The 72089-nt window shown below is 46.5% G+C and overlaps 1 protein-coding gene across 1 annotated transcript; it reads right to left on the bottom strand.

Annotated features, from left to right (window-relative positions):
* Window positions 1–8861: 8861 nt before the first annotated feature.
* LOC103555274 (skin secretory protein xP2-like) lies at window positions 8862–54525 on the bottom strand. Its single transcript, XM_070626650.1, has 5 exons — window positions 54513–54525; window positions 54127–54190; window positions 47736–47935; window positions 12267–12929; window positions 8862–11495 (listed from the first exon to the last, which is right to left on the bottom strand). The coding sequence occupies exons 1-5, from the start codon at window positions 54523–54525 to the stop codon at window positions 11458–11460; spliced, it is 978 nt and encodes a 325-aa protein (XP_070482751.1). The 3' UTR covers window positions 8862–11457.
* Window positions 54526–72089: the final 17564 nt, after the last annotated feature.

Genomic DNA, 72089 nt, shown 5'->3' on the forward strand with positions numbered 1-72089 from the left:
AGGTTACCAAGTCCTGCATCCTGGAAAGCGTGCCTCATGCTCGAGGTTTAAGAAAGGAACAGGCACCACACGGTAACCAAGACCAGAAAGTAGGGAAATTCTTCTCGGAGGCACCAGACCACGTACTCCAAGGAGAAGAGAGTGTCAGGGTGGGATCAAAACAACATCAGTTCAGAGGTGAGATTCTGAAGCTGTAAGTCAAAGAGTGGGAAACAGGCCATTTATTCCAGAAAGCGACGTCGTCGAGATTTCTCAATAGGTTCAGCCCATCCAGTTATAAAGAAACTGACAGACTGAATAAGAAATGGACAGAGGCTAAAACACAAAATCAAGGAAGATGGACAGTCTTTGGCAAGAGGAGAATGGCCCTCTAACATGAATTTGGGGCACAGGGTGGACTTTAGGTCTTTGGGCTTGGATAAAAACGACAGCCGTGCTCACTTGGATCTTGAGAATCAATGCCAATTCCTTATTAAACTGTCAGTCTTTCTTAGTGTCAGCCTTAAAGATCTTGACTCGGTGAAGGTGCCAATGAACCTGAAAGCTCTGCATTTCAGCAACCCCCTTGGATAGCCCAGCCCAGGCTCCCCTCTACAGGTTCTGGAGTCATTCAGTGCCATCTTCATTCTGATTTTCCAAAGAAGCTACACTGAATTGTTTACCTCATGAATAATTTGCAGAAACGTCTACTCTTGACACTACTTTTAAAATAAATAGCTGGCACTGATTTCTCTAGGGCCTCAAACAACTGAAACCCGTCACCCTCCAGCCCTGCACTGTGGGAACGACCATGCTGCCAATCTGAAAATGTATAAGACCTTGATAAAAGCCAACAGCTTTGTCCAAATAATTTCTCCCTAAAAGATCACTCCTGTGTCATCAGTCCACTTGAGCTCCTTTGGGGCTGCGGAGGAGCCAGAACAAGGATGAAACTCTGTTCCCTGTTCTGCGAGTAGGATACTGGGATTCCTTGGCTCCGCAGCTCCAGGATCAGCAGTGCCTGGGCACTCACTTGTCTACACCAAGCTTTAAAAAGCAGGCGGATGTAGACAACCCAGAGAGCAAAGCACCTGCTTGAGCTCAGCTGCCATCCCTGCCTCAGCCGGCGGTGGTCTGCACCGAGCCGAGGAATCCCAGACCCCGCCCTCGCCTCCTCATCTCAGGTCTGCGCAAGAGACTGTGCGTACACGCAGGGTCTCCTTACTTCTACCCCAGTGAGGCAGGAAGGCTGCATTTGTCCAACGAGGACATGGAGGACAATATGGTCATCAATGCACACGTGCATCTGCAGATGTACATACAGTGAACATACGCATCTGCTCTGTGCCAGACGTGCTGAGCACTTTACAACACTCTTCCATCCCAGTGCCCAGCACTGTCCATATAGGTCTGTCCATATAAGCCCATGACCTTAACCATCCGCTTGCTTTTTTTAAACAAATATAACTTGAATGCCTGCTAAGTGTCTGACATTGCGCCAGGGCCAGGAGGACGATGATGAACCATGCCCTGAGGAGCACATGGTCTGGTAGAGGAGACAGGGTCATTAACAAACACACCAGAGTACAACAAACGCAGTAGCCCAAGGGGACTGGGCATGGAAGACATCCTTCTGCCCAGCGGGAGGGGTCAGGGAACACCTGCAAGTGGCGCCTGGCTTAGGCAAGTCCTAGAGGCCATTCAGCAAAGCACTCTGAGCAAGTCCAAGCTGGAGGATGCTTTTCCTCACCATCAGGTCACTTTCTGGTTTCACAGTGTGGGCAGTCCTGCCAGACCTACCTCAGACGTGTTGCTGCAAAGACAAGTCCCATGAGCAGCAGCCCTGACCTTCTGAGCCGTCCATGGAGCAAGCATCTCCACACACAGAGGGGTAGGGTCTAGGCTTCTCCTTCTTCTGGGGACACCTCACTGAGCTCTGCTGCTATGACCACCATGGTCAACCCAGCCCCGATCAGCACATCCCTCTCCACAGAGGCTGGACAGCAACACGGGAGCAGGCTTTGCTCCAGGACGTTAACACAGTGACAGACACCCAGATGATCCCGGTCACGAAGTTGAGCTCTCTCATCGCCCACTGGTGCCCTAGGACCCCTGCCCACCTGCTCCCAGCCTGCCTGTGTGGCAGAAGCCACATTCCCTTTTCCCACTCCAAAAGCATCCTCAGGCATATCTAGAAGTTTCTTTGTCTTGATCCAAAGAGGCGAGGTCCAGGGACGGACAAGACTCCCTTCTCCAGCCTCCAAGGCCCCTTTCCTGGCTGAGGCCCCCCTCCTGCCTGGACTTTCACCCTAGGATGGTCACCTTCCCCAGGGAAGTCTTGCCTTCTACTTTCAGGGATGTGGCCTTACCCAGGACCTCACCACGTGAGGACACAACTTTGACAGAGAGGCGACTGACACATGCAGACACAGGTGGCGGGTGTGTGCTGACGGCTACTCTCAACAGCAGGTTTTGGTTGTGATTGTTTCCTGAAGAGCCACGTGGAGAACTCTCTGTGCCAGACACCGGCATCCAGGGCTAATGAAATGTCGTCTCTGGCCTCAGGAGGGGCAACGTCCAGTAGAAATGTGACATGAGCTAGACAGGTGGGGTCAAGTTTTCCACACTGTTAAAAGTCAAGAGAAACAGCAGAAATTAATGTAATAGTATATTTCATTAACCCAATATATTGAAATATTATAGTCTCAACATGTAATTAATACCAATGATTACGAGTGAGAGACTTCATCTTTTTTTTGTACCGTGTCTTCAAAATCTGTGTATATTCATATTTACAGCACATTTCAGTTCAGACTGGCCACATCCCTCAATGGCCACTGTACGGACCGTGCAGACCCAGAGGCTGGCAGTCTAGCAGTGCTGGAGGACATTCCTGCTACTTCTAACAGCCTGTAAAGTGATGTCCACACTCAGAATTTGTCCCCTGCCCTACCCCAGGGACGGTGGCCCAGGACTTTTCAGGGCGAGTTTCTTTAGGCCACCCTGTAACACACACAGACTAACTACTCTTTTTAGGCAATGGATCAGACCCCAAAGAGTGGAACGTGGCCTGTGCCAGGCACGGTCAGCACCCTAGCTGCCCGACCCCGGCAGCATCACCTTCCTGGGATTCCTGCTGCAGCTGCGCTTTATAAGGAGTGAAAAGGGCTTGTGGATGCTTCCACATCTAAGCTGACCTGCCCAAGACTCTCACAGTTGCCACCTTTGGCTAAGTTCCATTCTGTTATTGATCCCTGACTAACTGATTCGAAGTGTAGGACACTTGGGATATTGGTAAAGTTATCAGTTAGGAACTCTTCAGTCACGAGTGACAGAAAAACCCACTCAAGTTCACTCAAGCAAACAGCAGGCAAAGGGCATGCTTGCCTCATCAGTCTACCTAACCAGAGGCAAAGAGATAGGCTTCAGGAAAGGCTACATCAGTTTCACCAAGGACCTGATTTCACACTCTCTCCCCTCTGCACTCCTCCACGTCGCCTTTAACTCCAGTGTCTCTGTGGTCTCCGGCAGCTCCAAGAAGTCACCCTGAGGTCTCAGAGTGGCTCCAACAGTAGACGACCTCACATCCAGCAGAAGAAAAAGATCCTCTTCGGTAGCTCCCCACAAATCCGAGGGCTCACCCTCCGCCATTGGCCAGAACTAGGTCACATGTCCATTTCTGAAGCAACCACTGCAAGTGACTGCTGGCTTCCCTGACCAGTTTAGGCCAATCAGGGCCCATCCCAGGAGCTGGAGGAGGGTCCATCCCACCCAAACTGGGTGGCTGAGAATGGAGAGGGACAAGCCCCAGAGGAAAGTCAGTCCCTCAGCGTGAGAAGCTGGGGTGGATCCTGGAGAGGCCCCAACAAACAACCACCACACTCAACAAGATGTGTCTGAGGCTGTCACTGTATCCTGCCTGACGTGGGGACTCAACTGGGGAATTGCTGGATTCTCTGGTAGCTTCAACTACATCCACAAAATTAATTTCAATCCCTCCAGAGACGTGTCATAACCACTGGACTCCTGTGGCTGGAGAAACGTCTCCCCAGCACAAAGCTTTCACACAAACAAGCCCCCCATCCCAGGTGGGATGTCCCCAGCCTGCTGTACTGAAGTCCCGAATATAACCCCTGGATATAAGACGCAGATGCCTCATGAACTAAAAATTACAGAAAGATTTTATGAACAAAGCTCAAGTGTTATCATCTTGCACCCCAAGATTACACAGGAAAGCCTGGCCAAGCGTGAAGTTGGCACATATCTCAAAATCTAGTAAAAAGATGGAAGAAAACTTGTGATATCAACTTTCTGTGAAGCATTCTTCAAATAATCTTTTCATAACCCCATAGCTGGCTGAGCCAATTCCTTCTGGTGACAAGAGGGCACCAGGCAGTGAGTGGGGGGACTCCAGGGGTAAGGAAGAAGGGACGCACTTTGAAAAGGCGCAGTTCTTGGCGCTGGTGTCCCTTAGCACATTTCTGCTCTGAGGGCTTTAAAGCACCACGTGCGTTCGAAAGCTGCAAGGCTCCTCCTAAGCTTACAGGCTACAGCAATTACTGTGATTAATAATCATGACACCCACACGGGCGGGACCTGTGTCTGTTCTGCTCACCACCGAGCACCTGAGTCCTGGACTCAGTAGGTGCTTAATAAATATTTGATGCAATGAAAGTAGAGTGAATTTATTTTGGAGAAGCCAATGATTTAACATACTGGCTCAGCCTGAAGACTCTTGCTCACGTTCTAATGGAATTCCACCAGGTGGCTGGGTTGAAGGGGGGGACAGTGGGGTTGCGGTTGAGAACAGAATACTTAAACGTGATCTAAAAGCAATTATTCCAACAATTCAACCCAGGGTTGCCCAGTGCTGGGGATGCAGAGATTGAGAAAACACAAGTTCATAGATGCTCAGGCCAAGAGGTGCCACCTAAGTAGCACGATGTGATAATATGTAACAGAAAGAAGTGTGGAGCGTTATGGGCACAGAGACGAAGAGACAACTAATTCTCCCTAGAGGATCAGGGAGGATTACAGGAAAGAATTTTGGATCGCAACTGGTCCTACCAGAAGCCTCCACAAAGACAATAATTAAGGTCTCCAGAGACCCAGCGGACTGGGGAGCAGGAGTGGGAAGATCAAGGTGCCCCATAATCCCAGTGCCTTTAAGAGCTGCCAGTTTGTCTTCACAGATGGGTGAGTCCTCCCTCTGCTGCCCTAGAACCTCTGGGTATGTCCCCATCACAGGCCCACGGGTTCCCATTCTGCTAGAACAAAGCCTGCACCAGGAGACAGCACAGTGTCCGGAAACTGAGGACTTCAGCAAGGAGGGACACGAAGTCCTGCTCTGAAGGAGGCAGTGGGCTGTTTCTGCCCTGCTGTTGTGTCTCTGGTGAAATTTAGTAAACAGTGGTTCGAAGGAGGACCACATCCTCTCCGTAGAGAGATCTGTTCCTGCCACATGGTTTTCAGTGTTCCTAATGAACTGTTAACAAGCTGTCAATTAAGTGCACAAATTAGGAGAGATGACCTGGAGAGGTTTCTGCAACACAGCATGTTCCGGGTTACAAACCGCAGAGAGTGCAGACAGCCCAAGGGCCTGCCTCGGGACCTTCCTGTGAGCACCTCCGACCGCATGGGGAGAAGCTTGCAATTAGCTCCCGGTCTGGGGGTTAAGACACAAAGTCACACTGAAATAATTTTCTTCTCACTCTAAGTGCTGAAAATCCTCTTGGCTTATACAAATCAAACAGTTAGTTCTCTGCTGCTACTCCTAGGCCTGTTTTACTCAAATGAGGGCTGACAGAGGCTTTACTCTGCGCGACTTTTATTGTCATTTCTTTTCCAGCCAATTGGTTCCTGAGGCTTCTGCTGTTTATCAGGCTCCTCTTTGGGGAAAGAACTCCTCACAGAGGAGGAAAAGTGCACGGGAGCATCACACTCAGACTGATGATCCTGCTCTCCTAGCCTAAATGCAGCCTTCTGGAGGAGGCCTCAGTCTCAGGCGGCATTGTTCCCAGGGGCAGGATGTGGGTGTGGCTGGGGTAGCTGCAGGCAGCCTGGCACCTGGGGGGACAGCGTGAAGTCCTCCCCACAAAGGGACATGAAAGCTTTGCTGCAGACCCAAGAGAGAAAGGAAACAAAAACCCCAAGTTAGAAGGGCTCCCCACACAGAGTGGGATGACAAAAAGACCAGTTACTGGTTAACTTTAAGAAAGAGCTGGACATGCAGGGGGGAAGGGCGCAGTCCCAAAGCAGGGAGTGAAATGGCCCCTTGGGTGGACAGCTTCGTCAAAGGGTCAGTGGGAGCAATTCTGGAGAGGAGGCTCCCGGGAGGGGCTGTCCCTAAACACACGGGCTGATAGGAAGCAACGGCTCCCATTTCACTCCTCCAGAGCCGGTGGTTTCCCTGGAGAGACACGCAAGCCTCTCTTGTCCGGGCCCTACAACTCACAGAGCAGGTTCCCTACCAGCACAGAGCCTCTGGGACTTGGTTTCCCCACCTGCTGAAGGACTGGAAGGATGACGACAACTCGACAGGAAAGGAGAGGCCCAAGGGCAGGGCTCTCCTCCCTCCAGCACAGAGGCAGGCGAGGCTGGGAGGAGCTCGGCCCAGGAGGCGCAAGGAACGGCTTCCTTCCTGGAGCTCTGCTGCCTCCCACTGCCCCACCTTTTAAATGTCAGGTTCCTCCTCCGTCTGGTTCATCACCACCACCCTCCCCGTAAAGACTCCTCTTTGTGTCGCCCAGTTGCTGGCAAAAGCCACAACCCTCTTCAAGTCTGGTTTAGGCCCTTATCCCACCCTGCCGCAGGACAGGAGTCCTGAATCTGAAGACCCAGGCTCATGTCCTAGATCCACCACTGACTGTGTGATGATGAATATATTTCCTAACCTCTCTGAACATCGCTTCTTTTTCTGAAAATACAGAGAAAACGTGTTATGAAGGTCAAATAGGATAATGGATAACTTTGTATACCAGAAGGCAATAACTCAGAAGTTTTAAAATGTAAACTACCCTCCAGGTTCTGCTCCCTACCTCATGGCTTAAAAACCACTGTCCTCCAGGAAGTCACCATTAATAATTACTAATCAAAAGAATTTTGAAAATAAACTCACATGCTATTCACATAGCCTGAATAGAAGGTGGCCAACTATGCCCTTCAAACGCTTATTCCCACTGACGGACTGCAGTCCAGGGCAGGCCCATGCCCATCTCTTTAGGTATAAGCTTCTTACAACAACCCTGTGACCCTGAAGCTTCCTCATGATGACGCCCATTTCCTTCACCGGTCCGCCTGCTTCCTCCTTATACTCTATGCATATTCCTTTGTCTCATCCTCATACTCCTTCTTCCTTATACTCATACTCCTTCTTCCTTATACTCATACTCCTTTGTCTTATACTCATACTCATACTCCGTCTTATACTCTTTCATCTCATACTCATATTCGTACTCCATCTCATACTTCATCTCATACTCACACTCCTTCATCTTATACTCATGCTCATACTCCTTCGTCTCATACCCGTGGCTACTTATCCTTTAAAGGAGGTATCTTCTGTCCATCTTGTGACTTACCCCTAAACACACACACACACATTTATAACTAAATAAAAGTATACGTTTCTTAAAACCAGTCTAAGAAAGTGAGCTATAGATTCATCAGTAAGAACCCTTTGGAATCCCCAACAATCCCTACCACCAGCCACGTTTCCAAAAGTGACCACAAGCAGCTGTCCATGACTGACGAACGCCCCCATAGTCAAGCTGGGTTTGCTAGACAGAGGAGAGGCGGGCAGGCCTGGGCCAACACCTGTGAGCAGAGCTCCCTGAATTGCTTCACCCAGGCCCCGTCTTAATGCAGAGTCAGTGCTCCTGCGGGACCCACCATTTCCTCCCCACTGCACTCTGCAGCCTTCAGCAAGCAGTCCTTCCCCCAGATCCAGGCCTAAGTGTCGTGCAGGCTGCAAAACCCCCATCCCCACCCTCCCGGAGGGAGGCAGCACGCACAACGGCAGCCTTCACGTCTTTCTGGGGAAAAGACTCAGGCGTTCTTTTGTGTATTTTCTCTGCCCCATGTCAGTGACTTTCTCGGGGAGCACAAGCCTCAGGCTCTTTCCCCCACATGAAAATTTCATGGAAAAGTGATCCAGACTACGGACAGCAATGGCTCTTTTTTTCTGAGAGCCATGTGGGCTGCTTTCTGCCACACGCTTCTGTTACAAGCACAGAGGCACAAATAAACCCAGGAAGACAGGAGAGGGGTGTACAGGAAGGAAAGAACAAGTGGAAGACTGGGGAAATCAAGGGACAGCTCCCATTTATAGGAAAAAAGAGGAATGGCTCGCTTTCTTCACAAATGAGAGAAACAGGCCTGTGGCCGGGACGCGGCGTGTGGCTCTCCTGTGCCCCCTGGTGGGCACGGCGGTCAGTGCAGTCCCTCAAGTGGCGCGGAGTCTGTGCTGGTCGGCCTTCGTGTTACATCATGAATTTTGATAAGCCCATTAGCCAGCCAGGCGGCCCGGAGGAGGATGTCGTTCTCAGTTGATGACTGCACAATGAGGAGTCATATATTTTAATTTAAACACCATAAACCTATTGAGTGCTTAATTAACTTTAACCGTCTTTAGGGGAATGAAGCCAATTTGAGGGGGTCAAAAGGAGTTGTTTCAATATCAAACAGTTTTACATAGTCAATCCATTCATTCGGCCTACAGCTACTGATTAACACACAAAATTAACATGTTAGTAAAAATTCATATTCAGTCCTCGAGGGAAATTAAGATGCACATGCACAGGGCATGATTAGCACAGCCATTGTTTTCTCCCAACAATATAATTTAACGGGTTTTTAGAATTACAGAAAGAGAGACTCAATGCTGGTTTGAATTGATTATTTACCACAAAGCTTTGAAATATAGAAAAGATGGAAAACATCTCAAGCCAAAAGGGCCAGCGAGCAGAGGCGGACGGGCTCGGAGCGAGTGCGTCTTACTAAGGAGCTTGGCCAGGATGAGCTGACAGAGAGGCAGGCCCGGTGCCACAGCCAGCGTGAGTGGCCGGCAGGAGGAGGGGGAGGCCTTTGGGCTGCTTGGAAAAGCAGGCATGAGCTGACTTCCAGGGACAGGAAAGTATTCACTTAAGATTTAATCATATTACACACCCAGCCTATTTCCCAGAAGTATCTGAGGCATCTACATTATTCAAACACATTTAAAAAGAACAAGTAAAAGAGAATGTAATTATTTTAAAAAATAAGGACCCAATGAGAAAGAACAGAGCAAGAGAACAAGGGAGTTCCCACATTTCCAAAGCCGACTTAGTTCTGATTTGCCTGCCAGCCATGCAAAAAGTGCCGAATGCACTGGAATATATTATCTCATTATCTGTCCTGAAGGTAACACAGAAGTTTGTCTGAACAGACGTGTTTCCTTCTTCATGCTGCACTTGAGAGAAACTGATGGTGTGGTTACTTGCAGAAAGGTCGTTGCGAGAGAAGTCTGCCAATGTACTTAATGATGAAAGACATGAAAATGTTCTTCAGCAAGGGCTTCCATGTTAGCACTCTGTAAAAGGCAAGTGCAGGGCCCACCGGTGACACAGTGGTTAAGTTCACGTGCTCTGCTTCAGCAGCCTGGGATTCGTCAGTTCAGATCCTGGCCGTGGATCTAGCACCACTTGTCAAGCCACGCTGTGGTGGTGACCCATATAAAATAGAGTAAGATGGGCACAGATGTTAGCTCAGCAACAATCTTCCTTAAGCAAAAGGAGGCAGATTGGCAATGGATGTTAGCTCAGGGCCAATCTTCCTCACCAAAAAAAAAAAAAAGGCAAGTGCAAAGCTTCCAGTTGAAATTGGCAGAGCCATCCCTGTAGGGAACTGAGATCATCCAGGCTGAGTATATGCTTTCTGGTGATCATCCTGAGCCCTGGTAGTAACAGTAGCCTTAGGACTCAGACAAGCAGGAAGCAAAAAGGACTTCTCCTCCTGGAATTCACAGGATTCTGTAAGAACTTCACATGGCTGAGTGCTCCCATCTCTCCCCACTGCCAAATCATCCTGACACCTTGACTTCAACAGGCCCTCCTGCTCCCCACATGGATCCACTTCCAGCCTCACCTCTCAACACCACCGCACAGATCCAGGATGATCTTTCATGCCCCAACCCTGCCTCCAAGTTCCCGCTCAGGCTGTTCCCTCATCCCACCTGGCGGCCTTTCCACTTCTTCAAATCCTTCTTCCTTGGACAAACCTTTTCCCGCTCTCCTCAGACTAAATTCCGCAGGATAAATGATCAAGGCCGACCCTCACTCTCTGGCCCAGCCCTGCTCCTTCCATTGCCTCCGTGTTTCCCTAGCTTCAGGCTGTGAGACCCCACTTCACCCCAAGTCACCACCAGCATCGACTCCGCACATCTTTGCCCACACCATCCTCTGCTTCCAACCCGCAGACCCTCCTTCTTCAAGACCCAGGTCGTCTGAAACTGCTCCTCTGAAGCCACGGCCACCCTCCTCCTGCGCTCTGCTCCCGAAGCAGCGCCCCGCCTCCGCTGTGCCCGGCGCAGTTCACTGTGAAGACCCAGGTCGGCTTCCATCTCTCCTGCACACCAGCAGCTCCCCCGCCACAGGCTGCCTGTTTTAATGGCTCCTTGTTTAAAAACCTCTTGTGGCACACGGCGCCTGGCACTTCACAGGGCCCAGAGTGTGCCTCCTGAACTAACTCTCAGCTCCTCCACCATGGGCACGACCAGACTCAGCCCCGGGGACAGGTCTCAGGGCTCGGCTTCTCCGTGTCCTCCGTGCTGTTCCTCATGTGGGGAAGGCGGGCAGCTCCCCACTCGCTGCTGTGGGGAGACCCTCACTATCTGTCTGTCTGCCTTCCTCTCTCCCCTCTCTCTTCTCTCAGTGGTTTCTATTCGCCAAAGAAGCCTGGTGACAAGGACAGACAGAGGAAACAGCAACAGCCAAGGACCCGAAGAGCAGGCTCTTTCCTGAGAGAGACCCTGACCAGACGCCTTGTCTCCTGGAGCGAGAACCCAGGTCAGGCGCCACCGCCCCCGGGCCCTCAGCAGAGGGAGCAAACCAGCAGCCAAGTCACTCAACAGGCCAGGTCGGAGGGATGGAGAGGAGACAGGACCGGGACTCCTGAGCAGGAGCACGGCGGCGCCCACACGTGTCAGGATCGCTGCAGGCCCTCAGGGGAGAAACCTCCCCAGGCTGGATGAGGGTGGCAGCTGTGCCGGGTCAAAGAGGACATGGCGTCTTCCTGTCGTGATGCCCCTGGGCTGCCTCACTCCTCCCAACTCTTGCTCTCCATCAACCGCTTGGTATCCAGTTTCTTTTCCACAGGTTTCAGAAGATGCAAACGTTTTAAGCAAAACATGTTCCTAGGAAGGTTCTTCCACCGCTGGCTGAGGGCCTCCTTGGCTTTGGCTCTCGCGGGGCTCACCGTGCTGGCACGTAGCCGGTCCTCCCGTCATGGGCTGCAGGGGTTCACACTCCAGCCGTCGCTCACTATTTACACAGAATAAACACATGCGGGGTCCTTGTAGCAAAGCACAGCAGGCATCTCAGGCTGCACAGTCACAAGGCTACCAGAGGGTCAGCTCTGGTCTGAGACGCAGGCTGAGCAGGCACCCACATCTGACACCCAGGCGCCTGCACCGCCGGGGAGGAGCCTTCTGGGGGCAAGCCGGCACGCTCATCCAAGTCCAAGATGTGTGCTTTCTAGCACCCCGATTTATTCAGGAATTCATGTCAAACAACCAGTCACGGACGTGCTCAGAGGCTTAGCACGTAGACATTCACTACATGTTATTGAGTGAAAGCTGGAAACACCCTCAGCGATAGACTGACCAGGCAATGAGGCCTTGGTGTCCACTGGTAGAGGACCAGCAGCCTAAAGTAGGGCAACACTTATGACAGAGGAAAAAACGTTCACCCTATCTAAATCAAAAGCATAGAATAAAATAACTTCCACAGTACAATCTCCTTCTACTTAAAAAGACATGTATGTGTGTGAATGTACAGAGAAAGTTCTGGAAGGCTGGTTACTGAGCCGTTCACAGCGGTTACCACTGTAGGGTGGAGTCATGGTGCTCTCTCACTGTAATCTTTCTGCTCATCCGCAATTTAAACGTTTCTAACCATGAACTTGTGTTGCTTTGGTAAAAGGAAAAAGACGGCAGGAGTTATTTTCAGTTATTTTTTAAAAACCTGCCGAGGCAGCCTGACAGCTCTTCCCACCCTTCACCGCAAACACCATCCTCGTTTCAGGGTGCTCACCTCGCTGGCTGAGCCCAAGGCCGCGAGGCTGCGCTCCTCCTTCGCTGGGAGCAGGGCCGGCGGCACGAGCGCCGCGCTCACACGGACCACGAGGCCTCCCAGCCGCCCATTCGGGGCCACTGCCGCCCGACGGGCCGCGCACGCGGGGCGCCCAGGACCCTCTCCAAGGCCGCTCTTCCGCGGGCGTTCGCGCCTCTGCCGCCGCCTCCTCGTCGCTGGCAGGCTCTCCCAGCGTGGGCGGGGGCCATGGACTGGGTAGGCGGGGATGGAGGCGCCGGGCCGTCCCCTGCACGGCTGCCCGTCCCTGGGCCGCTTGCACAGGATAGACACGACGTTCCTGTTGAAGCCCCGCGATGCTGGACTCGGCGCTCCCGGTGCTCGCTGCCCAGGGGCCCCAGTTGCAGAGGGGCGCGCAAGGGAGGGAAGGACGTCGAACGCTCAGCTGGGCGGCCAGAGCGCCGGCCGGTCCTCGGTCCTCGGCGCTGTCATTCGCCGACCTGGATGCGGCGGAGGGAGGAAGGCCCGGCTTCACTGACAGCGCCGGGCGGCGACTCCGCTCGGAGGCCCTGTAGCAGGGTCCCCACTGCCGCCGACGCGGGCTGAAAACCACCAGACGACAGCGAGAATTGGCCTCCGTGCCTGGACGCAGCCCAGGGAGACGGGCTCAAACGGGGTCCGTCCCCCGGGGAGTGAAGCTGCACGCTCCTTGCGGGACGCGCCCCTGAGCGGACAGGAGGGAGAGGCAGTTTCTCCCTCACGACCCTCCCCAGAAACAAGGCAGAACCCACAGCGGCTCAAAGAGGCGCAAGGCACAGTGGCTCCCACATCAAGACAGGGCTCGGGGTGACCGCCAAGAGCCTCCAGCGAGGGAGTGGAGGTTCCACCACAAGGGCCCCAGGGCAGCTCTTCCTCAGCCTCACAGTGACGCTTGTCCTGGCCGCCTGCAGAACCGGGCCGCACTCTCCTGCAGAGCAGACGCTGCCCCGGTTGAGTCCTTCCAACCACCAGGCAGGCGTCCTCGCCCAGGGAGGGCCCACGGCATCCAGCAGAGGCCTCGATTTCCCCTCAGGACCCTCTCAGGAGCCAGAGGGAAGTACCAGGAACATCAGAGAAGTCAGGCTGCTGCCTCCCGCTCCTGACCTCAGAGAGGGCTCCTCCTGCCCCATGCCCCTCCCTCTGCCGGTCTGGTCTCCCTCCGTCTGGCTGTCTCCCTGTCTCTCTCTCTGTTTCTCCCTCCCTCTCTGTCTCTCTCTCTGTCTCTCTCTCTCTCTCTCTCGCTTTGCTCTCCCTTTCTGTCCCTGTGTCTCTCTATTTCTCTGTCCTCTCCCTCTCTGTCTCTCTGTGTCTCTCTGTTTCTGTCTCTCCCTCTCTGTGTCTCTCTGTCTCTCGCCTCTCTCCCTCTCTGTCTTTCTGTTTCTCTCTGTCTCTGTGTCTGTGTGTGTGTGTGTCTCTCTCTCTTGTTTCTCCCTCTCTGTCTCCCTGTCTCTCTCTCGTCTCTCCCTCCCTCTCTCTGTCTCTCTTCTCTTTCTCTGTCTCCCTCTCTCTGTCTCTTCCTGTCTCTCTGTCCTTGTCTCTCCCCCCCCTCTCTGTCTCTCTCTCATCTCTCCCTCTCTGCCTCTCTGTGTCTCTTTCCCTCTCCCCTCTCTGCGAGACCACCTAGCCCCCTCAGGAGCCGGCCCTGTGGTGCAGGCACGGGAAGCATTGCCATGATGCAGCCGTGCCAGGTGGAAAGCGCAGCTTCCCGCGGCAGCACCTGGCCTCCTGGCAGCTCCCAGCCAGGCTTGGAGTTGTGCCTGAGCTTTTTGTTCCTGATTTTTTACTTCCCCCCGACTCCATTTCTTTCCCAACAGCATCCTCCTGAAAGCCATGTGGGCTGGTGGGGACCAGATCCGGCCAGTCCTGACGGCTGCCCTCACTCCACCATGGAGCCACCTCCACCTCCCAGTAGAGCACAGACCAAAGTCTAGCCTTCTTGAAATTTCAATTTGACCCATGAAACAGAAATGAAACCCTTTCCTCTGGCAGTTAGCAAGGCCACTGTCGTGCGTTGGGGGTGGCATCGGCTCTGCAGTGGACACAGGGCAGGACGGCCACCGGTCTTATCAGTGACACTGACTGCAGCGTCCTGAGGAGGAGCGAGGCCAGCTGGGGACACAGAGACGGTCCTGCAGCCAGGGGAGGGTGGGCCAGAGACCCGCCATCGCCCCAGTTCTCCTTCCTTCTGGGCATCCAGGCACCAAGCTCTGTAAACTCCACGCCCTGAAAAGCTGTTTTATAGCCTCTTCTCTCTGCCCGGCCCCAGAAGGCCAGCCCTCAACAGCTTCTTATAACGGCTCCTGTCCCTGCCCCACCACAGCCCCAGCACAGTCACCCATCCGCCCCACGGCCCACCTCCTCCACACCACAGCCTGGCCAGACGCACTCTCCACCTCCTCCTCCTCTGCACTCCTCCCCAATGCTGGCTTGGCTGCTCCCAGTTCCTCAGAATCCAGGTCAACGTCACCTGCTCTGTGGTCGGAGACTGCCGACTGCGCGCCACCCACTCCAGGCTGAAGGGTCACTATGTCCTGAGTTCTGTGACCCCTCGTCCCTTTCCTGCCTCTTCTGCAAGACCACGGGCGCCTCGAGTCCAGAGCCCATGTGAATTCACCTTCGTCTCCAGCACCGACGTGGCACCCGTCCTGTGCAGGGGCCAACAGTCTTGAGGAACAAATGGCAGTGAGCGGGAAGAGCAAGCTGTGCACAGATACCCACCAGGAGGTGGGCTCAGAAGGAGGAAAACATGCCCGAGATGCCGGAAAGACTCTCGTCTCCCCAGTGTGTGTCCCCTGCTAGAGATAGGTCTTGGGGGATCAACAGCCTCACCTGTGAGCTCGCCCTTCAGAGCCTTCCCATGTCCCCTCCCCCTTCTGAACTGGCTTCTTCAAACGTCCTCCTCACCCTGACCTGCTTAATTGACCTGCGTCCCCAGTTGCTTCCTGGCTTGTGGGTTTCGTGCTGGTAGCATTGACCTTGGTCTACACCCTGCCTCTGACGAACACAGCTCCCAGGAGAAAAGCCCTAGCTCCCTCCTCCATCAGGTGTCCCTCAAGCACAGGACGAAGGCCTCGTCCGTGCCTCGTCCGTAGGTGGCATATGGTGCTCCTGGTGAGGGGAGGGGAGGAGAGTCAGGCCCTCCCCACTGCTGCTCTGTCACAACAGACGCACCTGGATGGTGCCTCGTTCTCTCAGCGCCTCCATTGTCATCACCTCTGACAGCTGACCAGTGACCCAGTCTTGTCCCTCTCACTTCCAGTCACACATGTCTGTCCCTGCTTCCCCCTTCCACCTCCACTGCCCTCCGTAGGACCTGGGCCTCCTTCCCCTGACTGCTGAAATGATCTCCTATGAGCTGACCTTCATCCAGTGCCTTCCTCCTCAGTCCAGCCTTCACATCGGAACCGGTTATCTTCCTCAAATACGAGTTGACTCTGCCACTCTCCTGCTCAGCATCCTTCCGTGGCTCCCACTGCCCACAGAACAAAGTTCAAACTCCTTCATTGGCCGTTTAAGATCCTCTAATGGTTTAGTCCCAACTTAGTCTGTCACCTCATCTTGGAGCACCTGCCTACAAGGACCTTGTCCTCCTTCCCAACAGAATTATCACTGTTCCTTTCAGTCCAAATAAAATTGCCCCTTCTTCTGGGCAAAATCCATCCCTCCACTTGGAGCACTTCCGTACACAGAGTCTGCACATCCCCTAGGCCTCCTCGTTTTGCCTGTTACCCCTGTGGCTGCTTTCATCGCAGATGGGCCCTGCGGGATGGCAGGCTCTCGGGGGCTGGAATCCAGCTGCATCCTTGCCTGCAGTCCTTCAGGCTGCCTTGAGCACAACAGACGCTCCATGTATTTCTGTTAACTGCAAATGAAACAAGTGAAATCAAAGTGATAAGTTGTGCTGAACAAGGTTCACGTGGGTTTGAAAGGGTCACATCACGAAGCAGCTCTGGGTAAGAAATGGCTCTTAGGAGCTCACGTACACTTGAGATAATACAGGTGAACATCCAGACTCTAAGACCACAGGGTAATGCAGGAAAGCGCTGTTCAACATGCATGCAGAACAAGCAGAGCCTGCATGCAGCTGTGAGGCCCACGGGGCGCTGCTGAGCCATGACTCTAAACAACACATCCAGGACTTAAGACACTGTTGGCTTTGTCTGGGGAAACAAGATTCTCTGGCAAGTCCTGACACTGTAGCACATGACTGTTGGACTGTGTCGTCGTGGCCGTCCATACAGCGAACTCCTCCGGGGCCGTGCAGCCTAGTGGTTAAGAGCCAGACCACTGAGTTCAAACCCCAGCTCCACACTCACTAGTCGTGTGCCATGGGCAATGACCGAAACTCTCTGTTCCCTGTTGTTTTCCTCTGGTGAGCGGAGAGCATAGTAAATACCCACCTCACTGGCTCTTTGGGAGAACTCATTGAGTCAGTATATATGAAGTGCTTAGAACACAGTAAACTATGTCAACACTGTTACTTTTAAATATACCAACTTTGCAGAGAGGGACAGAGAGACGGTCCAGCTAACAAGGGCTCATGTGATGCCTGGAACTGAGGCACTGCTCTTCCCTCCTCACTGTCTTTAGGAACTCTCCCTCAAAGGGAAGTCAGTCTTGTGTTTTTAAAGTGGGTGCCACCCCCTGCAGGTTTACTCTTTCACAGAGGGTGTCGTGGCAAGACAAAGTTGCCACTCTCTGGAGACAGGTACTACTACCAGCAACAGTGGCCTCGAAACTGAGACAAAGGGGTGAGGAGGCTGTGGCTGGATTCCAGCCTGGGCCTAACCAGAATGTCAGCCGCCCCGATGTGGAGCCCACAGGGCCAGCCTGTGCTCCTTCCTAACCCACAACCCTCACTGTCCGCAGAGTCAGAATCAGGACTCCTTAGGCTGTCACTCCAGACATGTCAACCATGACCATCTTCATACACCTCACTGTGGGAAGCAGCCTAAGGCTGAGCCACAAGCAAGACATAGCCACTAACTGGACCTCAGTTCGGCACCTGACCCAAAGCAGTCCACCTACAGGCTGACAGTGACCTAGGAGGGGACTGGCACACACTCTGCCCAGTGGGATATTGGTAACCAGTTAAGCAGTCAGACTCAGCATCTCCCTCTAGAATGTGAACAGAAAGATTTGAGAGAAGCAAACCAACAGGAATATGGAGCAGGACTAAGAAAACCCCAAAGAGGCAGAGAACACAAGTGGGGCAGCCTCTCCATTGTTGACAGAGGACAGAGGTGAAGCTCTCACACCCCAGGTACTGAGGATGAGCTTGGATGCAGGACACTGGTGAATCCATGGGATCCCTACCCACCCACAGACACCACATCCTAACAAGAAGCCCCTATCATCTGAGAGAGCTCCTGAGACTTCCTCCAGCTGTGTGCAGCCATTCAAGACTCTCCAGTCCCAACCCACCTGTCCTGTTTTCTCTTCTACTTCTGCTGATATGCTCCCAGGACCCAGAGGCCATGAGCATTGCTGCTCACACTCTCCCATGCCTATGCCATATCCTTCAAGACCAGCCACGCTCACCTTTCACATGATGTCACCCTCAGCGGATGCTGCTCACCACCTGCGACCTCTCTGATCTCCAGTTCCTCCTCTGCCCTCAAACACAAGTCCTGTCTCCCCGGCATGCCTCCAATCATGTTGTGGGCCTGGTGCCTTCTAGTGTAGTGCCTGTGCACAGCACAGCAGAACCCAATACACGTTTGCTGGTTGACTTGACTGGACGTCTGATAATACAAATACCAAAGGGCTAGAGAGGTAGTTCCTAACCCCCAGCCCCAGAGAGCGATTTGCCCCCACCCACCCCCCCCAGCCATGGGACATTTGGCCATGTCTGGAGACATTTTTCATTGTCACAACTGGGGGGATGTGCTAACGGCATGCAGAGGGTATAGGACAAGGATGTGCTCAACGTCCTACAATGCACAGGACAACAACTACTCCATGATAAAGAATGACCCTGCCCAAATGTCAACAGAGCCAACACGGACAGACTCTGGACTAGAACCATGAGAAAATTAAGAAGAAACAAGACTTGGGGGACACACCTAACAATAACACATTGTTAGGAATGGAATGTCTGACCAGACTGTTCTCTGTGTACTGCTCACAATCCTAGATACACCACGGGGAGACTCTGGTCCGCATGATAAGGCCCATTTGGATGGAAGGCAATCCACAGCTGGCAGCAAAGCCACCAAGCCTTTCCACTCACCTCTCGATACGCAATAATGTGATCCCACAGTTGATAGGGTGGAATTTGGACCCCACTGACAGCATTACGGCAGGGTCAGATTGTAGCCCTGGTGCTGGCAGAGATCACGAGCAAGCTAACACCACTGGCCAGTCTGATGATTTCTTATCCAATCTATGGGGCTTCAGTAGGATTAGTCCTTTTTACCTTCTTTTTAACCTGATTGGCATTTCTTCGTCATGTCAGTTCAGCACACAGGCTTTGGAGAGGAGCAGAGCCAGACTCCGCTCTCAGTTCTGTGGTGGTCTGTGTCTGTGCACAGCAGAAGGGTCAGGACAGGGCCTGTCCCATCGACCACTGCACACCCAGATCTGAAAAGGGAGTGAATGAACGCACTCACTCTGTCTCATCTCATCCAAACTCAGCGTCCTCTTCTTTAAGATGGAGAAATAGCACCAAGGCCACAGTTGTTTCAAGAATTAAATAAATGAGACTGTGTTTATCAAGCTCCGGGCCCAGAGTTGGACACACAGATCAACTAATGGCCACTATCCCTCCCTCTAGAAGCTAGTAAAAATCTGCTGGCTCTTCTGAATCCTGAGAGGTACCCCAATTTCCTCCCCAATCCTCTGCTCTTCAAAGAAGCTCTACCAAGCCAGAGGGAGTTCTAAAGCCCTAAGAATGAAGTGGGTTTATTTCTCTGAAACTAATTAAAAATAAAAAGTTATGCCATGATTTCCAAGCCAAATTTACTCTCACCTGTGGGCTTCCCATTTTAAATTTTAATTTGATTATGCACATCTCAGACAAGCAACAGGAATGGACAAGGGCCAGGGCCCTGTCTTTTTATATCTTCTCAGCATTACCTCCCACTGCAGGTGCCTAATAAATGGTAAGTGAGCAAAGGAGAGAACAGCAGCCTCAGGTCTGAGGCTCCAGGGTTCCTATGGGTAAAGATAGTTACACAAACACGAAAGCTTATCTACTCATACTCTGGTCCACAACTGGACACAAAGCTATCAGGACGAAAGAGTCTAATTGCAGGGTCAGCTCTTCAGATAAAACCTCACAGACCCCATGGCTGCTGTGTGTGCGAATTTCCTTAAGGCAGGACCATCAGGACACAGACCAGAGTGCAGCGCGACTGAACAGGAGAAACAGCTGGCTCCAGACCAAGCGGCTCAGTTCCTGGCTCCACACTTTCTAACTGTGCAACTTCCAGTCTCAATTTTCTCACCAGTAGACGTCAACGGTATACCTGCTACAAAGGGCCGAGCTGTCCCCAAATTCACAAGTGGACATCCTAACCCCCAGTACCTCAGAAGGCAACCTTATTTGGAGAAAGGCCCTTTATAGAGGTAATCTAGTTTAAATGAGGTCTTAGGGCAGGCCCTACTCCAGTATGACTGGTGTTCTTACAAAAAGGGGAAATCCGGGGCCACAGAGGCACACAGAGAGAAGGCCACGTGAAGATGAAGACAGAGGTCAGGTGACGCTTCACATGCCAAGGAGCACTGATGATCGCCACCACAGCCCCACAGCCAGGGCAGAGGCATGGACAGTCTCCCTCACAGCCTCAGAAGGAGCCGATCCTGCCAGCACTGTGGTCTCGGACTCCTAGCCCCCAGAACTGTGGGACAGGAAATTTCTATGGCTTAAGCACTCAGTTTGTGGTGCTTTGTTATAGCAGCAAACAGATACAAGCCCTGTAGGGTCGTCACGAGGAATAAAGACAAAGTTATAAAAGACACATTCCACAGCAGGTCGTTGTGGACAAGGCTGGTGGCTGCTGGTATTATTGCCAACGAGGGCATCACAAGTCGGCCATACAGAGATATCAGACACACGCGTATGTCGAACCAGGACACACCAGTGTCCGAAGATAAGGCAATTCCCTAAATGCCAGTCTCCCATTTTTCCAGTGAGAAAACCAGGGAAAAAACTTCCAGGAATAAGACAAAATAGCCAAATAGCTACTTATAATATTCAATTTAACCTAGTTACACAGATACATGTAAAATCTCATGTATAAAAATCATACATTGATTTAGAAATGGTGCTTCTTGCATTTTCATATTTCATGAAATAATTTTATTCTAACGTAAGTCTTCATCATCATTAGAACCTTTTTTGAGTCATTTTCAAGAGAACTTAGTCTTCGCTTCCACCTAAGTCACTTGAGATGCAGCACCTTGAATCTCTGTGTGACACTAACAAGAAAATTTTATCCTAAACCACAAGTAGTGTTTTCACATACCATTACAACTTTTGTTTTTGCATTTATTCATCCTTATATGTATATTCATGATCTTTACTATGTAACCACAGTGCTTTGTAACGTGACTTCTAAAAGGTGCATTTACAACAAATTCTAATGGTTGCCACTGGGAAGTCATACCCAAGGAATAATCCCTAAATCAGAGCTGGGACCCTCTATACGCATCAAAACTAATGCTGATTTAGGTCATTTCAGGCTAATGTGATTTTTCAAAATAAAACAATTTAAGGAGAATCCCATTGTCTGAGGGAACTTGAAAGACTTGAACATAAGGCAAATTCTTCTTTTCTCAGGGACAATTCTCACAGGAAAACCCATCACTTTAGCTCAGACACTAAGCAGCTTATGCACAGTTGGCTTTATCAACCCCGATGCTTTTCCCTCTGTCCCCAATTCTCATCCTTCAAGGCCAGTTCCACTGTCCCTTCCTCTGTGGAGCCCCCATGAAGGTGGGTAAGTTGCTCATCACTGCACCGCTGTCTGACTCCCACAGCTTGCTCGCCTTGAGGCCGGGCGCTGGTCTGAATCACCCACACACACATTTGCTTTGCAAACATTAGGCTCCCTTCTCTTTAATGAATGAGAGATGAGAGAAAGTAACTTTATTCTTTTCTTCTGATTATCAAATGAGTACATATTTACTATAAAAGAATTCAAATTCTATAGAGATGTTTTGAGAATAAAGTACATCTTCAAAAAGTCCCCCAATGTTAAATTTTTCTTGTACTTATTTTCAGAATTTTTACTGCATGCACACACGCACACACATACACATACATATACATCGAGATATGTTTTAAATAGATGACAAATCATGCCATCATAGGCTGTTTTCACTTAATAAATCATGCAATATTCTTATGTAAAGAAGTATAAATTTATAATTTTTAATGGCAGCATGGTATCAGAATATTAAAATTTACTTAATAACTCCCCTGCTGATGGATCTTTAAGGTGTTTCAGTTTTTATAATCACAATGCTACAATGAAAAGCCTTGAAATTATAGTTTAGAAAAATGATTGCTTTTGGGGCCAGTCCAGTTGCATAGTGGTTAAGTTTGCGCACTCCGCTTTGGCCACCCATGGTTCATGGGTTGGATCCCGGGCACAGGCCTACACACTGCTCATCAAGCCATGCTGTGGCAGTGTCCGATATACAAAATAGAGGCAGATGAGCACAGATGTTAGCGCAGCAACAATCTTCCTTGGCAAAATAAATAAATAAATAAATAAAGTGGTTTTTTTTAAAAAGAAAAGTGATCATTTCCTTAGGATAAATTCTGAAAAGCAGTATGCTCCCTCAAGAGGGTACACTTAACGTCACGTAGCTACTCCCAGGAACAGTGCAGAAGAGTGCCTGTTTCCCTGGAGCCTCACCAACATTAGCAATATCAATGATTTTAAGCTTGGCCAAAATAAAACAACAAAGTATCATTTCATTGTTTTAATTCCCCCTTCTTTTTTTTCTTTTAAAGACTGGCGCCTGAGCTAACAACTGCTGCCAATCTTATTTTTTTTTCTTCTTCTTCTTCTTCTCCCCAAAGGCCCCCAATACATAGTTGCGCATTTTAGCTGTGGGTCCCTCCAGTTGTGGCATGTGGGACGCCACCTCAGCGTGGCCTGATGAGCAGTGCCATGTCCACGCCCAGGATCCAAACCGGCAAAACCCTGCGCCGCAGAGTGGAGCATGCAAACTTAACCACTCGGCCATGAGGCCAGCCCCAGATCCCCATTCTTATTACTAGTGAGCCTGAGCATCTTTTTGGTTAATCCAAGTATATAGTGTTTATTGTACAATGCAGTACAGTACAATTATTTGTATTGGTTAAGTATATTTGAATACAGAACAATGATTTACTGTGTTGTGTGATTATTCATTGTATTGTATTGTGCTGTGTAAGTATTAAGTTCTTAACAAACATTTGCCAGACCACAGTAGCTAACACTGACTTGAGCAAGACGCCGTTCCCAGCACAGTGGGCCATGGCGCTGCCTCCTCTGGGCCGTCTGGTGCATTTGCCATTGATTAGGTGAAGGTTTCCATTTAGTCTGAAAAAGGGTCTGTATTGGTATGTTTGAACTATGATTACATTTTGAAAGAATGTTAATATTTGTTAAATATTTTACTTACTTTTTCTCATTTTATGCTCCCAAGAATCTTTTGAGGCTGGTGCTATTGCTATTAAAATTCCCACTTTACAGATGAAGAACCTGAGGCACAGAGTGAGGGAGTGCTTAGGTGACTTTCCCAAGGACACAGATCTAAGAGGGCAGCCATGATTTGCACCCAGGTTTTCTTTTTTTTGTTTTGCAGGGAAAGATTCTCCCAGAGTTAACATCTATTGCCAAGCTTCCTTTTTTTCTTCTTCCCCAAAGCCCCAGTGCATGGTTGTATATCCTAGTCGTAAATTGTTCTAGTTCCTTCATGTGAGCTGCCACCACAGCATGGCTATGGACAAATGGGTGGTGTGGTTCCACACCTGGGAAGCAAACCCAGACCACCAAAGTGGAGCACACTGGACTTTAACCACTAGGCCATCAGGGCTGGATCTGCACCCAGGTGTTCTGATTCCAAAGCTTCCATCCTTAACCACTAGACAAACTGCTGGTTACAGGAGCCCCTGTTAGGGACACTTACTGTTCCCCAACAGAAGTAGCGGCCAGCCCACAAGGACCCTCAGGTGGTCTTGATCACTAAGTCAGAAGGGACATTTAAGCCTTTAAAATAAAAATAAGAGTCAGAGATGTATCAGGGCAGTGGAAACCTCCACACTTCCACCCAGTGCTTCAACACCTCACCAGATGCAAGAGTCCTTGAACCAGAAAGTGCTGGGCAGGGTCTTGGGAGAGGTGGGTTCCTGCAGACAGATGTGGGAGGGGAGGTCGTCTCTGTCTGAGTCGCCACTGGCTGGGCCCATTCCATTTAGAAACCTAGACTAAGAAGCTGTGTTAGCCAAGCAAAGGGAACAGGAAAAGCAAAGCGAGGGAAAACAAGAGTTAGGGAGAGAGGGAAATCAATAAGGGAACATTTTCTGAGTGCTTACTAGGCACTAGGCACTAGGCACTGTGCTGGGTGTTTTGGTAAGTCCTAGTACTTAGTCCTCCCACTGCCCTGTGAGGCAGGAATGAACACAACCTGCAGACGACTGTGTGCAAGGTCACACAGAGCAAGCTGCTGAAGCAGGGCCTCCTGATTCGAGTCCAGGAAGGATTTCAAGTCCAGGAAGGATTCCGAGTCCCACCGACGTGTCTGGGCAGGGTGAGAGCAGACTCACAGGCAGACCCTGGGCTCCCAACCTCACATTAGCCAGGGCTCCTTGTAATCTGTTTTCTAAAGGGAAGCTCCAGGCAAGAGTTTATTGGAATGAAAGGGTTCCATTGCTAAAAAAAACCAAAACAAAACAAATTTGAACACACAGTACCACACCACATCTGGTTCATCCCTCCCTCCAACCATCCATTGATTCCACCAAGTAGGCACGCATTAATCACTGAGGGTGAGCAAGGCTTTCTGCACTGGTGGCGGTGTCACGGAAGCAACCAGACACTAAGACCAACCTGATCTCACGCCTCCCACATTCCAGCAGAGGAGAGAACTGCACCAACAGCGACAGTGCAAGCCCAGCACGGTAAATGGCGTGCAGACGCAGCCCAGCACTGCCAACTGCACGAGCAGGGACAATCCATGGGAGACGCGAGTTAGAGAGGGTCCTGGGACCTCCTGTAACCAGGAGGACAGGAGAAGGGAGCAGGGTCATCAGCAAAGCAGAAAAGTTGTCGAGTGAGGGGTTGGGGGATGAGGAGTCATCCGTGTGTCAGGGGCATATGAGGAACTCAAGGACACGGGGGCAGTGCAGGCACAGGACCCCAGGCCAGCGGTCAGAGTTCTGGAGCCTCTGCTCTCTCTACCAAGCTGAGGGAGATGAAGGGATTTGGAGAAGGGGTGTGTCTCCAACCTCACTGAGTCTGAATGTCCTTCTCAGGAGCCAGTGTGAACACCACCTTCCCCACAGAAGACGAGGCCAGCGAGCCACAAAAGGAACACAGGTTTGCGTTTGTTTGTTTGGTTTGGTTTTTGCTGAGGAAGATTGGCCCTGAGCTAACATCTATGACAGTCTTCCTCTACTCTGTGTGTGGGTCGCTGCCACAGCATAGCTGACAAGTGGTATAGGCCTGTGCCTGGGATCCAAAACTGTGAATCCAGGCCACCAAAGCTGAGCACACCAAACTTAACCACTAGGCCACAGGGCTGGCCCTGAAGTTTGTGTTTTTTAATATAAAATTTAAAATGTGCATTCCTGGGCCATCCCCAGTGGCCTAGTGGTTAAATTCAGTGTGCTCAGCTTTGGTGGCCTGGGTTTGGTCCCCGGGTGCAGACCTATACCACTCGCCTCTCAGTGGCCATGCTGTGATGGCTGCTCACACACAAAATGGAGAAAGATTGGCACAGACATTAGCTCAGGGTCAATCTTCCTCAGCAAAAATAAACAAACAAAATGTGCATTCCTTTTGACCTGGAAAATTCTCCATCTGAAGAAGAGAGCTCTGATTACAGAAAATGTTATAGCATAAATGTCTGATAGTAGGATTAAGGTACTTCCTACAATCACACACTCTATAGCTATGAAAATTAATTTTGGGGAAGAATACTTACTAACATTGAGAGATGTCCATGATATTATTAAGTAAGAGAAATTAAATTATGAAATAGTGTTAGTATTACTCAATTCTTGCAAAAGGAAAAAAATTAGTGTATGAAGAAAAACACCAAAGTGTTCATAGAGGTTATGTGATGATTGATGAGTGTGGGCTTCCTGGTGATTTTGGCTTATCAGTATTTTCTCAAGTTTCTACAAGAAACATTTATTACTTTTGAAATAAGGAAAAAACCAAGAAGTCAATTTTAAGTGTTGCCCCTACTGTGTCAAGACCCAGAACAAGCACTTGGCTGACCAAATCTGCCCCCTTGTTTCTGTGATGTGGCCTGGTCCCAGGCACAGAATTCGAGGCTGGGTGTCAGAAAGTCGACGCTGAGTCCTCAAGTGGCCTGTCCATAGGAGCATATGCCTCTCGGATCTCCATCCCATCACCACTATTTCATCTAACAGGAAAAAACTCACCTACTATGTGCAGGCTCATATTTAATGTAAGAGCTGTTGTTTATTACACATTGTCTCCACGCAGGGCTCTGTGCTAAGCCCCTGAATGATCTCATTTAACCGTTCAACAACCGCGCAAGTTACGCATTATTATTTGCATTTTACAGACAAGGAAACAGAGACCAGAGGTGTAAGCCAGCAGCAAGAGCTCTGACGACCAGAGAGTGACAGAGCCGGGTTTCAAACTCCGGTCCGTCTCACTGCAATCCAATTCCATCTTTCTAAGGAATCAACTTGTCAATGTTTACAGAGAAAGCCCATGTGTTGAAGGAGGTCTTCCAAATGTCCTGGGACTGAAATGAAAACCCCATCCCAGAAGCTGTCGATGTGAGGTAATGGGTGGTGACCGTGACAATCAAATTATACAAAACAAAGGTAATAAATATAGTATTCAAAACTCTTACTTCCTAATTAATTTACTATACTTTCCTACTAATTGTGCTCTTATATCTCTGCAGTGGAAACACTGTATCATGTAGACAGCTGCCAATCTCATCCTATGTGCATTCCATGACATCTCAATGGTAGCTTGAAACTGGCTATGGTGGGAGGATTCACACCATGGAAATCAGCAAATGCCACAAATCAAGCCTTGATTTACTGTTTTGTTTACTGTCTAGGTTAAGAAGGTGATGAAGAAAATGTCACTAATACAGATTAAACATAAACTGTGTCATCTTTGTAGCTGTTACATTGTCAATATCACAAAAAATTGAGGAAATATTCCTCCAGTATTTGAAAACTATTATCTGCCTCACTGAAGAAGTATCTCACATCATTGACAGATGAGTAGAGTTCTTATATATGTCATTCATGTTGGAACAGTACTCATTCCTCAGTGATGTGAGAAACTGATTCGCTGAATCATATTGTAATCAAGCATTTATTGGGAATCTGCTTTTGCCAAATTACGGTTGGATTGCAACCACAGATTGGCTATAGATACCAGAGTTCAGCAAAAATCAACAAACGCATTCTGTAATAATCAGTTGACTGGATGAGATTTATAATAAAATATGTTTATATTTCAATATTATTTGTAAGTTGTGAACTATATATCTTTTAGGTCACTAAAATCTGTAATAAACGTTTTAATTTTTTCTGGAAAGCCACTTGTTAAACATTTAAAGCACACCACTGGATAGGATCGTGGACAACCCACACAACCCCTTCAGCGATAAATTCTCACAATTGTACAGACAAGATCCTCAGTGATCCCAAGGAACCTCTAGGGGAGTGACATTTCAGACCTGGCCCCTAATCAAAAACACATGTCCCAATTCCCGGCTCCTTAAGGTCCTCTGAACTCCGGGCACACCTTTCAGAGCACAAACCGCAGATCACACAACAGCATTGGAAACTCTCCTGAACCATGAGCTAGAAAGACCAGACCGGTCAGAACAGAGAGGCCTCCTGAGCACCTTGGAAGGTTAATCACAGTCCTTTCTTGGTGACATGTGAACACTTCACTATCACACTTAGTATGTGACATTGTCAGCTACTGATTTACACGTAGTCTCCCCTGCTAGACTGTGAACTCCATGAAAGCAGGGGTGTCTCTTATTTGCCCCTTGCCCTCAGTCAGTGTTCTTGAGCTCATGTATGAATTCCTAAAGAGAGGGGGTTGACAGGGGAAAGGATTGTCTTTACAAATCTGGCGTTGGCAGAGTTAACATCTGTCTCACTATTATTTGGGTGTTTCCTGTATGACATGAGACCAATGTTTTGTTGGTGATGGTATAGCCAAGCACATGCACTAGCTGTTCAATTCAAAAGGCATACAAATTTTTCAAAATATACTACATGTACTTGTTATTCCTACTATACAAGGCACCTGACCATCACAAGTAATGAACAATATCCATGCAGTTCATACAAACAAGGAAGCTGCCTTTGCAAATATAACCCCCAAATTCCAAATATATGGACTAAAGACACTTTAGAAGTTAATGCAGACTCGCCTTCTTCAAGTTCAGTGTTTGTAGAGGGAAGAACAACCTATCGGTGGTTGTGTGGCTGTGTGATGGGACCAGGTCCCACACGTACGATTTTATCCAGGGGGTACTTCGCTTCAGAGTATTTAGAAACTCATGTCCAGGGCACTTTGGGGACAGGAAACTGAGATTCAGAGGGATGACAACTACTCTCCAGAACACAACCAACACACACGGGGACTGCTGTGGACCATTCACAGCTTAGACAGTTTTCTAAGTTGTGCCTGGAATTTACAAAACAAAGAGGATGCCAAACAATATACTTAAGATAATTAAATCATCATTTAATTCAACCAATGAAATAACAGACATGAAAATAAGACCAGACTTCTCCCTCGAAATCCATACAGATACCGGGACTGGCCCACCTTCCTGATTCCACGCTTTCCATGGCCTTTAATTTCTTCTTTCAGCGACTGAAAACAAACACACAATTTTATCCTTCTTAATTCTCTCTCATTAAGAGCTGGGAATTTTCTGACATAGCAAGCTAAATAAAAACACATTTTGACAGCAAGTGTTGGCCTGCAACTCACCTGGCACAGGCGTTAATCTTGCACATTTAATGTCCCACCTTGAATAGGAATAAAAGGAGCCAGAAACTGGCTTTTATGACAACCTTCCTAAGATGGTGCTTCAGAGCACAACAGTTAAAAAAAAAGCCAGCAAATGGAGATGAATGGTACGCAGGCCACCGAGGTAATTAAAAATGTATTTTCCATCTCCTAGTAATTGAATTGTGTACACGCTGCAAGTTAATGAGGTCATCTACCCTCGAGCACTGACAGGAAAGCAGGAATAATTATCTTTCAATTTTTTCTTATGTAGCAATTAATTTTAACCATTCGCCTACACCCTACTTCCTCTTCCCTCAATCCAGTCAGTCAAAGTCATGGCTAAACCGAATTGACAAGCAATTGATATGGTGGCGGCATGGAGCTGCCGAGGCGGGCGAGGTAATCAGGGGCTGCAGCTGTTGAGGGCTGAGCGCTTCCAGGTGAACGTCGCCTGAGATTTCGCATTCTGCCACTCGGAGGACACAGGACACACAGTGGTGGCTGACAGAACATCTGGTGCCAGGTGGGCTGGGAAGAGGCACTGTGACTTGGGAAGGCAACAGAAGGATGGACAAGGATTGATGGATGGACAAGACTTTGAAACAAAATGTCACTTATAAAAACTGTTATCCAAAAATGGGGAAGAAATGCTCAGCCACTGAAACTTTTCTTGAGCTTACGGAATCATCTAACTTCTTCAAGATTTTTGGCTGGTGGACTTTGAATGGGGTCCTAATGGCCAATGCTTCTAGAACTCATGGGCCCAGAAAGTTTCTTCACTCATTTAGCTCAACAAATGCTCCCTGCTCTTTGTAATCACCCTCATTCTGAGCCCACTGTCCTGGGCCAGAGCATTGCTAGGGAGCCATTTACTCCAATTCTACTGCTGTTGGCTGACTCAGTCTAGAATGCATCGTATGGTGATAGGATGGACTGGACTCCGTGCACCAGAGATGCGAGTCTGCCCACGTTTGGATCAAGTCCTAGACATGTGCTCCACCCACTTCCCTTTCTAATTAGTGAAATTAGAGCAAAACTTTATTTTTGATAGGATTCAACCAACATGAGTAAATATTTAAGAGAGAGAAAGAGATCAGGTCTTCATTCACTTATCCTATTCAGCTGTACTAAGCACCAAGATAGCTCTTAATACTAAGTAGGGTGGCCAGACTGCCCAGTTTACATCTGCTGTCCTGATACAGTTATTAACAGCACCCACTTTCACTCTTGAAAGTGTCCTATTTTGGATGATAACGTCCATGGCCACCTGGTCACAGGGTGCCATGGGGTGAAGGGTAGACTATGCAGAGGGCACAAGCTTCCTCAAAGTCATAAACTCTCCCCACTCCTTGAGAGCAGGTTGCCATGTCTTCCTCTTCCTCTCTGTCCCTGTGGTACCCAGCTCCACCAGGGAATACAGCAACCTCTCACTAAAGGCGCCTCCCACAGGAGATTAGAAGTCAGTACAGGGAAGCTACACCATCAGGCAACGTGGCTTTTCTATTAGCCACTGTGCTGAGAAAAACAGATCTGGGATAAGGCTAGTTTTTCCATTCCGGAATTCAGGTAGACACTCTGAAAGAATGTCGAACCAGTGGAATACACAGCTGGAAATCGTCACATTTTCCCAGATACTTGCAAAAAGGGAATTTCCTTTTGAAAGTATGCCATGTTGCTTTTGAATTAGAGAGAAGGATTAGCCCAAAACAAAATTAAATTTCTCGAAAGCTATCCATTAGGACAACAGACATAAACTGAGGGTCTTCGAGTTGAGAAGAAGGGCAAAGTGTGGTGCCTCTTTTCTTGGTTCCTCAGGCTTTTGCTGAATTGTCATTCTCATCACATCTATGCCATCTCCCCAAGGGGAGCAAGAAGAAAGGGCCCCTTGGATCCAGTCTCACTGTGATGACTGCAGGGGTGACCAGGCTGGGCTCGGGGACTCATGGCAGAGCGGAAGGGGAAAGAGTGTCCCTGAAAGGCTACAAGGCAGCCCTGCTCCCACCAGTGCCCTGAAACACCGGCAGGAGGTGTCTGAGGGAAGTTCTCCCAGGCCACTGTGCACAGGAGATCTCCTTACAGGCTGGCTGCTCCTGCGATTAAATGTACACCTGTAAACCCAGGACACGGGGCCGTCACCACGGAAGGAAGCACTGGGAACAACAGTGCTGCAAACTTGGGACACGGGGCTGTCACCATGGAAGGATGCACTGGGAACCACGGTGCTGCAAACCTGGGACACAGGGCTGTCACCATGGAAGAATGCACTGGGAACCACAGTGCTGCAAACTTGGGACACAGGGTTGTCACCATGGAAGGATGCACTGGGAACCACGGTGCTGCAAACCTGGGACACGGGGCGGTCACCATGGAAGGAAACACTGGGAACCACAGTGCTGCAAACTTGGGACACGGGGCTGTCACCATGGAAGGATGCACTGGGAACCACGGTGCTGCAAACCTGAGACATGGGGCGGTCACCATGGAAGGAGGCACTAGGAAGCACAGTGCTGCAAACCCAGGACACGGGGCTGTCACCATGGAAGGATGCACTGGGAACCACAGTGCTGCAAACCCGGGACATGGGGCTGTCACCATGGTTACACAAGTAAGAGGTGGACCCAAGATTGAAACCAAAGATTAAAGACACCAAAAGTCTTTCCTCAACATCACTCAGCAGGCTGGACTAGGCAGGTGAGGTTTCGTTTTTTTCTCTCTGGAGTGGCTCTTCTCTAGTTCCACATCTGTCACCAGACCCAGCTTTCTGGATAAGTGACGTGACATCCCCACTGATGCCTGAGTGTCCACTCTTGTGATGTTTGTGTGAGCATTGCCTTCTTCCTCTTCTACAGGCAAACTCCACCTGGGAGGGAGACACATCTGCCTCTGATGCCTCGGTGTGACTGAGTTAACCAAATCACTTTTCTCCTCAATTACATGGCTGTCAGGAAATAAGTTCTATGAGAAGAGAAGGAACTCAGAACAAGGGAGGAGGATGCACGCGAACAGCTGGGGTAGGGCAGTGTATTAGGCAGGGTTTTCCAGAGAAACAGAACCAACAGGTCATAGATGCATATATAGAGATATAGATGGAGAGAGAGAGAGAGAAATTCACTGTAAGGAACTGGCTCACGTGCTTGTGGAGGTTGGTGAGTCCAAAATCCACCTGCAGACTCAGGAAGGAGTTGCACTTCAAGCCCAAAGGTTGGGATTCAGGAAGAGCTGATGTTGTAGGTCAAGTCTGAAGGCTGTCTGCAGCAGTATTCCCTCTTGCTCAGGAATGGTCAGTCTCTTGGTTCTATTTTGACCTTCAACTGATTGGTGAGGCCCACCCATATTATGGAGCACAAATCTGTTTTATTCAAAGTCCACTGATTTAAATGCAAATCTCCTCCAAAACACTCTCACAGAAACATCTGGAATAATGTCTGACCAAACACCCAGGCACCATGGCCTAGCCATGTTGACACATAAAATTAACCATCATAAGCAAGGAGGAGTGACAAAGCTGGTGTAATCTCAGAGCATCTCCTGGGTCAAGACCTGGAGGAGATAAGACTGCTATGCAGTTTCTGTCCTTCACGTCATTTTTCTGGTTTCTCCAGAACACCTGCACTTGTGAAACTGAGGAAATGAGCAGATAGAGCATTCAGAGTATGCACGAGGAAAGGCATGTGATAAAGGGTAAGGAAGATGCTTTACAGATGGGAGACAGTGGACGACATGTCTACACTGGCAGGAAGGATCCTCTCAAGGGGGAGAGAGAGGTGATTCAGAAGGGTCAGGCAATGGCCGCAGGAACCAAGGCTTCTAGTTTAGGAGTCACTGGTAGAATCACAGAACCTCAGCGCTGGGAGAGACTTGTGAGTTACCCACCCATCCGAACCTCAAGGTGAGATGACTAGGCGAGGCTGCTGAGCTAGTTAATGGCTGAGCTAGTTAATTTTACAGAGTAGGAAACTGGGGCACAGAGAGATAAGTTGTCCAAAGTTACACAGCTACCAAGGGTTAGGGCCCCAGCATACGTCTGATAATGTCTGATTCGGAAACATGGGCACTTACTCTCCACTCTAGAGAGCCTTCCAGGCCAGGGCTCCCCATGCCCTGCAGAGGTGACAACTGAGTCTCTGGAACTCCTCACCGTACCTACTCACACCCTTCTCGGCGAGAAGTGGAAGGTCCTAACCTCTTGGAAGGTGTTCCAGATAGGAGGTGATTCTGTCTATATTTGTTATGTACGGCAACACGGTCTCTCAAACTGGGAGACAAGATTCAGATCAGATCCTCGGGAGAGTCTAAGAATACCACACACGCACGCACGCACACGTGGAAGCGCTCACGAACAGACGGCACAGATTCATGTGGCTCTGCGAGGAGGAGGAGAGGCCGCCAGCAGGACACTCCACTGTCACCTGCTGAAGACAAGCTGTTCCACCCCACGCTGAGCCCTGGAACCAGTGTGCGCTCAGACACAAAGAGCCCAGCTTCATTTCAGCAGCCAAATTGCCAGCCGAAGAAAAGACTTCCCGGGACAACAGATTTCTCTGAGGAGAACACAAAGGGTGGACAGGTGGCTTCCCATGGAAAAGCATCACCCATAACTTCCTCTCCAGACTCCAGGCTGCCGGGTCAGGCCTGGAGAGGAAGACGCTGGCTCCAAATAGAGACAGTTTTTGAAACGCAAGTGTAGCTTTTGAGTTGTGCAGGCATTTTGTTTTAGTAGATAAAGGAAATTTCTTGGAAAAAGGTAAATGATGCTACTGCTGCTGCTGCTATCTATCTACTCCTTACTAAGCTTAATAAGAGTGGTCGCTGCAATTTATTGAGCAGGTACTGCACACCAGGAACTGCGGTTCACACTCTCTCTACTCCAGTCTTCACAACAACTCTATCACGAGTATTCTACTCCTACTATCATTTTATAGAGTAGTGAATGGAGGCTCCTAAAGGCTAATTCACCTCCCAGAAGACACCCAGCCAGTAAGTGCAGTCGCTGGGGTTCAAACCCAAGTCTACCTGACTCCAAAGCCTGTGTCCAGTCAGTGTGCGTGCGTGTACATGTGTGTGTGCAAGTGATTGCATGTGTGTGTATACAGATGACCTAACATAAAACATAAAGCACCCTGGACAGTTAACTGCCTGAGAAGAAGACAGCCTTCAGGACACAGTGTGAAGTCAAACTCCCTCCCCTCCACGGACAGGCCCACTCACTCGGGTTGTGCAGGAGCACCCACAGCTCCCGGTGCCCAGAGGGCAGAGGTAGAGGGCCCTCTTGGCCCTCCCCACTTCACCCTCTTCCTCAGCTCTGTAGACATAGTGAGACGTGGGTTTCCTGGTGCCCTCCCCTCCTCCCTTCATGATGTCCACCCACTGCCTTCTTCTGCATCCCTTCCTTGGCTCCATCACATTCAGAATAAAATCGACTCCTTCCCTGGGCCAACAAAGCCCTGCATGACCCGGCACTGCTCTCCTGCTCACGTTTTTGACTCCAAGTGCCCTCACTCACACCTCTCTTACCACATGGACTTTCCTACGCATCTTCAGAGCCCTTGCTCTTGTACCCACTGCCTAGAATGGTCTTCCTCAGGAGTTCACACAGCTCACCTCATTCAGCGTCTTGCCCAAATGCCACCTTGCAGAGAAGACATCCTATCACTCCCTCCACTGATCACCCTGATCTCTGTGCTCTCTTGTATTGTGTGTTTATATGTTATCATCTGTCTTCAACACTAACATAGGTGCTCCATGAGGCCCCCAGTTCTCAGGGGTGCTCACTGTCTCAGCGCGAATGGCACCTAGCACTCCACAGACATTCTATGAATGTTGTCAAATGCATGCTTCCCCGTACCGTTTTATAATCGGTGATGTGTTTTTTGACCCAAACTAATTAAGAAGGAATTATCAGAAAAATTTGACTTTTTACCTCTTCCCAATCTTCCATCTGCCTTTATTTTACCAACATCACACCACGCACCCAGGAAAAGCAAAACATCTCCAAACTAATATTCTCAAGCTTACTAACTCCTGTTGTTGGAATGTACCCAGGAGGCCACCGCTCAACACTTTCATTTCACAGGTCAGGAAGATGAGGCCAGAATCATCAAGCAGGTTGCCCGAGGTACCTCTGCAGGTTAGAGGCAGGCCAACACTACAGCCAGATGCTTTGCTTTTTATTTTAGTCTCTAACAAACTCCTGTAACTTGTGGGAGACCCAGAGAAGACAAATACTTTACTCTTAGTCTCTTGGCATGTCTTTTGGAGGTAGAAAGAGAATTGGGGGTTTTCAGGTTTACCATTCCTTAACTTTGGAATCTCTCCTCATTCCCCCGATCTACTAGCAAAGATACTCAAAGCCTCTAGCACAGAAACTGATGATGGCTCTAGAACTAAAGATTTGGCCCCTGTGGTGCACAGACAGAGCAGTATTTAAGGAGGGAGCATCACTCAGAGACCAATGGATAAACTCCATAGCTGAAAAAAGACACAGGCAGTTCAGAAACAGTGTGCACCCTCTAACCTGGAAGACGGAGGACGGAGTGTGCTGATGGGCTGCTCCCAGGTCAAGGCTCATGACCATTCCCACAAAGACACATCTCCAGCCTTTTGCCCACCAACCTGTAACGTTCATCCATGGTGTGTGTGTGGTTTCTATCTTCACTAATGAACTGGAGAAGAGTTTTGTATTCCTTTCAAACAGAGGGAGTTTGGGCTTTATTTGTCCACATACGGTGGGAGAAAGAGCAACGAAAATGTTAGGAGCCTAAGCCAGGCCCAAATACGATGGCCTGGGCAGAGTAAGAACAAATCAGTCGAGAGAATTCAAACAAACCAAATATGCAAGAGAGAACCCACCATTTCCAGGAAGGATAAGAAGCAGGAGGCAGAGGAGAAGGAGGAAGCAGAAGTGGAGAGGAAGGAGGAGGACAAGAGGGAGGAGGAGAAGAGGGAGGGAGGAGAGAGAGGAAAAGGAAGAGAGGGAGGAGCAGGAGGAGGACCCTTGTCCAGTGAGCACAGGTCATGGAGTATCTAACAGCTTTTCTTCATCCTGGTGTGGCAGAGACTGGCACTGTCCCCCAGGATCGATTCTCTCCTTCTGGACACATGGTTACTCCACTAAAAACCACAGTTCCAAGACTCCCTAGTAGCTCAGTGTGGTCAGGTGACTAGATTCTGGCCAATAGGATGTGAGTGAACTTGCCCTCCTTCTCTCTCTTTCCCTTTCCTGCAGGGGAAGCATGGATGTGATGGTGTGCCAGCTGCAACCACATGGATGAGGGCAATACCCCAAGAATGGCAGAGCTACAGGAAGGAAGGAGCCTGCGTCCCCAACACTGCTGAGCTCCCATCTCAGCCCCAGACCCCCCCCACCTGGACTGCTGTGTGAGGGGAAATAAATCTCTGTCTTCTTTACGCCATGGGATTTGGGAGCTTCCTGTTACAGCAGCCTAGCCAATACCTGACTCATACTCTTGGTGTCTAACCATGATATTTAAACTTCATTCTCCTCCAATCTCTAACCTGCCTGTCCACCTAACCCCACACTCTCAGCACACGACTTAATCTTCTGTTTCACAGAGAAAAGAGAAGCCAGCATACAGGACGTCTCTCAGTTTCAGTGCTCTGCTGACATCTGCACCAGCCTGCTCTCCCTTCCCTGTGATTCCTTGGGAACATCCCTCCTCCTGTCCTGGCCAGGATTTCCATCGGGGCTTTGGGTGTCATCCCCTCCCACTCCTCAGGGAACTCCCATTATCAGTCACCCCTTCTCTGTTATAATTCAACCTCTCCCTCTCAACTGGGTCCACAGCAGTATTTATACATGCTTGTGTCTTTCCTATCTTAATAATTTAAAAAGTACTAGGACCTCCCTTGATCCCACACCACCCCTTACTCTCAAACTCTCTCTTAATCCCCTTACGGTGACATTTCTTAAAAGAACTGTCATCTTTTCTGTCTCTATCTCTTCGCTTGGCATTTACTTTCACCCCCTCCCCATAGGAGTTACACCCCAACACTGCCCTAAGAGTGTCCTGGTTAAGGTCTCCAATGATCTCACATCGAAAAGTCCAGTCTTCACCCCTCTTGACCTCACAGCAGCATCCACCCTGTTCTCATTCCCTCCTTGACACCATCCTCCCTCCTGATTTTTCTCCCATCTCTCTTATAAACTCGATCTCATTTACTTCTCAGAATAAGCCTATGAGGTGTGACTACTCCTATCCCATTCCAGAGATAAAGAAATGGAAACCTGGAGATGCTCAATAAATTTCCCAAGTGACCCAGCTAATTGACAGATCTGGATTGGAACCCAGACCCCCTGAAACCAGAATCAGTGCTCTGAACCTCATGTGACAGTATTTTCTAGACTCAAAGAGCTTGAAGCATGTTGATTATGAAAATATTTGATCACTTCTTTCCCTACAAAGTGAAGGTTAGCATGTAAGTAGGCAGCAAATTCTTTAGCAAGGGCATTTTGCCCATTCAAAGACTGAGTTTGTTCAGAATAAACATGGGCAGAGCCCACAGGAACATGCAACCACATTGGAGGGCCACTTCAGTACAGTCCAGGGGCTCCCATCCTTTGAAAATCCAAATAGCAGAGTGAAAAGAGACTTGAATTCTGGTTTAGGTTCTGCAGTTAATTACCCGTGTGACCCTGGACACTACTTACCCTCTCTTGGCCTCAGTTACCTCAAAGGGAATGATGATACCTGCCTTCTCACCTCACGGGGTCTTTGTGAGGCTCAAGTAACATCACACAGTGAAAGCTCTTTGACAAATGGAACACACCGCTCAAATGCAAAGAGAAGCAACTGGAAAGATAAACTTAGGGGTCTCCAGGAATGCTGGAGTGATGAATTCCTGCTCCCAGCTTAATGGAGACCCCTGGAGGAAGGAGAGGACCCCAGATTCTGATCTACAGGGCACACTGGCCCAGGTCAAGTGGTGACACCCTCATTCTCTGAGCAGCTGTGTCCCTTCCCAAAGCAAGGAACTTCTGTTGTATCCTACTCCCATCAAAGACTGAGCCATCGCCTTGAGGAGTCAGCTGCGAACAGCTGGAAAAGGGGGCCCTTTCATAGAGGAACGGGAATTTCATTAGAGAACCTCTAAAAGCAGTGAGAGGAGGAGAGGAGTGATGTGTGACTGGGAAGGGGAGAGATTTGGGGCCATTCAAATTGCACCAGCAGGTGGCTGGCACCATGTGCACAGCACAACAGTGACGATGCTTGTCACAGCAGCTAAGGGCTTGTTTAGCACTGACTGTGTGAGCACCAGGCCTTCTTCTAAGTGCTTTGCACAGAATCCACCAAGGTCAGTATCATCATCACCCCGTTTTCTGATAAGGTTCTGGGTCCCGGAAGGCTAAGTTCTTTGCCCTGCACGCCACGATTCCAACCCAGGTGGTCTGCTCCATAACGTGCACTGTGACCAATACGCCACAGAGCAAGAACATGGGTCTCCCCATTTCCCAGGTGTCTCATCCTCACTGGATCCTTCCTCACAATTATAGAACTTATAATTCATGACAGAAATGCAGCAAAACCTTTCATTCCCATTCATTGTGCTTCCTTTGCCAGTAACAGCAGGACTGAGGACACAGCCACAGGGGCAGGGGGTCACCACAGAACATTCCTGTCTGTTCCTCTCTCATTTTCCTTTGGCTCAGGAACTCTTCTTCCCAAGGGGGCTCCTTAAACTCTTCTGATCTCACACCTCTTACCTTGACTTTATGTCTCCAAGCAACTCAGGCACACGGTCGCAGGCACAGGGAGGAGCATGACCAAGAACCCACACTACCTGACCAGCCAGCAGGCTGCCAACCTCCTGTCAGCGAAAGCTCAGCTGAGGGCCTGGCACACCATGGCCCCAACTAGGCTTCTACACCAAGCCGTCCAGTGGACCTTTCTTCAAAAATAAACCCTGTGGGCTAATGTTGAAATGAAATTCAATTTCTAATGGAAAGTGAGGGAAAAGCATGTATGTTTTCTGCAAGTGTCAGTTACCTTAACATGACACATGCTCCAAGATGAATGCCTTCCCTGAATCAGCTTATAGAAGAAGTTCATGCAAAAAGCTTTGACTTCAGAAGCACAAGAACAAATAAAAGTAGTCGTTCCTACCCTACCAAACTCTGTTGCGTCTGGCAGTCACCTGTTTACCTTCTTATAACTCTGCTTTGTTGTATTTTATCACACAGTCATAACATTTACCAAGCGTGTGTTTAAATCCAGAGTTTTGGGGGGGTTGGGTGAGGAAGGGAGGAAGAAGCCCCCGTAACATTAACTACAACCACTTCCAAAATCTTCAAAAACAAGAAGACTGTTTCTGTGAGCCAAGCCAAGAGGCAGTCTACCCAGTCTCCTGGAATAACGCGAACCCATCCTGTGCCTTGAATCAAAGCAGGTTCCTTGCAGGGCACCTCTGCAAACCAGCCGGGGTGGGGCCTCTTACCTCTTGCTGCTAGGGCTGAAAACAAAGGCAGAGATTTACACTGCAGCAGGATGGACTAAATCGAGTTCTCTTGCAAACTATGGCTAGACGGACTCAAAAGAAACCAGCTGTTCCATAGCAGCTGTGGAACGTGCCGTGGAATAATAGGGGCCTTTACTGCTCCTTGCCAGACACCGTCACCATCACTGTCCCACATCGTAGCCAGTGCTCTTGCACCGTACACTGTAGTTTACAAAGAATTTTGTATGCACCAGCAGAGCTGGCACAGGGCCTGGCTCACCCAGTGCTCCCTCCTCCTGCCCCAGCTTAGTTAGGTCACACCCAAGTCCCCTCAGCAGGGAATGCTGTCAGGCCTTCTCAGCACCCTCATGCTTATTTCATCCCAAGGAAAGAGCTCAGACTTCAAGGCCCTACTTGGAAATATCCACTCTGTTCTTCGGCCTCAGCTGATCCCCACCCCTGTACTGAGTTCCATTATCATAAAATGTGAGCAATAGATACACTACCTCATAGGTCTGTTGAGAGGACTAAAGTATAGTACATGTGTGTATTAATCAGGATTTTCATTGCAAACCACAGAAATGAACTCTGGCTAATTTAGGACAAAAAGGATTTATTAAAAGGATTTTGGAGAGGCCACAGATCTCCAGAAGGGCTGGAGAACAGGTTTAGTGGTTATGTTGGCAGGAATAACACCAAAAATCACATCACAGAGCCAGTCCCTGAAGAAACCTCTGCCACAGCCGCTAACCCCAGACACACTCTGCATGTTGACACAAGGGTCACTGTCTTGGCTGCCATCTCAAGCATGTAGTGGGACACAGGTCCACCGCCTTTGCCAGATCGGATCCTGCACACTCCTGTCTTAGCACGGCAGCAGCTGCCAACTCACAGCCTGGGCAGGTGCATTCACAAAGCCTGAACGGTGCCAGCACACCAGCTGCAAAGGAGGCTGGGAAAACCAGCATCAGGCCTTTCAGCTTCTGCAGCATGCATTTTGGGGGAGTTTCTTGCAGTCACAGACAGTGTGCTCAGTTGCTGACAGCTGAAAGAATGACTGATGTTCACTAAAGAATGAAACGCTTAATCCAGGACCTGATTTGCTGTCCTTCACCCTGTGCCTTGTCTCTCCCAGGTCTGTGTTGAGCACAGTGTCAGAACCTCGCAAACACCCCCACAAAACGTCCCACCTAACATCCACCTGTCCCCACATCCCAGTCTCTTCATTCTTCCCACCAAAGAAGCCAATGGTTATCTGATAAAGCTGTGCTAAATGCTGATGTCTGAAAATGGGTCAGTTCATCTCTGACTCTTTCCGGAATCTTTCTATCTTCACAGGAGAGTCCAGGAGCCACAAAGCTTCAACCCAAAGGGATTTCAATTGCTGTGAAATTTCCCTTGGGGAGTTTGGGGTCAGCAAGGAGGTCTTTTGATCGAGGCAACTGCTTTTCAATGAATAAGCTAGAATAAACCAATATCACCAGCTCCCGAACTGCCCCCACCCTTGGGCAGAACTCACATGCTGTCCCACGTTTCATCTCAGCCAGTCTTCCCAAGCCCTGAGTGATTTTCAAGGTAAGTGTTATTATCTTCATTTGATAAATGAGACACCCAGAAAGGTTTAATAAACTTCCCAAGGGACTAAATTTGGTAAACAGGAGAGCTAAGACCAGACCCAGGTTTTCTCACTCTAAATCAAGTCTTTTTACTTTCTGCAATTCCTGGCTGCCCTTCTCCAGGTCAAGAACCAGTGAATTAGGGAACAAAGGAACCCAAGAGACATCCCTGGGAGGCAGGAGGGGCTGGCAGGGGAGAAGAAACAACCAGGGTGGTCCCCTTCCTAAAGCACATCCCATTTGCTTTGATTTAACTCTGAATGTTTTCAAATGGGCTCTGATTCCAAAACATTTACATTCACCAGGAAGACTGAATATAATTACTTCCTTTTTGTCTCAAAAATTGCAAAAATTGTGGATGTACAACAACCACAGAAGGCATCCAGGAGCTGAGGGGAGTGGGAGGGCCCAGCCTGCAAAGCCAGCGTGAGCCTCTGAGCCGCAGCAGTGGAGCGAGCGCGCCATCTCTGAGCTCCGTGATTAAAGCAACTGCAAATTAGTTTCCACAAAGGTCTTTCCCCTTAAATTGAAAAGCACCGTGTAATGGAATTTCATAGACACTGCTTTGGAAATGACTTCATAACCCATTCCGTTCAGAGCTGAGAGGTGGCCACATGCCATGAATCCTAAGAGGCAGAGGATGTTGTGGGGCCACGGAACCTCCTCCGACTTCAGCATCTAGACACTGAGGGACCGCTCGCTCCATGCCCTAACCGGGGAGGGAAGACGCCAGCTGAGCACTGCAGTCACTGCTGCGTGGGTGGGAGGCTCCTCCCCAAGCCGGCCTGTCTACCTGCAAACCAGGTTTCTGCCAGTCAGGCTCCACAGAGCTGCTGGCTGGGTATGGACTGCCCAGGCACACAGGCTTCCAATAAAAGGCTTCGGAAGGCTTTGGGTTTCTGGGCTCTAGTAAGATTTCCAGAAGAAATGATGAAGTCAATCTGACAAAGATCTCTTGAACGCCACGCTGTTTTCACTGACCACCTTAGCTTTCTTGGAGGCACTCCTCAAGCCCATAGGAATCATATTTCCAAATTCTCGGCAGCTTTACAGTGAATCAAAGAGGTTGCATTTCACTGTCAAGCCTGACTAATATTTCCAGTCAGCCCAAATCTCTAATTCATTCTTGCAAAAAAACCATATTAGCACCTACCATGTGCCAGGCATATGCCAGGCCCTGGGATACAAGAGTGAGCAAAGCTACCAGTCACGGCTCTCATGGCGCTTATAGTCAAGTGACAGAGACAGGACACACTGAAATAATTATCCCAATGAATGTAAAATGGCAACTCTGAGAGTGCAATACTGTGAGCAGGACTGAGCGAGCCCAGGGGAGGGGAATTGTGCCTGGTCAGGGCATCCAGAAGACATCACTGAGAAAGTGACCCTTGAGCTGAGAACTAAAATCAAGGAACAATCCTACATGAGGAGAGAGAAGATGAAATCCTTGAGCGAGGCAGAGATCACGGGATGGGCAGAGCCTTCCTTGGCAGGGGCATGGTAAGGACTGGAGAAGAATACACACTACACATTAGTAGGGCACACATTACACATTAGCAAGGCACATGTTACACATTAGTAGGGCACACGTTACACATTAGTAGGGCACACATTACACATTAGTAGGGCACACATTACACATTAGTAGGATACACATTACATTAGTAGGATACACACAACACATTAGTAGGGCACACATTACACATTAGTAGGGCACACATTACACATTAGTAGAGTACACATTACACATTATTAGGGCACACATTACACGTTAGTATGGCACATGTTACACATTAGTAGGGCACACAGTACACATTATTAGGGCACACATTACACATTAGTAGAGCACATTACACATTAGTAGAGTACACATTACACAGTAGGGTACACATTATACAGTAGGTCACATTACACACTTGTAGGGCACATATTGCACATTAGTAGGTACATATTACACATGTAGGGCACACATTACACATTAGTAGCATGTATATTACACATTAGTAGAGTATACTTTATACATTAGCAGGGTATATATTACACATTAGTAGGATACACATTACACATTAGTAGAGCACACATTACACATTAGTAGGTACACATTACACACTTGTAGGGTACACATTACACATTAGTAGGTACACATTACACACTTATAGGGTACACATTACACATTAGTATGGTACACATCACACACTAGTAGTGTACACATTACACATTAGTAGGGTATACATCACACATTAGTAGGGTATACATTACACATTAGTTGGGTATACATTATACTGTAGAATGATAGACATTAAGCATGGTGAGCAGAGGAGTGGGACATCAGGGGTGCCTGAAAAAGGGCCAGACCCTGAAGAGCTTTGCATGACACACAAAGGAGGTTTGCCTTTATTTGAAATGCAAATGGGATGCCTGGAAAAGTTGTAAGGGGGCAGAGGGTGGAAATGCTATCTGAAAATGTGCCTCTGGCTCCCGCATGATGCCATATTAGAGGTAGGGGACCATGAGCTATCTGCCAAAACCCATCAAGGAAAGTAGGTGTTCAGGCCTTGCCTGCCTGGCAGTGACCTTTCTCACCAACAATCATGCGCTCAATGGCACAGCCAAGCCAGGAATTCAGGGACTGGTCCCCTACCCCTAAACTCCTTCCACCACAGCATTACCTGGTAGCACAACCTGTCAGGTGTGATGTTTCATCTGGTGTTATGTTGTAAACCAAGCAGCACATCCCTTCACCTCCCTAGGAAACTACCCATCCACACAGACAGCAGCACTGACAGTAACAAAGTACTGACTCCAGTAACCGGGTCATCAGCACCACCTGGGGATCACTTTCCAACTACACCTGCACAGCCTCCACCTAAGAAAGAAGTTCCAGTGCATGCTCTTAAAAACAGCAAAGATAAAAAATATTTAACCTCCAGTCACTATCCATATGCTTGTGTACTGAAGCTGAGGAAGAGCGATGGTGCCAAGGACCAAACTGTCTGCATACATTCCAGGAACTAGGGCTCTCCTCACGTGGCGATTCATTTATCTAAGAGTAGAAGGACATTGTGCTCTGTCTCAGTTGGTTTGCACTGCTATCCCTGAATACTGTAGACAGGGAGGCTTAAACAACAGAAATTCATTTCTGGTGAGGACCCACCTCCTGGTTTATACAGTCGTCCTCTCCTGTGCCTTCAGGTGGCTGAGAGAGAAGCTCTAGTCTCTTTCTCTTATAGGGACACTAACCTCATCAGCAGGGCTTGGGGGCTCCACCCTCATGACCTCGTCTAAATCCACCTCCCAAAGGCCCCACCTCCTAACACCATCCCATTGCAGGTCAGGCTTTCACCGTACGAATTTTGGGGGAACACAGACATGCAGGCCATAACATGCTCATTTTATCAAGTTATTTCATATTTGCTTATCATTTAATAAAAAGATCTACCTAAGGAAATAGTGTTAATCTTTAAACTGTTATCAATATTTTTCTGTTTACGACAATTTTGCAGTAACCAAGTTGTACCCAGACCTCTGCCCCTTCCCCACTGCCCCATCTGCCAGAGTGGCTCATATGCCCACCATCCCTTTGTTTCTGTTAAAAATTCATAATTATGACCCCAGAAGGGGTTGCACATGAGCCCATCAGCATCCTTTGACCACATCAGCATGGATTAGGTTACTTAGTTAGTTGGAAATCAGGGCTCTATACAAATGGAAGGCAAGACACATGAGCTTTGATCAGGAGGCAAAGAGAGGTGGGGAGACAGAAGGCAGGTCAGGTGGTTCCCATAGCGGCAGCAGTCACCCTCAAGGCATCAGGAGCCAGACAGGAGAGGTACCAAACCTCAGGTTCCGTGTATCCTCCCCTCACCTTTGAACAAGGTCACTGTGGCAGGAAATGCTACGTGTTCAACAACCCCATTTCCTTTCCCCCTGGTGACACCTCTGGACTACAACTGCAGTGATCCTTTCGGTTGGGGGGACCATGTGATTTCTGCCCAGCGGAGTGCGGGTGGAAGTAACGTGTGCCATTTCCAAGCCTGGCCTATAAAAGCCTCTACAGAATCCTCTTTGCTCTATTTCCCTATTTCCTTAATGAACAGTGAAGGCTCCACTGACTTAGAGCAGTGGTTCTCAGCTGGGGACAATTTTGTCCACTCCCCCAGGACATTTGTCAATGTCTGGAGACAAGATTGTCACACTAGGAGGATGTCCTATGGCATCTAGTGGGTAGAGCTCAGGAATCCTACAATGCACAGGACACCACTATAACAAAGAATTATCCAGCCCAAAATGTCAATAGTCCTACTATTGAGAAATCTGACCTAGAGGGGGTCAGAGGCACCAGTGAGTTCTTGAATGACGCATGGGCAGAGCACACACACACACACACTCTGACCTGCACTAGATAGTGATTTAAACTAGAAGTAACCTCTTAATGTGGTAAGTCACTGCGATTTTGGGGTAATTCTTTATAGCAGCTAGCATTATTTACATCAACAAACACAACCAGAGGACAAGTATGCCCCAGCAACAGAGCCAAACCACTTGACAGGTGCTGTGAAGGTTTCTGGGGCAGGAAGTGAAGGGCAATGGGTGCCTTGGCCTATCCTTTAAGTCATGAGGCCTCACAATGCTGCTGGGGGGGTGGGGTGTGTGGCATTGTGAATAAGGTCAAGAAGGCAGAGGATCCTTCAGAGCTCGCTCTCTCTTAACCACCAGAGGCGGCAGCCTTGGGGAGAAACTCTCAGCAGCTCAGCAAGGAACCCAGCAGGAACCCACACCTGTCCAGGAAAGCACAGAACAGCCGGAGAATGCCAACCTCTCTCTTTCCTCTTCCGTGCGCCCTTTCAGTGGCAGGGATAGCTGACAATTATCACAAGGTCCGTTTAGTGGATGGTCTGGTCTTGCTGTGACTAATAAGATGATTGGTTGTATATACATCATCTTTATGGTTGTTCATTATATCACCCTAACATAAAGTAATTTAATTTCAGTGGGATAATTAGGGTATTTCTAATCTAACTGATAGTCTGAATGAAATGAGATTCTCAGAAGGAGATTTGTGTATCAGGAGACTGGTGACCTCCGGCCCCAATTTTCACACAATGTATTAATCTGACAGCCTGACTTCCCAGGCACTCTGTATCCGCACGTTTCCGAGCCTGTGGGTTACAGAACACGCTGGCAAATGAGATTACTTTATTGATAATGAGATTTTCCTTGGGATCAAGGAGACAGATCATAATATTTTAACTGAGGCCTTCAGACTGACAGAGAATCCAAATGCTGAGGGATGCCCTGAGAGGCAAACCTCCCAAAGTGGGAGTGTGGCCTTGTCTGGGTCCCAAGACGCTACTGGGCAGGACAAATGAAGACTGAGTCCTGTGGGATGCACCCTGACTGGGCAGCTCAAGGCCACCCAGCAGGGAAAGCCTCACGCTGGCCAAGGCCACAGGAAGACCTGCCTGCTCTCACTGGCCCCTTGGGGAAGCTGCAGAAGGGTCTGCTCATTAAGCCCAAGATGGGGAACAAGGGAAGAGATCGCTGGGAAGAAGTAGCAATAGAGGCTGGGAGGGGGCATTCTGAGCAGGCAGGGCAGCCAAAGCCCCTCCTTGCTCCCCAGTCCCCAAACACACCCCAGTGGCACACCTGCTTTCCTCCCCCCAGAGCCTCTCTCTGCACCTGTCCTCAGAGGCAGAAGGCTGTCACCAGAGCCGCTGCTGAAACACTTCCCCTCACTCCCTCGCCCACAGAGCACCCACACGTGCCAAGTGCTGGGCAGGCCCCTAAGAAAGCCCCTCTTTCCAGGCTATTGCCATTCTCCTGGTTTGGTTGTTCCAGCCCCATAGTAAATTCCTTCAAATTCCTTTGAGAATTTATTTGAGAGAAAAAAATCTGTTTCCTCTGGAAGAAATAATATGCTTTCTTTTATGGGATAATGGGAATGATTTGGCTCACCTGTTGCCCTTGTGTCTGTGGTGCTGGGAACATGTGCACACCAGTGGTAGCAGCATTAGGTTGGCATTTTGTGTCTTTTTCATCTTATTTTCTATTTTCCTATTTCTAGCAAAAAAATTTATTTAAATGCATCTTATTTGGTAAGGTATTTCAAGTTCAGTGTGGGAAGAGTATATTTTATTTTTGAAAATAAGCAAAGATGGAAGCATTGACTTACAAAACGCCATGTTAGAAATCCTTTAAAAGTACTTACTAGGTGCCTGTTGGTTGCTAACATCTGCCCAAGAACATGACACGGCCCTTTCTAAGCACCTGTAACACACGACAGCCTTTGGGGTAAGTAGTGTTCCTGTCACCACTTTAGAGATGTGGGAATGAAGATAGAATAGGTAAGTAGTTTGTCTGACAACACACCTCCAGTATGAGCAGAACGAGGATTTAAGATCACACCTCAAGCATGGAGCAGAACCAGGATTTAAGATCACATCTCCAGTATGAGCAGAACCAGGATTTAAGATCACACCTCCAGTACAAGCAGAACCAGGATTTAAGATCACACCTCCAGTACAAGCAGAACCAGGATTTAAGATCACACATCAAGTACAAAGAGAACAAGGATTTAAGATCACACCTCCAGTACGAGCAGAACCAGGATTTAAGATCACACCTCCAGTACAAGCAGAACCAGGATTTACGATCACACATCAAGTACAAAGAGAATAAGGATTTAAGATCACACCTCCAGTACGAGCAGAACCAGGATTTAAGATCACAGCTCCAGTACAAGCAGAACCAGGGAGAAGATCCAAGATGGCGGCGTGAGCCGACTTCTTTGTCTCTCCCCATTCGAATATACAACTAATTGGACATTCATCGCTTGACAAAGGATATCTATATAGCATCTCAGGACGTCGGAGAGACCCACACTGCTATACATCGGAAGGCAGACGGACTTCCCTCCGGGAGGAGGTGGAGATAGGTGAAAACTCTCCGACCCCGACCCCCCCGAACAGCCTAGAGCCTGCGGGCGGCTTTCTTCCAGCGGACGCCCCCAGAACATCACCGCACGCCAAGGGCAGGAAGGAGTGCACACCAGAGGAGCGACGGTGGAAACAGGTGAACAGAGCCCTACCTAAGCCCCCCACAATTACACCTCAGCCCAGAGGGAAGCTCCAGAGTTACACACCGGAGGCGGTGGGGAAAACCCCTACCTGCCATTAGCGGAGAGGTCCCGCCCAGCATCCACAATGCCTGGGGGCTCCCGGAGAGAATCTCAAACGGCGCGCCGGCCCGCCAGCTGCCGCCGCCGGCTCCACTGACCGGGCTTTCGCCTGGGAGGGGCTCAGGACTACCGGAGATCTCCTGGGAGAGGACTGGGGCTGGGTGGAGCTCCAGCGGCTGGCTACGTGGCCTGGGGGAGAAGCTCTAGAGTTCAGTCCCAGCAGCAGGCAGAGTCTTTGCCTGCCATTATCAGAGAGGCCCTTCCCAGCCTCCACAATGCCTGGGGGCTCCCGGAGAGAATCCCAAACGGTGCGGCAGCCCGCCAGCTGCCGCGGCCGGCTCCACTGACCAGGCTTTTGCCTGGGAGGGGCTCAGGGCTACCGGAGATCTCCTGGGAGAGGACCAGGGCTGGGCGGAGCTCCAGCAGCTGGCCACACGGCCTGGGGGAGAAACTCTGGAGCTCCATCTGGGCAGCAGGCAAGGTCTTTACCTGCCATTAGTGGAGAGGCCCCGCCCAGCATCCACAATGCCAGGAGGGTCCCAAAGAGGAGAATCCCAGGCAGGGCTGCAGCCAACCAGCTGCCACTGAACTCAAGGTATCTGGCTATCCCCCAGATAGGGCAATGGGCTCCCCGAGATCCTAGGGGAGAGGACTGGGGCTGGGTGGAGTTCCAGCGACCTGGCTCTGTGGCCCAGGGGGAAACTCTACAGTCTCACAGAAGCCTCAGCGATAGCCTCAGCACAGCATTAGTAGAGAGCACCCACCCGGCAACCACAAGGCTGGAAGACCCTGGGACAAAAGTGGCATAGCTAGGCGAGCTACCCACAGACTGTAGAAAATGCCCGTAGCTCTGCTGTGACCCATAGTGGACAAGAGAGATTTTGTGGGCACCGACAGTGACAGAGCTGCAAATATAAGTGATCCTGCCCCTGGCTGCTGGGAAAGCCCATAACGCCGCTGCAGACCCTAAGGAGGGAGCACGTCTAGGTGGTCTGCAACAGTAGGCACCAGCAGTCTGAAGCCCCCCTGTGATGGCCTCCACAGCTAAAGAGGGAACCCACAGGATCACTGTGACTGCGAGGAGGGGCCCAGGCCCAGTTAGCAACAGCTGATAGAGTTCCTGGTTGGAGCAGTATAAACAGCTGTCCCCCCACCACACCAGTAGAAACAAGTGGAAGCAGTAACTAAACTCTATCTCTATGCGGAGGCACAAATCTACACCATCAAGCAATACGAAAAAATATATTAAATCTCTAGTACAGAAGGAAAATAACAAACACACAGAAAACAATCCCAAAGACAATGAAATATATAACCTAAATGATGATGACTTCAAAACAGCCATCATTAAAAAACTCAATGAGTTAAAAGAGAATTCAGATAGACAACTCAACGAGTTCAGGAGCTATGTCACAAAAGAGTTTGATACTATAAAGAAGAACCAAACAGAAATACTGGAAATGAAGAACACAATAGAGGATATTAAGAAAAATCTAGACGCACTGAACAGTAGGGCCAATAATATGGAGGAAAGAATTAGCAATTTGGAAGATAGGAATATAGAAATGCTGCAGGCAGAGGAGGAGAGAGAGCTAAGACTAAAAAGAAATGAAGAAACTCCCCGAGAATTATCTGACGCAATTAGGAGATGCAACCTAAGGATTATAGGTATAGCAGAGGGAGAAGAGAGGGAGAAGGGGGCAGAAAGCCTATTCAAAGAAATAATGGCTGAGAACTTCCCAAACCTGGGGAGAGAGATGGAACTTCAGGTGACAGAAGCTAATAGATCTCCAAACTTTATCAATGCAAGTAGACCAACCCCAAGACATATAGTAGTGAAGCTAGCAAAAGTCAATGACAAGGAGAGAATACTAAGGGCAGCCAGGCAGAAGAAATTAACCTACAAAGGAACCCCCATCAGGCTTTCAGCAGATTTCTCAGCAGAAACTTTACAGGCTAGAAGAGAGTGGAATGATATATTCAAAAATCTGAAGGACAAAAACCTACAGCCGAGAATTCTCTACCCAGCAAAAATATCCTTCAAATACAATGGAGAAATAAAAACTTTCCCAGATAAACAAAAATTAAGGGAGTTCATTGCCACCAAACCTCCTCTTCAAGAAATGCTCAGGAAAACCCTCATTCCTGAAAAATCAAAAAAAGGAAAGGGACTGCAAAACCAAGAACAAAGGAGATAAGTAGAAGGACAACAACAGAGAGTAGCAGCTCTCCATCAGAACAGACTAAACCATGGGACAAGAAACAAAGGAAATTGAAGAGAACCGGAAAACAAGACATAAAATGGCAGCGGTAGGCCCCCACATTTCAATAATCACTCTAAATGTAAATGAATTGAACTCTCCAATCAAAAGACACAGAGTGGCAGGATGGATCAAAGAACAAGACCCAACAATATGCTGCCTCCAGGAAACACACCTCAGCCCCAAATACAAACACAGACTCAGAGTGAAGGGATGGAAGACAATACTCCAAGCTAATAATGAACAAAAGAAAGCAGGTGTCACTATACTAATATCAGACAAAGTAGACTTCAAAGCAAAACAGGTAAAGAAAGACAAAGAGGGACAGTATATAATGATAAAAGGGACTCTCCACCAAGAAGACATAACACTTGTAAATACACACACACCCAACACAGGAGCACCAAAATTTGTAAAGCAACTCTTAACAGAACTAAAAGAAGACATCAACAACAATACTGTAATAGCAGGGGACCTCAACACCCCATTAACACCAATGGATAGATCATCCAGACAGAAAATCAACAAGTAAATTATAGAATTAAATGAAAAATTAGACCAGATGGACTTAATAGATATATATAGAACACTTCATCCAAAAACAGCAGGCTACACATTCTTCTCAAGTGCGCATGGAATATTCTCAAGAATAGACCATATTTTGGGAAACAAAGCAAGCATCAATAAATACAAGAGAGTTGAGACAATATCAAGCATCTTTTCTGATCACAATGCTATGAAACTAGAAATCAACTACAAGAATAAAGCAGAGAAAGGTGCAAAAATGTGGAGACTAAACAACACGCTACTGAACAAACAATGGATTATTGAAGAAATTAAAGAAGAAATCAAATATTATCTGGAGACAAATGAAAATGAGAACACATCATACCAAATCATTTGGGATGCAGCAAAAGCAGTCCTAAGAGGGAAATTCATCGCAATACAGGCTCACCTCACAAAAGAAGAAAAAGCTCACATAAGCAACCTCAAACGACACCTAACAGAATTAGAAAAAGAAGAACAAACAAAGCCCAGACTCAGTAGAAGGAGGGAAATAATAAAAATAAGAGCAGAAATAAATGATATTGAAACTAAAAAGAGAGTAGAAAGGATCAATGAAACAAAGAGTTGGTTGTTCGAAAAAATTAACAAAATCGACAAACTCTTGGCCAGACTCACCAAGAAAAGAAGAGAGAAATCTCAAATAAATAAAATTAGGAATGAGAGAGGAGAAATCACAACAGATACCAAAGAAATACAAGGGATCATAAGAGAATACTATGAAAAACTATATGCCAACAAATTGAACAACCAAGAAGAAATGGACAAATTCCTGGACTCTTACAACCTCCCCAAACTGAACCAGGAAGAAATGGAGAATCTGAATAGGCCAATCACAAGTAAAGAAATAGAAACAGTAATCAAAAACCTCCCCAAAAATAAGAGTCCAGGACCAGACGGCTTCTCTGGAGAATTCTACCAAACATTCAAAGAAGATTTAATACCTATCCTTCTCAAACTATTCCAGAAAATAGAGGAAGATGGGGCAATACCTAACACATTCTATGAAGCCAACATCACTCTGATCCCCAAACCTGACAAGGACAACACAAAGAAAGAGAACTAAAGGCCGATATCACTGATGAACATAGATGCAAAAATCCTCAACAAAATTCTGGCAAACCAAATACAGCAATACACCAAAAAGATTATACACCATGATCAAGTGGGATTTATACCAGGGACACAGGGATGGTTCAACATCCACAAGTCAATCAACGTGATACACTACATTAACAAAATGAGAAACAAAAACCACATGATCATCTCAATAGATGCAGAGAAAGCATTTGACAAGATCCAACACCCATTTATGATAAAAACCCTCAATAAAATGGGTATAGAAGGAAAGTACCTCAACATAATAAAGGCCACATATGACAGACCCACAGCTAACATCATACTCAACGGACAAAAACTGAAAGCCATCCCTCTGAGGACAGGAACAAGACAAGGGTGCCCACTTTCACCACTCCTATTCAACATAGTACTGGAGGTGTTGGCCAGAGCAATTTGGCAGGAAAAAGAAATAAAAGGAATCCAAACAGGCAATGAAGAAGTAGAACTCTCGCTGTTTGCAGTACAAGCAGAACCGGGATTTAAGATCACACCTCCAGTAAGAGCAGAATCAGGATTTAAGATCACACCTCCAGTACGAGCAGAACCAGGATTTAAGATCACACCTCCAGTACAAGCAGAACAGGGATTTAAGATCACACCTCCAGCATGGAGCAGAACCAGGATTTAAGATCACACATCCAGTATGAGGAGAACTAGAACTTAAGACCACACCTCCAGTACGAGCAGAACCAGAATTTAAGATCACACATCCACCATGGAGCAGAACCGGGATGAAACCCTGGGCAATCTGGCACCATGGGCCCCCCTGCCAACCACGGCTCCTCAGCACATGCACCCGACCGTGCCAGGCAACAGAAAATGTACGGCACATGTACTGGACACCTCTGCCAGGCTGCTTCACACCCTCTGAGCCCATCTCTGCTCTGGCCTGGCTGCAGCAAGCCACCGTCTCAGCTGGGACCCGACAGCACCCAGCCTCGGCAGCATGGAGAGTCTCGCTTTCTGCCAGGGTGTCTCTGCCCCAGCCTCGTGGGAGGTTGCAGGAATCATCTCAGTGATTCTGACATGGACACACACTTGCAAGAGAGAGGGAGCTAATACCTCATGGGGCAAGACTTAAACAATGAGGGATGGCGCCAATGGATAAGTGCTCCATTTCTGTCCTGCGGGCAGAGACTTCCGAGGCCCTTTCCACATGGCTCCTCAGGGACCCACACTGGAATTCAGCTGCTGTTGTCCACACTGCTGATCAGCTCAGCAATGCTGGGTTGGCTTTCTTTCTAATTCACTGCTCCTCGGTCCCCACTCTTACTCTTTGGGATCAATTTCTAAGACAAACTACCTGCACACAAGATCTCATCTCAGCTCTGCTTTGGGGGGAAATTAAAGCTAAGAGACCACATTTCCTAGCTTGAGGAGTTCAGGATGGGGTGACGTACTATTATAAGAGAAAAAATTCAGTAACAATGTATTAGCAATCTATGATGAAGAAGCCAGAAGAGTGACTCAAGCTACATAAATACAATAGCACAGAGAGAGTGGGATAAGCAGGGAACTACAATAAAGTTCTAATGGAACACAGCCATGTGTCCATATACCTGTTGTCCTTGGCTGCTTTCCCCAACAGCAGCAGAGCTGAGCAGTCGCAACAGAGACCTACGGCCCACCAAGCCTAAAATAGTCGGTACCTGCCTGTTTCCTGAAAAAGTTTGTGGCGGGGAGAGCAGTGCAAACGCCCCTCTGACAGGAGTGCAGCCTTGAAAGGGAAGAAGTCAAAACTTAATAGACATCCTCAGGGAGCCACTTCAAGGATTACATAGGAATGAGCCGCAGTTACCAGATCCACTGCCGTACGCACACACATACGTAAGGTACTGAAAGCTGTGCCAAAGCAGCTTCTCCCTGTGAAGAGTATCTGGATTCCCTGACAATTCTTATCCAGACTCAGGACTGGTTTGGTGGACCATTGTTTAATAAGCAATGCGAAGGTAAATTTCAGTCCCAAAAGTCCCAATTTCAGCATAATTCAGAAAACAAACTGAGAATGCCAAGCTGCTGGCATGCAGATCCCATCTCGATTGTTTCCGATTTGGCTATCAAGGCTAAAAGGGAAATGGAGAAAACCAACACTGATTTTTTCAAAGAGGAAGAAGAACAGTTCATGTTTACTAAGGATGTCCCTTCTGTCAAGCACGTGCAGAGGGCTTCGCACACACCACCTCACTGAGTCCTCACAACAGCCCTCTGAGGTAGACTCTCGTATTGTTACTGTCTCTGTTACAGATGAGACAGCTGAGTTGTAAATGGCTCAGTGACTTGTCCCCCAGCCATCGCTGGAGGAGGCAGGTGTCCCTGACAGTTTATCCACAGGGCCGCACCCTGACCCACCACACAGCTCTCTACCCTCACTGGCCAGTCCTGCTCCCACCTGGGACTCTTTCTCAGCAGTTTGGCCCTGAATAGGCTTCAGGATACGTTCCCTCGTCATGATAAGCAGGGCCCACGATCTCTGACAGCTGCTCCCGCTCTTCATCATCATCTGAAACAATCAGCAAGCATTAGAGAGCACTTTTCCCTTTACAAAGGTGATAATTAGATAACAAGCTGAGATTAAAGTAATTACAGTCAGACAGCTGGCGAGGCAGCACAGTCATGTTGAAATATTGTTGGTACTTCAGCATCTGGTTCTAATAACAGCACAGGCTAAAGGATTTTACATTAATTACAGAACATAATTTAATATAAACATATTTAATTACAATTGATGAGCGATAAACTGTTCAAGAATGACTTAACCCCTTCCTCGTGTCAAAGTGATGGGAACTTTGGGAGGCGGTGGTGTCTTGGGCTATCTTTCTCACCTTCCCCCGCCATCCCCTCCACAACTCCCTGGTCCCCTCTCCTGGAGAAAGACCCCTTCAAAGAAGAAATGTTCTAGACGAGGATTACCCCAGAGCGTTTGGTGCATCCTTAGAAAGCCAGGAGGAAGAGGCAATGTCTGTCTGGGATGCATTGCTACGGCCAGGCCAGCTGGCCTTCCTTGCATCGCCTCGCACCGGTGAAACGAGGCTGCCTCTCCACAGCTGGTCTTCCTGCGTTCCCACAGCTTCATGTGGTGTTGGCTTGGCTCTGACAGTCAGTGAGAAACCTATGAAACAGTCCTCAGGTCTCTCAGAAAAAGTATAAAGGTAAATCCATTCTTTTGTCATGACTAGGAAGTTCCTGGCCACAATATCCAGGGTATTTTCACAGTTTTGGAGCCAATGTGTAATACCTGAAGACTTCTGCATGAGATAGGACACTCTCTATTCTGACAGGAATCCATGCTGCCATCCCCTGTTCTTCCCCCAAACTGGCAGAAGCAGACACTGGGTAAAACAGTTTACAACAAACTGGGACCTTTAGACATAATCTCTACTGGATAAAGGTCTCATTCATCGCTATCTGCACATCTTCTTTCCAGATGCCCCATTCACAAATGGGACACGTTCAAAAGCCATGTTATGGGCTGCGTGTCTGCATTCCCCTGAAATTCATATTTTGAAAGCATAACCCCCGATGGGATGGTATAAGGAGGTGGAGCCTTTAGGAGGTAATTAGGCTTAGATGAGGTCATGAGGTTGGAGTCCCCATGGTGGGATTAATGTCCTTACAGAAAGAGAAAGAGATTAGAGCTTGCTGCCTCAGCCACGTGAGGATACAGCAAGAAGGGGTTGTCTGCAAAGCAGGAAGAGCATCCTCACCAGGACTCGACCATGCTGGCACTCTGATCTGGACTTCCAGCCTCCAGAACTGTGAGAAATAAACTTCTGCTGTTCAAGCCCCCCGTCTATAGTGTTCTGTTATAGCAGCCTGAACTCGCTGAGACACACCACTAGGTCTCAACTGCAGTGAGACTAAGAGTCAACCCAAACAAGTGATGAGGCTCACCCTTCCAAAAAAGAGTGAGGAGCCCTGAAGTGAGCTGGTAAATTCACTGTCAAGTTTTCCTTTGGGATAAATGATGTGAAATTACAAATAGCCTCAAATACTGTCTCTACCAACTGCTGTGGATTTCAAAGTATAAAGCACACATTCTCCTAAAAGCTAAAATGAGCTAAAAAAAAAAAAAAAACAACCAGTATATTATTCCTAAGTAAGCAAGTGCAAGCACCTTCTAGAGGAATTACTGACAGGCGCACACAAAGTGAAGACTCAGGACCACACAGAACCCTAGAGAGAACCAGGCACTCTGCTTGTCAAAGTTGTTCTATACATTTCCTTCTGAAGAAAGAAGAAATTTAAGTTCCCTAACACAGCAAATCTGCAACGTCAGTGGTAACTATAAGGTACTCTTGGTATGTTAAGTGCTTTTGCAGAAGTGAGGAAGGGACAGGAAGGGAAAGTGGCCGATAAAGCATTTGCTACTTAACGAGTGACCTCTCTTGTCATCAAAATTAAAAACTTCTGTTCATCAGACACTAGCAAGAAAGTGAAAAAACCCCACAGAATGTCAGAGAGTATTTGTAAATCATACATATGAAAAAGGTCTAATATCCAGAAAATATAAAGAACTCTTACAACCCAACAATAAAAATACAAATAACCCAATTGGAAAATGGGAAAACATCTGAATGGATATTTTTCCAAAGAAGATATACCAAAAGCTAGCAAGCACATGAAAGGATGCTCAACACAATTAACCATGAGAGAAATACAGATCAAAACGAAAAGAGATACCACCTAACACCCACCAGCATGGCTACAGTCAAAAAGCTAGATAACAACAAGTGTTGTCGAGAATGTGGAGAAATTGGAAGCCCCCTACATTGCGGGTGGGAATAGAAACAGCACAGCCACTAGGAAAAACATCTTGACAGTTCCTCAACAAGTTAAACACAGTTATCATATGACCCAGCAATTTCACTTTTAAGTATATGCCCAAAAGAACTGAAAACATACCCATACAAAGACTTGTACAGAAATATTCACAGTAGCCAAAAGTAGCCATTGTTCATAATAGCCAAAAAGTAGAACCAATCCTGTTAACCGAAATGAGCAGCTTTATGAAGCAAAAATGAAATTTGAAAGAAAAAGACACTTTATTAAAAAAAAAAGGTTTGCCAACCAGAGAAGTACACTTCAACCCGCAGGTTGACAGGTGAGCCCCTCTCGGTCTTCGGGTGTCTAGTTTTTAAAGGCAAAAGTTGCAGTGTGCAAGGCCAAGGCTGAGTCCGGTTCTGACTGGTCACCCTTCCCAGCTACAGGGTATCTTGTGGCAGGGCTTTCTACACGTCCTAACCGCATGGAAAGACCACTGCACTGTTCTCCAGCCATCTGGTGACAGTCAAGGTTAACAAGTAATTTTTCATTTTTGCCCATAGCTCAGCCTTGAGGCAGTCAGGGTAACCATCACTTTGACTCTGGCCTCGTTCTTATTTTTTTCTTTTGTCAACCCAAACGTCCATCGACTGATGAGTCAAAAAGCAAAATGCGTATGTCCTTACAATGGAATATTATTCAGCCATAAAAAGGAATGAAGTACTGATACACATTACAACATGGATCAACCTTGAAAACATCATGCTAAATGAAAGAAGCCAGACACAAAAGACCACACATTGTATGATTCCACTTATATGAAGTGTCCAGAATTGGCAGATCTATAGAGACAGAAAGTAGATTTATGGTTGCCAGGGGATGGAAGGAGAAGGGAATTGAGAGTGACTGCTAACAGGTATGGGGTATCTTGTTGGGGGTGATGGAAATGTTCTGGAACTAGACAGTGGTGATAGTTGCACAACATTGTGAATACACTAAAATCTACCTAATTTGTGCACTTTAAAGTGGTTCAGATAGTAGAATTCATGTTATGTAAATTTTATCTGAATTTTTTTTCAAAAACGTACCAATCTGGGAACTGGAGCTTAATCCCACTGAGGAAGCCTGGGAGCCTGTGTGAAGTATGCAGCTCAGAGTTGCTTCATCCAGGAGGTGAGGAAGAGGGGTATCTTACACCAACTCCCATCAGCAGAGACAGCAGGTTGCTTACAGGGGACCTTAACTCCTCGCACCTCTGGCCTGCCTGCAGAAGGGGGCTGTGGTGGCCACAGAAAGTCCTTAGGCAAAGAAACACTGGTGCTGGCAGTCGACAGCCAGGCCAGAGCGCCCCCAAAGGGCAGAGGCAAGGAGGTCTGGGTGCAGTGAATCTGCTACTCTCTCAGCAAGCTGTGGGGATTAAATAAAAGTGTATAAATGCTTCACAGTGCTAGACACAGAGACAGCTCTCAATAAATGTGCGTTATTTTTACAGACTCAATAAGGTTAAATAATTTGATCAAAACTGCACAGCTAATGCAAGGCGGAGCTAGGATTCACGCACATCTGTCTGTACGACACAGTCTTTCATATGGAGAATCATATTAAACAACTGTATACTAACCGATCTTGCAGACACGGCCGTCAGATGGCAATCGTGTCCTCACAGCATCCAGAGGCAATAACAACATCTTCACCCTCTTTCCTCCTCCCGTGCCCTCTGTGGGGGAAGCAGCTGCTTTTCTCACAAAAGGCCTTGAGGGCTGATGTTAATGTCTGCTCAAGTGGCCCAGGGTCTGAGTACGCTGGGGCTTGCTGTGTAGGTGCTTATTTGAGATTCAAAGCCTGCACCTTTGCTGACAATTTAGCACAAGGGACCAAGTGTAGGAACACCTGTGACTGCAGGGGCAGCAGGGCCACACACCTCACTCACATGTCGGTCTGCCTGCTCTCCTCTGGAATAATCTGACTTTCAGTCGGCTTAACAGAAGAGGTATGCTAACAGAGGAAAACAAGGGAATCTCTTCCCAGAATGCCCTGCATCAACTCCCAACTGAGGGCATCCGGAGGGCTGATGTGGGGCTGTGGGTGTGCAGAACTCAAGTCTACCTGATGGGGTGGCAGTTGATAATAGTGTCGAAGTAGCTGTGGTGCACGGCATGGTTCGCATGGCCGCACTGTCACTATCCTGCCACCTCACCCGGATGGGCAAGAAGCACCCATAGGCCTCTTGGTGCCAATGACAATTCTCAACTCTCTGGTCCTTTGATGATGTAGCCAAGGAAGGGAGACTCCTAGAAAGTAGCCTTGAAAACCAAGAGGTCACGGTGATCACTGCCTTGGAGAGTACCTTCAATAAACAAAAGCACAAAGGATAAGAATGGGCTGTACAAATCTTGATTTTAGTTTTACAAAAACAATTGCATTAAGTTTTGGCCATTGGGTTCAAAAGGAAATTAGTTTTTTCTTTTCCAGGAAATAAATCTTCCCTGATAATCCAGGTCCTGGTCACAAATGTATTTACTTTTTAAAAGGACTCCTTACTAAGAAGGCTGTGGTACACACTGTGAGAAACAAGTGAAAGCTTTGTTTGAATTTGACTAGTGGGGATTTAAACTATACTTTATGGAGGTCTTCTGTTCCACAAAGTATTTTCAAGAAGGGTACCGTTTCTGATGAAATCTGCAACCCTACTAAGGGCGTAAAAATAAAGCTCAGGTGACCAGTGTAAAACAAAATGTTGCCAGAAAACATCATCAACTAGGCCTATAAATGTAAGATTTTTTTAAGTGTATTAATTTTCTTTCAGGGCAAAAGTAATGCTTATGGAAATTTTTTAAATATGCATAAACAAAGAGGAGAAAGAACAACCCAACAATACCCCCTATTAACACTTCCGTGTGAATTATTCCATTCTTATTTCATATATCTGTATATACATTCTGAAATTAGACCAGTGTATGTGTTGTTTTGTAATCTCTCGTGCTTAACAATAGATCATTAATACGTTTAAATGCTCTCCTACACCATCAGTAATGTTGAATTCCATTATATTCCATTGTATTAAAGCACCACAATTTATCAAAACCTCTATTGTTGCATATTGAGGATTTTGATTCCAATTTTGTTGACTCAGATCAGAATCTTTGTAAATAAATCTTCACACACATCCACGATTATTTTCTTAGGATAAATACCTAGGAGCAGAATTGCTGGGTCAAAGGGCAAATGAGTTGTTAAGGATTTTGATATAAATTAATGCCCTCCAGAAAAGTGGTACCGATTTGTACCCTCCCAGCAGCGTATGAGCAGGCCAATTTCCTTGTCAATTTGACTGTGTTCTCTCATTTCCATACAAATGTAATGAAATGCACTAAGTGGAAAGATGACTGCTGCTACCAGCTATGATGGGGTAACCAGTCACAGAATAACCCTCTGTTGGAGAACAACTAGAAAAGCTAGATAAAATGTGAAAGAAGAGCTGTTTGAAAGTAGGGGGGAATAATCCAGCCAGCAAGACTTTACAGGCTGCAGCCCTGGGGACCAGGTGATACACAGACGTGAGTCTGCAGCTTGCCTCTGCTGTTCCTCATCGGGGGATTTCCCAATTCACTATGTGGCGCAGAAAGGCTGCAGAGGTAATAGCAAGCTATAGCTGAGTGATCTTGCTGGTTTGGAAGAGCTGACAGAAGCTGCAAGGCCAGCATCCTGGAGAAGAGTGAGCTGCAGAGAAGGGAGCCTGAAGGGCAATGCCCCTGGGGGCCTCTGCTGACTCCTCAGCTGTGCAAGCTCTGATGACACAGAGAAACCAGCAGAAGCAACTGCCATGAGCCTACAAATCTAAGGAGAAAATAGGTGTCTCATTGTGTGGAGGACATAAAAAGTAGCTCTCAGGGCTGCCGAGGAGGAAGGTAAAGACCCCAGACTTTCCATTTTGACCCAAGAAGGTCTACTCCCTTTGAGTGAAGGCAAACCTTAAATTTGCCAGCCTTGATCAAGGTTATCTACCCATCTGTCATCTGTCAGCCAGAAGTAAACCAATCATCTCTGGAGAAAACAGCACCATCCAGAGCCTCTGCAACTTTTTATACACACAGTCTGGCATTCAATCAAAAACAACCAGGCCTACCAAGAAAGAGGAACAGTTGACCAAAACCCAAAAGAATTAAATGAAATAAAATTAAAACAGTCCCACAGACTCACATAGATTTTCAAATAATCATGATTAACATGCATCCCAGATAAAGGGCTAATATTCACCCCCAACACATAAAGAACTCTAAAATTGAGGGGGAAAGATCAAAAACCCAATAGAAAAATAAGGAAAGTTACAGACAATTCACAAATAAAGATTTTAAAATGACATTTAAGCATATGAAAAGATGGACAACTTTAGTAATAATAAGAAAAACACAAATTACGATTGTGCTGAGAAACCATTTCTCAAAGATTAGATTTGGTAAAATTTCAGAGTGTGACAGCACATTCTCTTGACAGGATTGTGAGGAAAGAGACATTCTCATCCATTGCTGGTGAGAATAGCCCACCTTTATGGAAGGAGAACTTGACAACATCAAATAAAACCACAAGTTAGTCCACCTTTTGACTTGCATCTAAGAGTTAATGGACCTTGCAGATGAACCTTCAAGAATACAAAAATACATACAAACAAGGTACAGCACTACTTGTAATTGAAAAATATTGGGAAAAAACCTACACAGGAGATTGGATGCATAAAGTATGGTACATTCACACAATGGTATATTACGCAGCTGTAACTAAAAACTAAAGAAGATGTGATATGGAGTGGTTTCCAGGATATATTGCTATCAGTCAAAAAAAGCAAGGTGAGGGGCTGGCCCCATGGCCGAGTGGTTAAAGTTCCATGTGCTCTGCTTCAGTGGCCTAGGTTAGTGGGTTCAGATCTGGGGTGCAGACCTAGACCACATCAGCCATGCTGTGGCAAGCGACCCACACACAAAATAGAGGAAGATTGGCACAGATGTTAGCTCAGGGCTTACCTTCCTCAAGCAAAAAAAAGAGGAAAATTGGCAATGGATGTTCACTCAGTGCAACTCTTCCTCAGGAAAAAAAAAAAGCAGCAAAGCGCAAGCCAGCCCTGATGGCCTAGTGGTTAAAGTCCAGTGTGCTCCACTTTGGTAGCCTGGGTTTGGTTCCCAGATGCAGAACCACACCACTCGTCTGTCAGTAGCCATGCTGTGGCTCACATAGAAGAGCTAGAAGGACTTATAACTAGAATATAGAACTATGTACTGAGACTTTGGGGAGGAAAAACAAAAGAGGAAAATTGGCAACAGATGTCAGCTCAGGGCAAATCTTTCCCTGTAAACAAACAAACAAAAAAAAGCCAAATGCAAAGAAGCATAAATAGTATGACACTTTTGTGTAAGAAGGAAGAGGAAATAATATAACATAATATTTATATTTACTAAAAGAAACTCAGGAAGGTTGAACCAGAAACTAATGAGGGCACATTAACAAGGTGGATAAAGTGGAGAAGGGGAAGTAACACTCCTCTGAATAGGCAAAGACTGTCAGAATGGATTTTTTAAAACCCAGCTACATATTATTTATAATAGACACACCTTAAATCTAAAGACAGAAAAGTTGGGAGTAAAAGAATGGAAAACATACAGACTTTAACAAGAAAAAAAGGCTGGTGTAGATATAATAATGAAAGATAAAAATAGATTTTAAGGCAAGAAGTATTACTACATATAAAAGAGAAGCTTTTGGTGAAGATAAAAGGTCAATCCAACATGAAGATCTGACAACACAGTCTTAAATACAGTAAAACCGACAAAACCAAAGGAGTAATAGACAGATCCCCATCACACCTCTCTCAATAGCTCAAAGCAGAAAATAAATGAGTTAAAATACAGAAAATTAGAAGAATGTGATTAACAAACACAGCACCCAGTAGAGCATGCATCATTCTCAAGTATATATGGACGTTACCAAAACAAAATACACACTGGGCCATGAAACAAGTCTCACCAAATTTCAAAGAATTAAAATCAGAGTATGTTCTCTGATCATAGTGGAATTAATCTAAAAATCAATAACTAAAAAAAACTTTAAAAATCCCTAAATGCCTGAAAATCAATTTAAAAAGTTATAAATAATCTATGAGTTAAATAAGAAATCACAGTGGAAATAAGAAAACATTTTCAACAGAATGATAATAAAAATATCACATATAAAAACTTGTGGGATACAGCTGATCTGTGTTTAGAAAAAATGTAATAGTTCAACAAAAATCTAAGGATGGAAATCAATGATCCATCTCAGGAAGCTTGAAAAAGAATAGCAAGTTACACTCAAAAAAAGCATAAGCAAGCAATAATGAAGATAAGGACAAAAATCAATCAAGTGGAAAAAACATATAATAAAGCAGAGGTTCAGTAAACTTTTTCTGTAAAGGAACAAATGGTAAATATTTTAAACTTTGTGGGCCATAAGACATGTCACAATTACTCAACTCTGCCACTGTAGTTCAAAAGCAGCATAGACAATTCATAAATGAATGGATATGACTGTGTTCCAATAAAACTATATTTACAAAACAGGTGATGGATTAGATTTGACCCATGAGCCATATTTTATCAATCCCTGTAAAAGAGGAATACAGTAAAGCCAAAAGTTGGTTCTTTGAGAAAATAAATAAATAACATTCATAAAACCCCAGTAAGAATGTAAAGAGAAAAGAGAGGGTACAAATTATTAACAGAAGAAATGAAAAAAGGGACTCACCACAGATCTCCCAAGCATTCAAAAGTTAAGATGTTATGAATAACTTTAGACCAATAAACTTGACAATTTAGATAAAATGGACAGATTCATTTTTAAAAATACTAACTTACCAAAACCAACACAAGAAGAAATAGAAAATCCAAATGGTCCTATGTCCATTAAAAATATGAATCTGTGGGGCCAGCCCAGTAGCATAGCAGTTAAGTTCACATGCTCTGCTTCAGTGGCCCCAGATTTGTCGGTTCAGATCCTGGGTGTGGACCTAGGTAATGCTTATCAGGCCATGCTGTGGTAGGTGTCCCACATATAAAGTAGAGGAAGATGGGCACGGATGTTAGCTCAGGGCCAATCTTCCTCAACAAAAAGAGGATTGATAGTGGATTTTAGCTCAGGGCTAATCTTCCTAATATATATATTGGATTCATATATATGAATCTGTAATTAAAAGCCTATCCACAAAGAAAACTTCAGGCCCAAATGGCTTCATCAGTAAATTCTCTAAACATTTCAAGAACTAACACAATCTTGTATAAATTATTCCAAAGAATGGATAAAATGAACTCATTTTATGAGCCCTGTACGACCTTGATACCAAACTTAGCAATAAAGAAAAATTACTACAAGAAAGGAAAAGTATAAGCCAATCTCTCTCACAAACGTGGATGCAAAAATTTGGCAAAATCAAATTCCATGATACATAAAAAGAATCGATCTCAACCAAATTAATTTATAACAGCAATACAAGGCTGGTTTACCATTGGAAAATCAATCAATACAATTTACCTCATTAACTAAATAAATAAGAAAAGTTATATAGTCACTAAATAGATGCAAAAAAAAGCATTTGATGGAATTCAATGCCCATTCACGATGTTTAAAAATCTTAATAGAGTAGGAGTAGAAGGAGCTGCCTTAACTAATAAAAAATATCTTTTTTAAAATCTACAGTAAATACATTAATGGTAAAATAGTGAAAACTTTTCCCCTGAAATTGGGAGTAAAGCCAGGATGTCTACAATGACTACTTCTATTAAACATCATACTGTGGTCCAAGAAAAAGAAATTTAAAAAAAATCTATCATTTTTCACAGATGATAGGAGTATATACAGAAAATATTCAAAATAATCTATAAAAAAACTATTACAAATTAAAAAGTGAATTTAACAAAGTCCCTCGATACAGACATCATACTTAAAAATCAATTGCATTTCTATATACTAACACTAAACAATTAGAAAAGGAAATTTTAAGATAATACCAGTTATATTAGTATAATATAAGTATCTAAGAAGATCTAGCATCAAAAACACCAGATACTTAGGAACGAAGATAACAAAAAATGTGCAAGACCAGTACATTGAAAACTACCAAACACTGCTGAGAGAAAATAAGAATGACAAAAATGGAGGGATATACTATATCCATGGATTGGAAGGCTAAGTACTGGGAGGATACCAGTTCTCATAATCCTAATCAAAATCCCAGCTGGCTTTCTTATGAAAACTAATAAACTAATCATAAATTTTACATGGAACTGTAAAAGACTTAGAATAGCCAAAACAAACATGAAAAAGAACAAATCTGAAGAACTTACATTACCAAATATCAAGATATATTATAAAGTGCAGGATAGTTAAAACAATGGTAATGGCACAGGATAGACAAATACATTGATGAATGGAGTAGAGGGTCTAGGAAACAGACCATTCATGAAAGACCACATAATTTATGACAAAGTGCCATTGGAATGCAATGGGAGAAAGGATGATATTTTTAATACTTGATATTTTTTAATGAAACTGTAACCCACCTCAGAGCATGCACACACATCAATTCCACGTGAATTACAGACCTAACTGTAAAAGGAAAAATAAAGTTTCCAGAAAGTAATGGAGGCTGTATTCTTAACATTGGGGTAAGCAAAATAATCTCTTAAAATAGGACACAAAAATCATTCACCATAAGAGAAAAGATTAATAAATTTAACTTCTTTAAAATTAAGAACTGATGTCTATCAAAAGATACCAGTATGGTGCACAATACATATAGTCAACAAAGAACTCATATCCAAAATATACAGAGAACTTCTACAAATCAATGAGAAAAAAATAGGCAAACGAAGTTTTTAAAAATTCAGTTAAAGGAGCCGGCCCCATGGAGAAGTGGTTAAAGTTCGGTGTGGTTTGGCAGTCTGGGTTCAATGGTTCAGATCCCAGGCACAGACCTACACCATTAGTCAGCCATGCTATGGTGGTGACCCACATGCAAAATAGAGGAAGGTTGGCACAGACGTTAGCTCAGAGCCAATCTTCCTGAGGATAAAAAAGAAATTTAAGTTAAAGACTTGAATAGGCACATAATAAAAGAGGATATGCAAATGCCAAAGAAGCATAATAAAAAGTGCTAAACATCATTAGCATCAAGGAAAGGCAAATTAAAACCACAATGATTTCAGTTTTAAAAAGTGCCTTCACAATGTTTAAATTTTATTTTCTTGGTAAGGATGTGGAGCAACTAGAACTTCAATACTCTGTTGGTGGGAATGTAAATCGGTAGATAAAATTTAGAAAGCTCTTCTGCAATATCTATTAAAATTGTACAAACACATATCCTAGGATCCAGCAATCCCAGTCCTTGGTGTGTAGCCAACAAAAATGCATACATACGTCCACCAGAAGACACACACAACAACATCCACAGCAGCGTCGTTCACAATGGCCCCACACTGGAAACAACACAAACATTCATCAATAGTAGGATGGATAAAAAAAATAGCAGTGTATTCATACAATAGAAAACTATACAACAATGAAAAATAATGACTTTCTGCTACACACAATCACATTAACAAACCTCACAGACAGAATTTTGGGGAAAGAAGCCAAACACAAAAGACTACCTGCCATATGATTCCATTTATAGAAAGTTCCAAAACATCAGAAGTGATCTACAGTGACAGAAATCAGAATGGTGGTTACTTTGGCAGGGGGATAACAACCGGGAAGAGGCAGAAAGAAGACCTCAGTAGGGTCAGTGATGTTCCGCACTGTGGTCTGGGTTGTGTTTACGTGGGTGTACTACTTGAAGAAGTCAAGATTCTTCTTTATCCTCATAACACCTTGTTGTACTGGTTGCATGGTGGATATGCACGTATTTACACTGCTCCGCGCAGCCACTGATGAAGGTGGACTTTAACTGTCACATAGGGAAAGAGCAATAATTACTTAGAAGCTTTGATAGCCTGAAAGTCAACTACCATCCAACTGACATTTAAAAGGAGAAGGTTCTTAAACTTGTACATTTTCACATAAACCTTTTCTAAGGAATCAGCCTTCATCGTCTTTACTTTTTTTGACACACAGGCTAATATTCACCCACTTGAACACATTGGAAAATCTCAAAATAGAAGAAAGCTCCATGTGAAACTGAGTACCAGGTGGCGTGTAGACTGACCACTATGAGAAAGCAGAGGGAAGTCATCTTCAAAAATGATTTTAAAGAACTGTATTATTGAGTAGCAAAGCACATTGGCATGATCCAAAGGAAATCAATCTTGACACATGCTTCGTAGACCTTCACATTTTACAACTAATACTAAGGACATTCCGAACCCTTTGGGAATGTGCCTTGACTCCACCAAGAAAGTTGCCACAAACGGGCACTTTCCTGAAGTCTAAGTGTGCGGGGGAGGAGGGCCCTGCCATGCGATGAAATGCTCAGGACGCTGTGAAGATATCGGCTGTTTTACTCAATTTATTCCAAGCTGAAACATAATAGTACATTATAAATCTGTTTTGATTTTACTTAATCTAATGAAAAAATGTTCATCTTTTTGATAAGTGCTCATTAGCCATTTTTTCTGACATAAACAGACAAGAAAGATGTTCTTGTGCTGCATTTAAAACGCAACTCAGCTAATTACAGTGCAATGACTCAAAGAAGAAAATCAGTGCACTGAAGTTTCTCACTTCAATTGTCTTTATAGTTGAATTAAAAATCTAACAGAAATTTTTTTAAAGGGCCCCAGCAGTGTGTTTTACACTGAGGTTGAATAATGTTTAAGTAAACAAAGGCCAAAGTCTAGCATATGATATAGATTTTTAAATTTTCTGATGTCAATTGGTCTCAAAGAATATTTGCTGAAACTACCAACAAAAAGCTATGTGCTTGGAGGAGGGGAGGTGTTCTCTTTTTCGGAAGTGGGGGTAAATTTGCATAAGCAATTCAGCCTATTTGACCCAGTCCCTTGTGAGAGGAAAAGCCAACAAGCAGATACTATCTGGTCAGGGTTGGAGCTGGGCTCGGCTGGGGAATAGCATGAAGCTGAGTGATCCACGTAAGAACCAAGCTCAGTCACAGCCCGAGCATAAGCCCAGGACTTTTAGGAATATCAGATGGTTTGGGCTTTTCGAATCACGGAGTATTAATATGCTGAAACATTGCCTTGAATGAGTCTGACAGAATTAATGCCACTTCCCAACATGCCTGATTTTCGCTCCGTGAAGAATTTTAACTAGATAACTCTGACTCTTTGGGTATCTTAAATCTGGCTATGACCTAAATGATCATTTCATTGATTTTTTCATTTGTTTTTTATTGTAAAATATATTTACCTGAAACTAGAAACTTTAAAAATTATTTTAGATCTATGACACATAAATTATGTACATTGCCCCCAAACTCCTATGCAAAACATCACAAAGAGGAGTAAGGAAAATTAATTAACGTAAATATGTCACTTCTTCCTACCCTCTCCATGAAGTCAGTATTTCAATGAACACATGCAGCTTTCGTAAGGCTCATTTAAATGAACAAACAGCACAGTCCACTGCTGAGCTCATTCCATGGACAGTTGTTCAAGACACCTTCACAAGTGATTCAGCTGGCATGTCACAGTCACCAGACATCAGATACTAAGAAAAAAATATATCTTGTGTCTCGCAGAAATTCAAATTGCTCAACTCCATGTTGTTTAGGAAAACGGCTCCCTGTCACTAACAAAGCTGTAGGCACAGCACGGCTGCACCTGAAGCAGAAGCAGGTAGCTTGGAGGTTAAGAACTCGGGGTGGAGGAGACAGTCAAGTCCCAACTCCACCACTTGCTCTTGAAGGGAACCTGGACAAGATTCTTCATTTCTCTAAGCTTCATTAGCTTCATAAATGAATACACAATGGGGGAAATAATACACACGTGGCTGTTATGAACATTCAATGAGATGACAGGTGGAAACCACTGAGCACAGGGCCTGACACATCATCAGGATTCAAAAATTTAGCTGAGAGTAATGACCCAACAATAGGACATGAGTCTTGGGGACCTTTCCAGGCATGAGGTCCCCCTTCTTCCTCTTCGTCCTATGTCACTTTCAACACTCCAGGGCTCCCTGGAATGAAAAGGCAGACTCTTCCCCTGTGTCATACTAATTGGTCAGTTTCAGGCATCAAACCTACAACGATTACCTTGTTATTATCATCCCAACCCCAGCAGATCTTTTATAAGACCTCACAGCAAAGTGTCAGCACATATGAGCAATGCAGTACATGGTACATTCAGTCGTTACGGCTCACTGGAAAACCACACCCTTTCTGTAATTCAACTGCTGGGTTTATAGTTCCATTAATACTGCTTGGCACAAAGGAGATGTTTACCAGCTTATTAAGTAACAGAATGACTGGGTCATGTTCGTTTTGGTCTTATTTTGGCTAAAGCAAATGAAACCACCAATGTTTCCCAACTCTATACATGCTTGTCAAGGCTGACCCCAGCACCTCGTTCCTCTCCATTAATATGAAAGTTAATAGGCACCCATTATTCATGCTTACTAAGTTCCAAGAACCACCTGAAACTCTTTCATAGACTATCTCGTTTAATCCTCCCACAAGCCTAGACAACAGGTACTGACATCCTTACATCAGGAAAGTGAGACTCAGAGGTTAAGCAACTTCCTTAAAGCCATTCAGCTAGGAAGCGACGGAGCCAGGCTTCAAGCTCACACTCTTTTTCACAAAACTATAACACCAGAAAGGAGCCACAGAGATTACCAGCAAACACATCCAGGGGCGTTCATGTCCACAAAAATTAATTCCATTGAGGACAGAATTGGACACCAATTAAGTGTTATTCTTTTCCTTTGGGGGGTCATCTGGACTGCTTAGCAAGTTCATTCTTTCATTTATTTCCATATGTATTCTCTGAATGACCACTGTGGTGGGCGCTGTGCCAGGTGGTAAAGATGAAAACAACCTGTTTCCTAACCTGGATTTTCAGTTACTTCTCCCAGGCCTCGTCCAATGCCCAGGGGCCTCCATTAGGATGTCCTCAACTGCCTCAACTGCCATGCTTTGGACAGGCACATAGGCTTGAAAACAAGGAAGTAAAATTTTTCATATGCTCTACTAGTCAGTTTATCAAGGTCTCTTTTCCAGTTTTTCAGGCACTTTTGCTGTCTGCATTCCCTAGTGAAACAACACATGTGAGGGGCTTCCTAATCCTCCTCAATTTTCCGGAGTCATCTTCCATGGTTCTCCACCATATACCCAAGTTCCACTCATATGTTCCCAACACACTGGGCTCCTTCTCACCTCCATACTGTTGCACATGCTGTCCCTTCTGTACATGCCTATTCCCCATAAAATTTCAAATCACCCTGTAAGACCCAACTCAAATATCACCTTCATTACATCCTCCTGATCATTCCCCTTCAGCAATCAGACAGAGATCGATGATCGCCTCTTTCATTCATTCTTTCCATACACATCTTCCTCAACTAAGGGGTTCCATCCCGGTGAGCTGAAAATATCCTTAAGTCAAAAATGCATTTAATGCACCTAACCTACCAAACATCACAGCTTAGCCTCGTCTACAGTCGGGCAAATCATCTAACACAAAGCCTATTTTATAATGAAGTGTTCAACATCTCATATAATTGATTGAATACCATACTGAAAAGGAGAAACAGAATGTTGGGATGGGCACAGAAGGGTTGTACATGTATCAGTTGTTCACCCTCGTGATTGTGGGGCTGACTGGGAGCTGCCGCTCTCTGCCACTGCCCAGCATCACGAGGGAGTATTTTATAGCATATAGCTAGTCTGGAAAAGATCAAAATTCAAAATTCGAAGTACAGTTTCTACCGAATGCCTATCACTCTCTCACCATCATAAAGTCGAAAAAGTGTAAGTGGAACTGCTGTAAGTTGGGGACCATCTGTATTTCATTCCTGGAGGTGGGACAGCTTGGGGAACAAAACAAACCAATATCCCTGCTCTTGGGATATTGGCATTCTTGTGGGGGACCAACAGACAGTGAAAATAAATATAACAAGTAAGTTATATACAATGTTGTAAGCTGATAGATGGCATGGAAAGAGACAGAGTAGCTAAGGAGAATGGGGGTAGGGCTGGGGGAGGGCTGCATGCAGGAGGGGTTGCAATTAAAAGCAGTGGTCAGAGTAGAGCCAATTAGGAAAGTGACAAAGACACACAGAAGGTGAGGGCCTCTGAACACTTTGTCCTACCTCTCTCCATATACTGTTTTGCAATTTCTTATTTGCATTTCAGTATTCCTCATTAAACTGGGAGCTCCCCAGGGGCAAGGACCGAGTGAATTATCTTTTTCTCCCCAGTGTACAGTACAGCAATACCTGGCAGGAATTGTTCAATTTATTGTTTGTTGAACGAACAAATGAAAAAAAACACTCTTTACCTGCTCCACAATCAGAGAATCAGTCACCTCTCCTACCCCTACATTTTAAAAATGGTGCCTTACTCCGTTTGTGTTTAGTATCCCCCAATAATCTTCCTGTCCTCTAAACCAGTGATTTCCAAAGTGTGGGATGTGCATCACAGGCTATTCAGGATGAGCCAGGGGTGAGAAGCATGGGAAAGCAGGAAGGAAATACCAGAACTTCCATTCATGTTGTTTTTTCATATCAACACTAAGAGAGATTAAGCATTGCTAGAATATAATATATGGGTTGATGCTAACCCCCTCACTCACAGTGGGACCTGAAATGTCCTGAAGGAAGGGGGAGAGTCCACTCTAGAATGGCATCCCCATGTGGACAGGCCCTGGATAAGCACATTTACACAATGGATATCACCATGGACTGAATTTTTGTGTCTCCCCAATTCATATGTGAACCCTGATTGCCACTGTGATGGTATTTAGAAGAAGGGCCTTTGGGAGGTGCTTAGGTCATGAGGGTGGAGCCCTCAAGAATGGGGTTGGTGTCCTTATAAAAGGGACCCCGGAGCACTCCCTTCCCCTTCTGCCATCTGAGGACACAGTGAGAAGACGTTATCTATAAACCAGCAAGCAGACCCTCACCAGACACTGAATCTGCTGGCACCTTGATCTTGGACGTCCCAGCCCATGCAGAAATGTGAGAAATAATGTTTATTGTTGATAAGCCACCCAGTCTATAGTATTCTGTCACAGCAGCCCAAACATACTAAGACATAAATCATACTCCTAAATATATATATGGGTACCTTTAAAATGATGCCTTTAAGGAAAGCCACAGATTGAAGATAATACCAAAACGCAAGTAGAAGCAAATAAGAGAATGGTAGAGCTGATTTCTCTCCAATTCCTAGTACAACGTCTTCATCAGCTACTCTATGGGGTAGAAACGCTGAGCTAATTAGATCTGTCAGGAAATTGGCCAAAAGAATTCCCACTTATCTAGAAGACTATTTTAAGTATGGACGTGGAGCCACACAGTAATGATGAACCTTTCCTAACATGTATACTGTGTCTTACTCAATTTACAGAATTTCACTGAACTTGACAGTAAATATTTAGAAGTCTCTTATGGCACACATTGCTGGTTGCCTACCCAACATCCATCCCCAGATTCTCTTT

Source organism: Equus przewalskii, chromosome 6, assembly GCF_037783145.1.
Source record: "Equus przewalskii isolate Varuska chromosome 6, EquPr2, whole genome shotgun sequence".
NCBI lineage: Eukaryota > Metazoa > Chordata > Mammalia > Perissodactyla > Equidae > Equus > Equus przewalskii.

What these genes read in the sequence shown, in the direction of transcription:
- LOC103555274 (XM_070626650.1), bottom strand. An exon ending in GACCTCTCCGCTAATGGCAG is followed by an intron (nt 12,930 to 47,735) that starts GTAGGGGTTTTC and finishes ACCCCGTTTGAG; the next exon opens with CCCGTCTCCCTGGGCTGCGT. An exon ending in CCTTGGGCTCAGCCAGCGAG is followed by an intron (nt 11,496 to 12,266) that starts GTGAGCACCCTG and finishes CTGTGTAAATAG; the next exon opens with TGAGCGACGGCTGGAGTGTG.